The 72,089-nt window shown below is 40.0% G+C and overlaps 1 long non-coding RNA gene across 1 annotated transcript; it reads right to left on the bottom strand.

Moving 5' to 3' along the window:
* Nucleotides 1-23,555: 23,555 nt before the first annotated feature.
* On the bottom strand, nt 23,556-49,883 carry LOC132828442 (uncharacterized). The gene is made up of 4 exons (XR_009646119.1): nt 49,791-49,883; nt 46,156-46,303; nt 26,973-27,178; nt 23,556-24,775 (listed from the first exon to the last, which is right to left on the bottom strand). It is a non-coding gene; the product is annotated as an uncharacterized LOC132828442 (long non-coding RNA).
* Nucleotides 49,884-72,089: the final 22,206 nt, after the last annotated feature.

A 72,089-nucleotide genomic window follows, 5' to 3' on the forward strand; every position in this document is an offset into this window, starting at 1 on the left:
GTTTCAGAGAACATCTCTGGGACACATGCACCAAACAACCCCACAGCCCTGTGACTGACCATTTTAACTCCCCCTCCCTATCTGCCAAGGACATGCAAGTCCTGGGCCTGCTCCAGTGCCAAATCTTAGCCACCCGAAGTCTGGAGAAAGATGCATTATCTTCCACCTTGGGACCCTCCAACCACACAGCATTAACATCGATGTTGATGGAGGTGAACAGTGCTGTTACGTCAAATGACCAACAGGTGGTGCTAGACCCGATCCCACAACTAGGGAACAAAATTACATATCTCCTAAGAAAATTACACAATTCCGGACAATTAAACAAGACGGAATTCCAAAAAATGCAACAAGATGGGACCAACACCCCACGATTCTACGGACTACCAAAAATCCATAATACAGGGGCCCCCCTCAGACCCATAGTCTCACTACCCAGAGCACCAACTTACAGACTGGCCAAAGAACTACATGCAAGACTGAAATACCTAGTAGAAGAGTCACAGCACTCTATCCACTCCACCCAGGAATTCCTAAAAATCATCAAAAACAACAAAATAGAGGAAGATGAAACAATGATCTCATTCGACGTAACAGTACTGTTCACCTCCACCAACATCGACCTGGCAAAGGAAACACTTGCCACACTTTTAGAAGTGACCATCACACACACCCCAACCACCATCAATCACATTACCAACGAAAACATCATGAAGCTAGTGGACATGTGCCTCACCACCCACTTCAACTTCAACAACATAATCTACAAACAAACCAACGGCACACCCATGGGATCTCCGCTATCAGGATTCATAGCAGAAGCAGTAATGCAAAGAATAGAACAAACTGCCCTACCAACCATCAAACCAAAAATCTGGGTCCGCTACATGGGTGACATCTTTATCACCACAAAACAAAACAAGATAAAAGAGACATTTAACATCATCAACAACACCCTCACAGGCATAAAGTTCACCAAGGAGGAAGAAACCAACAACAAACTCGCATTCCTGGATGTCACAGTCGAAAGAAAAGACAATGAAGAACTCCAAACCTGCATCTACAAAAACCCACCAAACACTGACCAAATACTTAACTACACCAGCAACCATCCCAACACACACAAACGAAGCTGTATCAGAGCTCTATTCCAATGAGCCACCACACACTGCAGCACAGACAAACTTCGGAAAACAGAGGAGAACCACCTATACAACGTATTCAAGAAGAATGGATACTCAAAAAATACAGTCCACAGATTCCTCAGGAACAAACCACGACAAGCAGACCAAACACAGCCAGAAACCCTAACCACCTTACCATACATCAAAGAAGTTTCAGAAATGTCAGCCAGACTACTAAGACCCCTCGGAATCCTAATAGCACACAAACCCGCAAACACTCTCAAACAAAAACTAACAAACTTAAAAGACCCAGTACAACCCATGGACAAAACCAACATCATCTACAAAATTCCATGCAAGGACTGCCACAAACACTACGTAGGACAAACAGGAATAACGTTAGCCACCAGGATACATGAACACCAGCTAGCCACAAAAAGACACGACCCTGTCTCCCTCATAGCCCTACACACGGATGAAAAAAACCATCAATTCGACTGGGACAACACATCTATCCTGGGACAGGCTAAGTAAAGACATGCCAGAGAATTCCGAAAGGCCTGGCACTCCAACCACAACGCCATAAACAAACACATAGATCTAGATACCATCTATTAATCCCTCAGAAAATGAACAGGAAATGACATCACCACAAACCCCAGGAATCCCATCCAGGACAAACATATAAATAGAAAGCAGGAGACAACAGCTTTGCTTCACTTGGAGATCACTACTGATGATGTTACCTAGCCAGGTAATGAAACATCTGGATATCAAACCTACAGCAAACCTACACCCTAAATCAATAGTCCTCACTTTTTCCTGTCAGGTTCTGGGGACTTAGTAAATTTGAGCCTCATTAAGTTCTCCAGTGCAACCTTCTCACAAATACTGATTTTCTTTTACATCTTACTTTCCCTTCCACTTAATCTTTAATACTGGGAGATTTCTCACATTTTCTACAATGAAAATAGACACAAGTGAAATATATAAAATAATAATTTAGCTTCTCTAACATTTCTCTATTCCCCATAATAAGGTTTCCTAATATTTTTGTTAATATACCCACATTTGTTACAATCTGTTTTATGCTTTTTTGCTAGTGTGCATTTATTTCTTCCTTTCCTCGTTAGTTTATTGATCCTCCTTGGATTTATTCTAAACTTTCCCAATCCTCAAGACTGACTACTATTTTTCACCATATTATTAATCTTTCTCTTTAATCTTATACAATTCTTAATGTCCTTTCTCAGCCATAACATGTTTCTTGTGATTTTTTTTTTGTACATTGAAGGAATGTATAGTTGCTGTAAGCTATGTAATAATTCTATAATGCCTGTCCATTGCCCCTATAGAGACATACAGTTTATTGTATTCTCCCAAACTAGCTCATCCACCATGAGCCTCATGCTTTCATAATTTCTCTTATTGAAATGTCACTCCCTTACTTCAGGTTCAACAACCTCATTTTCAAACACAATGTAAAATTTTACCAAATTGTAGTCATTCATTGCTATTAGTTCTTTTACACCAAGATTAATTAGCCATTTTTCATTGTATAATACTTGATCCAAAATAACTTAGAGTCTAGTTTGCTCTTCAATATGCTGCACTCAAAAACCATTCCTAACACACTGCAGTACAGCCTCAGTACTCTGGTTTACGAGGACTGTATGCAGATCAAACTTATCCATGATAACTGAGTTCCCCATGCTACATGCCTTTTTCATCTACAGATCAAGATCACACCCCACACTACTATCTGGTGGCCTATAAATAAATCTATCTAATTTCTGTTGTTCCTTTCTGTTTTACCTTTCCATCGAAATAGATTCCATGATCTGTCCTTCCTATTTAAGATCCCACCTTCTAGTATTCAGATTCCTCCCCTTATCAGCACAACTCCATCTCCTTTCCTTCTCAGTCTGTCCTTCTGAATCATCAAATGTCTTTGAATATTCTGTTCCCAGTTCTGGGCCATCATTCAGCCATGTTTCTGGAATGACAATTAAACCATACCCAGGCATCTATCTCTATTTGTGTCTTTAGATCATAATGCTGCAGGTAGAGTGCCAATAACATTTGTTTTTTTTCTGATCCCCGTCATTCTACATTCAAGATACACTTGATGCTTTAATTTGTTTCTCCTGTCTGGTAGGCTCCTCACAACGTTTCAACTTCCAACTAAACTCTCTTCCAGTTTGGGTTACCAATCAGGTTTCCATCAACTTGACAAGATAGTTGAATCTAACCCTAAAAAAAAACACGAGCAAATTTCTATGCAAGGATATCAGTTCCATTCTGGTTGAAATATAACCCCCATTCAGCTTGCACAGGTCTCACCTGCCCCAGAACTCGTCCCAGTACTTCAGTAATCTGATGCCATCCCTCCCATACCAGTTCTTTAACAAGTATTCACTGAATTGATCCTCCAGTTCTGCTCACTAGCTCGTGAAAATTAGACTCTAGAAGCGTGGTGTTGGAAAAGCACAGCCGGCCAGGCAGGATCCGAGGAACAGAAGAGTCGACGTTTCGAGCATCAGCTCTTCATCAGGAAATTAGACGCCTCGTAGTCAACCACGTGTGGAGTGGTTACCCGCATCTACATCTGTACTATCTACATAGCTTACTCACTCCCCAGATACACGAGTGACTCCAACCTATACTTAACCTCTGAAGCCTGAACTCAACCACATCTGCAGGAAGGGTTACCGACTGAATAAGAATGCACATGGCATTCCCGCATCTTCATACAGACTGCAGGATGTAAGCTTCGCTGACTTGCCTTCCCATAACTCTGAAAACTACTTATTACCCTTCGAATAAAACATAACCTCACTGAAAAAAAACACTTACTTGTAACTCAACTTCATTTATGCTGTTAATTTTATCTTCCTTCCCTTTTGTCTAATTGTTTTAGCTTACTTTGATTTGATTTAAAGTTGTTGCAGTTTCGTTAGTGTTCCTTCCTAAATCCAAGTAGCTGTTTGCTTGTTTATAAATGTACTTTCATATTAGTTTCCAACTCCTTAACTTGACTCACTAACATCAACCAATGAATTTACAGATTTCCTGCGATGTCTCTCTTGGATTATTCCCACATTTACCCCCCTCTTAGTGTATTCAGAATGAAGTCAATCCCTGCTCACCCTCACTCGTTTAAAATCCGCTGCCTCATCTCTTGGTACTGTGTTCATAATGAAGACAGTTCTAATTAAACTTATTTCCTGTGTTTCAAACAGAACCACTTACCACTTTAAATTCACTGTCTCCTTCCTCAACACTATGTTCAGAATGAGTTCCCCCTCTTGCTGAGAATCCTCCATTTGATTGTTTAAGTATCCTCTTGAAGATGCAAGGCGATTTTCTTCCCTCAGTCACAAAAGGTCAGCTCCCTCTGAGTTCCTTCCTCACTTAACTCAGTAACCCCCACCTCCCGTCGCCAAAAATGCTCACACCTCCAACAGCTTTACAGGGTAAATATATGTTTACCTTTAAGCAAGTCTAACTAGTTAATACACCATGCTAAAAAAAAACATGCTTCAGCAAAATAGTATGACCCACATTAGTTTTGGAGATTACCCATGCCGTTTCGGATTGCGCTTGTAACTTATCACTGCACCAACCGTTATTTATGTCAACCGTGAATTTACATAACGGGCATTAAATATTTTTTTTGTCATGACTGCATTCATCAATAATACTGAGAAATGTACTTTGCCAGGAAATTCGCTGGGGTTGCTGATGGTGTTTGTGAATGCTTCGAATGATAAGGTTCCTTGTCCTTGAACCCTTCTCCATCCTATTTCATTACCTGAACTGGGTCAACTCTAAACTATGAGAATCATTTACTTGATTTTTTTCTGGGAGATTGGGAAATAAAGCGCCTGGGATTTACTTCCTCGCAGAATAGTGAGGATCGTTTATGTCTTACTTGGCATTGTGACCGTCAGGAGATAGGAAGGCGGTATGCTAGTTTTCTATCTGTGTATATGCAATCTTCCCTTTGTGGAAGCCATCAAGCGGTTCGCGCAAGAAATGCAGGTAGAGATAAGAAAGTGTGTGTGTGTGTGTGTGTGTAATGGGAGCAGCAGCTCTCGCCCATACCCACTTTCTCCTGCTCCCGTGTTACTGAGTTGGAGGGAAGCAGCGATAACACAGACACGCTCAGTTGGTTGATGCCCACTCCCGGGTTGCTGCTGCCTCCTATCTCTCTCTGGACTGTATATATGTATGTGTGTGTGTTTGAGGAAGACGTTGCCACTCACAAACGCGCAGGTAAAGCTCCATTAGACTGACATACAGCTGTCCTCCAAGACAATGTACAGATTAATTCTTAACTGACTTCATTAGCCAAAATTATTATGTTTTAATTTCGACAGAGGGGGAAGACTGACGAGTGATGCTATTTATATATTTTCTCTTTGCTTGCAGCTAGAACGAGGCCTGCACTCGGAATTGCAAACATTTTTTTCCTGACTGAAGGAGGAGAGAAACAAATCTTTGTGTTGGTTTTCTTTCCGCAAGTGGAGCGATATTATTGACTCAGGACAGTAAGTGCTGCGTGGTTTCTTTTGCTTCCAACAAACTTGTGTTCTGTTGCACGACTTCGCTTTTGGCGACTTGTTTGGGGAAGGATAAAAATCTGAGATCTGTGTGAAATTTGGAGTAGTTGTTCATCCTGTCGCGCGGGACCTTTTGGCAAGGGCCAACTTAAACCAGTCTTTAACTTTCCTCGAGAAATTGTGATTTTTCTTTGTGATAATATGCAAAATTATGAGATTCCTTTAGAGATCGTGATTTAAACCAGAGTTGAACACTGGAGCGAGGAAGGTCGATTAAAAAGTTCTGTTCTGTTAAATTGAGTTGAGTCTGACAGAAGTTACTGTGGGAAGCTACATTACTCTTGTGAGGAATTTTGCTGTTTGTTTGCCATGGCTTATTTTTCTTCCCTGAGAGTGCTGTTTAGGAAAGACTTTCCCCCCAAGTTCCACTGACGGGGGGGGGGGGAGGTTGGAGGAGTATATCCCGTGCTTTTTAATCACACTCCCCCCCCCAAAAAAAAGCCTTCTATTAAACTAGCCCGAAAGACACCATTTTTTGATGGAATGGTTTGTTTTCTTTGCTATAACTGAACTGTTAGACGTTGTTTTTAAATGATCGAAGTTTGCTGTGCACTCTTTTTTAAATGTGATTTTTTTTTCATATTCTCCCCATCCAAAATTTGCCTCTGTTTGAAGTGATGAGTGATGTTGCTGAGTAGATCTCTCTTAATGTGAAGGCAATGGTCCGGGTTAAGTGGGTCTATGTGCAATATGAGATTTAATGCGCTGATGTGCACTGCCAACTACTGCTGCTCAAAGGATGTATTGATGCAGCTCTTAAATGTTACTCCTTATCTTCGTCTCCCTGGTTTTTCTGGCGGAGAAACTGTTTGGTGTGTGTGTGTGGTTGTGGTTGTGGTGGTGGTAGTGGGGGATGGGGGGGGGAGCGCGGAGGTGGGGGCGTTGGTGATTGTTGGGGGAGAACCACCATTCCGGTTTGTCACCAAATCTGTCTGCTCGAAACCTTTCCTCCCTCCCACATCCCAGATGCATTCCGATATTATTGCGTTCCCGAAATAGAACAGTTTCTCAAAAGTCAGTTAATACGGGCACCACAAACAGTGGTTATGTGCAAGTGTATCGATGTGTGTGGCTCTATCCATTATTCTGTTCAAGGCTGCTGCAGGCACACCGAACGTTAGATTGCAATAGTTTACCAATCATTTCAGGTAAAGCAAATGTAATTAACAGTCGCGCTTCAAGTGAGGGATTCCTTCTAATTGTTCCCGTTAATTAATTAGGCACGGGCGGAATTCTATGAATAGACCCGTAACTGGCTTCTGGGCACTGTTCAGTAACCTCCAGTCATTCACAAACTAACACGTTCGCCGAAAATATACCGAGTGTAAGAGATTCGCTGGAGTAAGAAGACACGTGTATCACCTACAGTATAACTGTCCATAAGATGTTAGGGATTACAGAATGTGAGTTAAGACTTCTCTATCGACTTCGTCAAGATTATCGTTATGAAGCGTCTACCCACTTCCCGACGCCACCACCACCCCCCACCCATGTTCTAGTATTAATGGATCTAATCAACAATATATCAAAGAGCATGTTTTCTGGAACATAATGGGGAGGGGGGAGGGGTGGCAGGTAATAAGTTTATAAGAAAGTCTACGAAAATTCAATATCTTGTTTTGATTCTTTAAAAAAAGTATCTAACACATTACCACTTTTTTGTCCTGGTTTTTAAAGTGGGGACCACAATAACTTAGTAACGTTCTGTGAATGTGGTTGGATGTATAATTCCCTAAATTGGAGGTTTTAAATCATTTGCTGAATGAGGTGTTAATATTTTTTTTTATTTTAATTCAGGTTTTTTTAATTTTTGTATGATTTTGTTTTGGCCTATTGTATAATATGCAAGTTCAGTCTAATGGTTTTGGTACTTTCCAATATTTCCACATCTGTTATGATGAACATTGTTTTTCTATTTCCTTAGTGAACTACCCCTCTCTGTCGACTTTGAACTAGTTCAGTGCTTCTGATACCTCATTAAACAGAATAATTATGACAGGGGCTTGTGACCTTGTACCTTCTGTGCAGTTTTCTATCCTCAGGTAGCAATGACTAAGTGGTTTCACTCCCAATAGATTGGAAGCCATTCATTTTCATTAGTCTGCAAGTCATAGAACTTCAGCAAGCCATCACACTGCTCAGGAAAGCTGCATTGTACATAAAGGCCTCCTTCTTGTCACTGTGTCAGTCCTCGCCTGATGTTTATCATGGGGTTCAGTCGATTCAAACAAGAATCAAATGGTAACTGGTAGCATGTTGACTTGAAAAAGGAGGTTGCTCTTTCGGATTATTGGGCAATAAAGCCTTGGAAAGAAAATGAATCAAGTTCTCACATAGCTTTAATACAGTTCTGCAAAATCAATCAAATATTTTTTCTAACAGAATTCTTCTGAGAGTGTGCTCGGTTTTTGCACGTTATAATGGAAAAATCAATGCAGTAAGAAAATTAAATTTTACTGGAAGCCCTTTAGGCAAAGTGCAATGTAAAATATATTTTGCCTTCCCTTGGGGTTCAGCTGAGAAGATAAGAGATGGAATCTAGGTTAGCTGTCAGTGCAAACGATTGTGAGAAACCAAAGATTGCTTTTCAGGCTAAGCTGTTAAATGAATTCTGTTATAGTTCCTTTAATAATGTTAAATAAGCCACTTACTCAGATAAAATCAAAGGTCAAAAGCCCCCGTCTACCCTTTTGGACTGGGTAGCAGTCAGATTTAATACACAACTTCCAATGCTTTGTGCAGCAGAGATTCATCAGAACGAAAACTGATTTGTCAGATCTGTATGGAGCTGTGACATCTAAATCCCTGGAGAGACAGAGTGAAAGAAGCTAAAATGGAGTGGCTTTCTGATTGATCTGATCAAAGACAATGATCAAAGCTGCAAACAAACTCTTATTGTAGTGATATGACATATACATTTCATTTGGGTAACAGTCTGCTTATTGTATGTAACACCTTGTCTCTATTAGTTTTGAGGTGTGTTTACATACAACACTATTATAACATAGATATTGTTGCATTTCATAGAATATGCACACAGTAAAGTTAATGTTGTCGGATTACAGTTCTATGAAAATGACCATTTGGAATCGATCTGTTAGAAAAATACATTCAAGAGTTGTTCAAATTTTTTTAAAATTAAATCTTAATTTCCTTGTATTACCTCCCTCAATGGAGACTGTATTTGTTTTGTTTCATTCTTCCTTTTCATCTTTAGCATTATAACTGGATACATTCTAGATGTATAACTAGATCGCCATAGTATCGCTATTTGTCGACGGTGAAGGCAGTGCTTTGCATTTTTAATATTGTAATGCCTAAATTCTCAATTATTGGGATGCAAAAAACATATTTTAGAAAAATAAGTTTCTGGTTTATATCTTTCTTGATCTGTGTATACTTTCTTTTACTATGATGGGAGCAGTGTAAGCACCAAGAGCTTGTGTCCTTGTTCATGTGGCAGTGTCTAAACTGTAGCTGATTTTTTTTTCATTTTGCAAACTTCTTTTTCTTAACGTTTATCTCTGTCATGTGTTTAGTTTTCACCTTGTAACTGGCCAAAATTAAAAAAAATGCTGGGTATGAATGACGTGCTGCTGAAATGCAACAATAGCTATGTTATAATACTAGAGTTTAGCATGTGTAGAAGGAGTCGGCATATCCCGCTCGATTGATGAAAAAATAGTTCTTTTCACCTTTATTCCTAATTTCTTAATTGTCCCGCGTGGTTTGTATATTTCACCTCAACCACGCTTTCAATTTTATACTGAGCATTGGCAATAAAAAATATAACCTATAATTACTGATATCTAGTATTTTGCAGTTTTTACTGCCACCAGAAAGAAGTAACTTATTTTATTCCTTGCACTAAGTGCATAAAGGAATGATTACTGACTGAATGGAGTGAAACCATCTATCTCGAGCATATTCGATGGCTATACAAAAGGTGCCTTCCAGGGGATTTAAAGGTGTATTTTACATTGTAGAAAATTCTTGATAGAATTTAATAATGTGGGGAGTTGCGATGTTTTCCTTCGATTTAGATTACTTTAAAGATCATTTTCCACGTGCGAGCTTCCAGCCTGATATTGACATATGCCACAGTGTAAAGTATTGAAACTTTATGGCTGTATAGTTCAAACATCTATTTTCAAGTTATGTAGCAATAAAGTCTGACTGCATGTATTAACTGAAGTGTTCAGGGATGTTGTTTTGTTTATAGCGCGTTTACTAGAATAGCAAGATTGCCCCATTGAGAATAGCTATTGGTGTATTGCCATCTGTGCATTGTGTTAAGCAAGTTGTATTGGTTGACTCAGTGTGACAATGTATTTATCATTCTAACTCTAATTAACTACAGCACCGAGCTGTATGAAATACTGTACTGTTGTAATTTCCCTTTTCCAAGACCCATAATGTATGGCAAAAGGATATGTAAATTAAAGAAGATGCTCACTGGCTATGTATATTTAAATAATATCAAACAATTTTACTACTTTGAACTATATTAGTATGGCAGTAATTCATTATTATACTTGATCTTATGAATATTCCTTTATTGGAATGATAGCCTTTGTATATGGAGTTAAGCTACAGATCAGTCATGATCTCATTGAATGATGGAACAGGCTTGAGGGGCTGAACGGCTGACTCCTGTTCTTATGGTTTATTTGCTGCCAAATCACATGCTGAACATCTTACAAACTAACATTGGCTGAAGTTTTCTGATACTAATGTGCATCATACATGCTTCCAGCATTTTCGTTTTTTTTTAATTGGCTCAGCTAAAAGTGCAGGAAACCATCCATAGACGATTTGCTGCCTATCCCTTGAAAGCAAGCCTTTTGCTTTTCGCAATTTATTTTCTTTTAAGGCTTGCAACTGTAGAACTCGATAGCTTTATTTCTCATCTTTATTGGCAACTTGAATAGAAATATTAAAAGAAAAAATAGTACAGGTGCTGGAAAACTGAAATAAATGCAGAAAATGTTCAGTAACTCTGGAAAGAGAGTGAGAGTTAATGTTTCAGGGTCTGACCTTTTGTCAGAAATCTACTGGCATTCTCTGTGGCAGGATAAATATTCCCTGATTTTTGAAACATGTTAATCATTTTTGTAAAGCCATCTGAAATAAGCTTTACTATCTACTTCAAATGATACCATGCTATGTTCCATTATTGTTTGATGGTTTTAAACAGTGTCACATGAAAACAATATGACCTATAACTCCAAAATTAAGTTAAAAGATCAAATATTCTTGACCTCCAAAAAATGGATTATTTTGCTCTAAGTGGCAAAAATGTATTCTTGTGTTTGAATAAAAATATGTTGTGAAGTTCATTCAGTGTAAGGAATAAAAATCACAATTTGTTTTATTTTGTCTAAAATCTTATTCTGTAATATCAAACCATTATACTGCTACATGAAAGATGGTACACATTTTGCATCTGACTAGCAAATTAAATTTATAGGGCTTTATTCTGCACAGCCTGTCACTGATCTGTGCTTCAGTGTAGCTAAACAAGATGCTTTACAGAGAATATTGAGGTCAAGAATGTTCTTTAAATTCATTAACACTGTACTACTTCAGTTTTGAGTACATATAGTTTAATTGAAATCCTTACCGATGCAGAAATCACAAGTTCCACAAAATATTCAACCAGTGAGAATGACACTGATATGTTGAACAGCTTCTTCTGATGTGGAATAAAGTGGGATTTGCCACATTGTAACATAACTGTTTGTGTTCTCTCTGCATGAAAAATTGTTCTAATCTTCAGTGCAAGCTTCATCACATCTCTTTATTTTTCTTTCTTAGAGCCTCTGACTTGACCAGTTCATGAAAGTTAATGTGATCTCTGCTTCAAATATGAGTTTTGTGTTTACTGTTACAGTTGCTGCCACTATGGTCATTACTGTCCTGTGTTCATTTCAGAAATTGACACTTTAACAATCTATGAATGCATCTGTAGCTCAGTTATCTTATGTAAGTTTTCAATGTATATTGCCATTGGAAAAGTAAATGAAATTCCACTGTAACAAAATGCCACTGGAGTTTGAATGTTTTGTTAGTACTCTGGTATACCCATGCATATATATTATTGATTCCAAATGTATCTGTAAACATTCCGTGGAAAATATTTTGAACCAAGTTTTTCAACAAGCTCAACTCTTCAGCTGGACCAAAACATTTGCTATCGTTCAACAATTATTTAGAATTTTCTAACCTTGTGATTTATCAAATCCCTTTTGGTGTTGTGTGCTTTTAAAATATAATTTCTTTTGAATGGAATTAAAAGTACACATTAACAGTTGACTTTTTTTAAACTGACAAATTATGTTAAAAATTTGGATGTCAACCTAAATTAGAGAATTTATTAAGTTGTTGCAATTTAATAGATTTGTGAAACTGCACATTTGGTATTTAGAATTTTCATCTTTGGATATTACAATATGATTTTCTTGTCATTGCTCCATTTTACTCTTGAAGTTGCTCTAAACCAAAATGGTGCATAATTTTCTTTGGGGGATGTGGGACCTATATGAACAAGTAAATGATGATTCTTTAAGCAAATAAATTTGAAGAATTATTAAGATGTAGAAGCTGAATTTTAATCGATAGGCAGTTTCTGTGCAAGTGCTAGAGATGGAGTTGGGGTTGCAATGTTGGTTGTAAAAGTGAGGTGAGATGTTTCTGTGTGATGGGAAACCTGAAAATGCCTAACTTCAAGGTTGTTGTTGATCCTAAACCACTAGCAGTTAGATTTGTCTGGGAGACTTTGTCTTGGAAAATAAACTTTCAGCAAGCACGAGGACAAGTCATTATAATTTGGGGAGGGGGTGGCCATTTGCAAAAGCCAAAATGATTAATAGGTCATTGCATACAAATCCATTGGGCTCTTGCGTTGTTTAAGACTACTTAGAAGTCCAAGATTTCTATCACAAAAGTGTCAAAGTTTCTTTTAATGTGGGCCTCCAATGTAATGAGCCACAAATGAGAACAAGATAAGCTTTGTTCCTTTGCAGGAGCAAACCAAGTTTTCATCTGACAGTAAATATTTATCATTGTGATAAATATATACAATTTGTTATTTTGTGATTTTGAATTTAAAATAGAGGAAGAAAGTTAATGGTCAGTTCATTGAAGGTTTAGTTTTCGGAGAAGGTCACAAAGCTTTTGGACAGTGACTGAAATACATCATTGCTAAGAATATGACTGCAGTTAAGTCCCTCATGAAGTCCTGTTGTGTTAATGGATAAAGTGTTTGTATAGTTGGGGTTATAACAGAGCAATATTAAAGCAATTAATTCAATTTAGCCTTCAAAAGTGCAAATTCAGTCATTTTATTCAGATGAATCTACAGTTCAACTCAAACGTTAGAACAGTTTTCTGAAGAGGACCTCTTTTTTTCAGTTCAGGGGAAGTAATGCATCAGAAATAGTTTTTAGTCTGGGATGCTTTGAAGTGAGAGAGTCGTAGAGTCGTATAGTTACATAGCATGGAAAGAGACCCTTCAGTTCAACTCATCCACGCTAACCAGATATCTGAAATGAACCTACTCCCATTTGTCAGCATTTGACCCATATCCCTCTAAACCCTTCCTATTCATCTACCAATCCAGATGACCCTTAAATCTGACAGCTCATTCTATACTTGCACCAACTTCTGTGTGAAAACGTTGCCTCTTAGGTTCCTTTTAAATCTTTCCCTGCTCACCTTAAACCTATACTCTATAGTTTTGGACTCCCCTACCCTGGGGAAAAAAAACTTTGGCTATTCACACTAGCCATGCCTTCATGATTTTTTAAACCTTTATAAGGTCACCCCCTCAGCTTCTGATGCTTCAGGGACAATAGCCCCAGCCAATTCAACCTCTCCCATAGCTCAAAATTTTCAACTTTGCAACATTCTTACAAATCACTTTTGCATCCTTTCAAGTTTAACAGCATCCTTCCTAGAGCAGAGAGACCAGAATTGCATGCAGTATTCCAAAAGCGGCCAAACCAATGTCCTGTGCAGCTGCAACATGAACTGTTAATTCCTATACTGAATGCACTGATCAATAAAAGCCAATGTACCAAATGCCCTCTTCACAACCCTGTCAAAATTTGACTCCACCTTCAAGACACTATAAATCTGCACCCCCAAGGTGTCTCTGTCTGGCAACATTCCCCAGGACCCTGCCACCAACTATATAAGTCCCATGATTTGTGTGACCAAAACGCAACATCTCACATTTAACTAAATTAAACTCCATCTATCATTCCTCAGCCCATTGGCCCATCTGATCAAGGTCCCATTGTAGTCTGAGTAACCTTCTTCACTGTCCAATGCATCACCAATTTTGGTGTCATCTGCAAACTTACTAACTATTCCTCCTATATTCACATCCAAATCATTTATACAAATGACCAAAAGTAGTGGACCCAGCACCAATCCTTGCACCACACGATTGGTCACAGGCTTCCAATCTTAATAACAAACCTTCACCACCACCTTCTGTCTCCTACCTTTAAGCTAATTTTGTATCCAAATGGCTAACTCTCCCTGTATTCCATGTGATCTAATCTTGCTAACCAAACTGCCATGCAGAACATCTTGAATGTCTTGCTGAAGTCCTTTCAACAACATCCATCACTCTACCTTAATCAATCTTCTTTGTCCCTTCTTAAAATTATCAAGTTAGTGAGACATGATTTCTCATGCACAGAGCCATGGAGAATCCAGAATCCAGAATCTGGTTTCCAGCATCTGCAGTCATTGTTTTTACCTATGCACAGAGCCATGTTGACTATCTCACATCAATCCTTCCCTTTCAAAATATATGTAAATCCTGTCCCTCAGAATCGCCTCCAACAACTTATCCACCACTGTCATCAGGCTCACTGCTCTATAGTTCCCTGGATTTTCCTTAGCACCTTTCTTAAATAATGGCACAACGTTATCCAACCTCTAATCTGCCGGCATCTCACCTGAGGATAAAACTGATAGAAATATCTCAGTAAGGGGTCCTGCAAACACTTCCCTACCTTCTGTCAAAGTTCTGGGATACACCTGATCAGATCTCAGTGATGTGTCCACCATAATGTGTTTTAACGCACTCAGCTCCCTCTCTGTAACATGGACTCTTTTTAAATATCATTTATTTCACCTAATTGGAGACTGGCACTACTGTAATGAGGGTCATATGTTAGATTCTCTAATCTATGTGGAAACAGGCCCTTCAGCCCAACAAGTCCACACCGGCCCTCCAAAGAGTAACCCACAATCAGTAACTTACAATCAGATTTCATTCTCAGACCTCATTTGTCCAGTATTATCATCAGCTAGGATCAGAACACTGTAAATTTACATAGAACAATCTATGATACATGTAGAAATTAGGCCATATTCCTCCAAGATTTACATTGATAGGGTTTCCATTCAATGTGATTATATTTTCCAAAAAGTGGACAAATTTCTATTTTCAAATCAGTTAGAAGAACAAAATGTATCCAATGAATCAATAAACTCTTCGTTTCATTGAACACAGTGCTTATCCAAAAACATAGGCGATTTGTGTTTCAGATTTTCTGACGCTGCTGCAGTTGAATTTCTTGTTTGACAAAATAATATTTTTGAAACTGGACTAGAAAGGAGTTCCACAGATGTCTCAACATCTTCAGTGTTGTCATCAATGACATGGTATGGTGAAGTTTAGAGAGGTTTTTGGTTTCCACTTTTGTTGGGACAGCAGAAATTCCACCCCATTACCTCACAAGGCTGGAGACTAAGGAAGTGTAAGCTTTAAGTCATTTCAATTCAAAATCACAAAGTGAAATAAAGACAGAATAATGGTTTAAAGAGAGAAATTATTACTTTGTGTCTGTTACTTTATAAACTATTTCATATTTCCATGAGTAACTAAAAGCCGATGGAATGAATAATTAAGACATGCTACACTTCCAGCTCAGTGAGCAAACCTACATCCACATCCTACACTGTCAAAGATTCAAAGTTAACTAGACTATGAATATAGACACTCTGATAATTTTCTGGGGACCTAGGTTCAAGTCCTGCCATAGCAGATGGTGGAATTTCAGCTCAACAACCTGGAATTAAGAATCTAATGATGGCCATGAAACCATTGTCAATTGTTTGAAAATAAAAACGTTTTGCTCACTGATACTCTTTAGGGATGAAAACTGCTGTCCTTACCTGGTCTCGTCTATATATGACTCCAGGCGAACAGCAATGTGGTTCACTCTCAGCTGTCTTCTGGATGATCAGGGATGGCCAATAAATACTGACCCAGCTAGCGATGCCAACATCCCGTGAATGAATAAAATGAATTAAGGACACTTAAGATATAGCACAGCTCCTTGTGTAACTGTGCATATGCAAATAACAGAAGTTTATTTTGCTCCTAAGTAGTAGTGAGTGCTGAGGTCTCACCATTTACTACTTGTACAATACTGGACTATTATATTCTTGCTCAGATGCACTCTGGCAGTTTTCCAAAATGTTAATCATGAATGTGTGTGGGGACGATTTTGTCAGTAGGCAGTTTGACGTTTTTGAGACTTTGTGACTGTGTGCAACCGTATCCTTGACTGCACTTTGTTCAGGTGAAGTACTGGGAGAATCCAATCAGAAGCATGACCTGACTGACCATGTCCCTTCCATGTAGAAATATCCAAAATCAATAATAGTGCATCTACTATGGCTGGTAGCAACTAACTACATGAAATGACAATTATAACTGAGTAATTTAGTGAAATATTCATGGAAAATCCATGTAAAAGCTGAGCTTAATTCCTGCAAACACTATTGTTTTTAAATAAACATTAGTCTCAGTTAATCACAGCACTGAGTACTGTGCAGTTCTTGCAGACCAATGAGCTGTATCACACAAAGGTGTTCATCTCTCCTGCTATGGAGGGAGCACCATATGGAAAGTTAAAGGACATCAGACTAAATTTAAAGCAAACCCAACTAGCTTTTGCATCCCTCTAAGGAGAATTGACAGAAAATGTGGAACATCTGCTACCTGTGGTTCTGACATGCTAATGAAGACAAGAAGGGCGCAAAATAACATGTTTCTTGCTAAAAGTAAAGGTGTTGTTTATCAGGTAACTGTGGATTTGTCCTGATTTGTAAAGTATCAGAAGAGGGAAGTAACAAAGAAATGGTGTGAAACTGACAGTCTAATTGCACCTTATAAAAGAGAGAATTGAAATGATCAACAATTTCCTTTCTTTGAATTCCCTATATTTATGTTCTGCCAGGCTGCACATCAGATAGCACGAGTGACTTATTATGCACAGGTATCTTTCACTTCTTTTCCTCTTGTGTTCTTTAGAAAAAAATACATTTTCACTTGATTTAAAATCAGGATAGCTGCAAATGTGTTGCTGGTCAAAGCACAGCAGGTTAGGCAGCATCTCAGGAATAGAGAATTCGATGTTTCGAGCACAAGCCCTTCATCAGGAATAAGAGAGAGAGAGCCAAGCAGGCTGAGATAAAAGGTAGGGAGGAGGGACTAGGGGGAGGGGCGATGGAGGTGGGATAGGTGGAAGGAGGTCAAGGTGAGGGTAATAGGCCGGAGTGGGGTGGGGGCGGAGAGGTCAGGAAGAGGATTGCAGGTTAGGAGGGCGGTGCTGAGTTGAGGGAACCGACTGAGACAAGGTGGGGGGAGGGGAAATGAGGAAGCTGGAGAAATCTGAATTCATACCTTGTGGTTGGAGGGTTCCCAGGCGGAAGATGAGGCGCTCCTCCTCCAGCCGTCGTGTAGTTGTGTTCTGCCGGTGGAGGAGTCCAAGGACCTGCATGTCCTCGGTGGAGTGGGAGGGGGAGTTAAAGTGTTGAGCCACGGGGTGATTGGGTTGGTTGGTTCGGGCGGCCCAGAGGTGTTCTCTGAAGCGTTCCGCAAGTAAGCGGCCTGTCTCACCAATATAGAGGAGGCCACATCGGGTGCAGCGGATGCAATAGATGATGTGTGTGGAGGTACAGGTGAACTTGTGGCGGATATGGAAGGATCCCTTGGGGCCTTGGAGGGAAGTGAGTGTGGAGGTGTGGGTGCAAGTTTTACATTTCCTGCGGTTGCAGGGAAAGGTGCCGGGGGTGGAGGTTGGGTTGGTGGGGGGTGTGGATCTGACAAGGGAGTCACGAAGGGAGTGGTCCTTGCGGAACGCTGATAGGGGAGGGGAGGGAAATATATCCTTGGTGGTGGGGTCTGTTTGGAGGTGGCGGAAATGGCGGCGGATGATACGTTGTATGCGCAGGTTGGTGGGGTGGTAGGTGAGAACCAGTGGGGTTCTGTCTTGGTGGCGGTTGGAGGAGCGGGGCTCAAGGGCGGAGGAGCGGGAAAATCAGGATAAACTATTGTGTAAGATTGCCACCAATCTGGTTAAGATTAGTATCTACCTCTGTGAAATTGTGAATGTAAACATTCATTGTATATATTATTTCTTGTTTCTTACTGAAGTCCTATACACTTCTAGGACCATCACATTCCAATATCAATCTATAACATTGTTCTTTTACAGATGTTTGCAATATGGTTACCCTATCGTGGTGGAGTTGTCAGCATTGAGAGTTCAATTTTCCTTTTTAATGTTTACGTTTAGTTTACTTGATTTAGTTCATTATGGTATACTAAAGTTTTCCAAAAACATGATAATCACAAATATGTAAGTAAGTGTCTTGCAATTGGATGAAAATCAGCAGGGTTGAGGTGATTTCCTTTTTGAGAGGTTTTAAGTTGAAATAAAAAACTGGGTAAAAGGGCAGTAAGTTTGCATTATGCATATCTTATAGATATCCTGTTGGAGAATGGGCTAGGTCACCTCCTCCCTGTTGTGAGAGTTCATAATGAGTTTGCGAGATGATGAATGGATTTGATTTGCACAATCTTCCTGCAACTGGAAAAATTTTGTTAAACTTGAAAGGGTTCAGAAAATATTTACAAGGATGTTGCCAGGGTTGGAAGATTTGACTTACATGGAGAGGCTGCATAGGCTGGGAGCATCAGAAGCTGAGGGGTGGCTTTATAAAGGTTGGATGGATAGGGTGGATAACCAAGGTCCTTTTCCATGATTAGGGGAGTCCAAAGCTAGAGACTGTAGTTTAAGGTGAGACGGGAAAGATTCAAAAGGCACCCAAGAGGCAACATTGTCACAGAGGATGGATATATGAAACAATGCCAAAGGAAGTAGTGGAGGCTGGTACAATTACAACATCTAAAAGACATCTGAATGGGCATATGATTAGGAATGGTTAGAGGGATATGGTCTAAATGCTGACAAATGGGACTACATTAATTGAGGATATTTGGCCTGCATGAACGAGTTGGACTAAAGGTTATGTTTCCATGCTGTACAGCTGAATGACTTTATCACTCGACATGGAATCATGCTTCTGAATTGTTCATCCAGTGATGTTATCTTTTTAAAAAAATTACCATTGTTCAGAAGGCAATTGTGGGCTGTAATTTGTACTCTGTTTCTTGTTTCTTGGAACACATTGTATAAAATAAAATGACAATCCTGCCAGTGATAATCTAAATAACTAGACAAAAATTAACTTAAATCCTTTCTTGTATCTAGAAGTGTAGTTAAGTTCAAGTAACAAGAACTTGTTGAAATGGGTAAATGTGCAAAGTTTTTTTCCTCAGAGGAGGTATGTAAATTTGAAAAGCTGAAATATGGTAGATAAGGAAGAATGGTAACTCCTTTTATGAGAAAAGAATTGAGAATGTAAGCAGAAGTGACATTGGGTAGGGAAGCAGAAATGACGCTTACAATGTGTTTCATTGCCACCTTAATCATGGAACCTCGGAGTTAGAATCTATCATAATACATCAGCATTGTTATTCCATCAACTCAAAAACTGTCTGAGATATACTGCTCCTAAAAAATTAGTTGTGTTGTCAGGCTAAAATTAAAGACTAGTCTGGAAAAGCAGCTGCTCCAGACTACATAGACACCTTAATCTAAAGTTTTAACATTTCAAATAGAGGCTCTGATGAGTATATAAGTGTTTCTTTGACATTGTAAAATGCAAATTGTAAGTGCTTTATTAATTCTGGGCCTGGCTGCTAGATGGAGCTTTACACTATAGGATGATATTCCAAATTGAGATGTACATTGCTCATCAATGCATAATAGAGTATAATTGATGGCAATGGTGATCTAGTCCATAAATCAGTCTCTTATAAGTAGCATTGTCTGCTCTGAGGATTTGAGCCTGTGCTTAGGTGAATCTTAAAAGGAAATGAGCTGAATGCACTGTGCAAAACTTAAAAATGAAATTCAATTTAGCCTGTCTAAAATCGGAAACCTAGCTTTACTGGGCAAAATATCGGGATTATTTTGCTAGCCAGCTACCAACATTTACATATACTATCTCTATTTTTTCATTCCAACTGTTTCATTTCCATTGTGGTCATTTGACACAGAGATCTGCAAAGTCTGTGTAGAGTCAGTTCTGCTATAATTCATGTCTGTTCAATGCAAATTAGCTTTCACACGATTGAAGAATTTAAACCATTATTTATGGAATGCAAACCTTCCTTACCTGTATTGGCTATAACATGATTCCAGCCCCATTAGTTTAAATGACATGGCTATTGCATGATTTTCTAATAACGTGAGATTGCATGAGAACAAAACTATTGTGTTGTATCAGAACAGACTATATACATTTTGTTTTTCTTTGACAATTACAAGCACTTGGACTGTCATAGTGTTTTCATCCAGGAGTGGTGGTCTCCACCCAGCTAGGCAGTTGTCTTTGGTGGAAGCTCCTGGCCTAGTTCTCTAGTGGCCGAGGATGGCAGTCTTATCCCAACTGCATCTACAGAGTATTCCATCATTCCTTAATCACATTTTCCTGAGCCCAGGAGCCGTTAACTGAACTGTGATGAGCTCTGTCTTAATTTTGCTTTTTCAAAATTATGCATGACTCTGTCATTGTTGTAGGCACCCTGGTGGAGCAACTGTATTTTGGATGTAAAAATACACATGACAATAAATTCTATTTTATATTCTATTCAATATTCTATTTTATTCTGAACATCCACCTGGTGCAAAGCGCTGATCTTTTCAAAATCGAGTTTGACAGTTTTCTGAACAAGGATTTATTTTGAAACTCATGAGAATTTTGGATTTAACACATTTTTGTGTCTGATTTAGACGAATAATGAGGTTCTAGTGTATTTAAATAGGGGTATAGTGATGTAATGGTGACTTTACTGAACTACCAATCCACAGACGGGACCCTTGATATGGAGATATTTGCTCAAAATAAATTGAGCAGGCAGTGAATTTAAATTCAAATGAATCAAATAAATCTTGAATATAAAGCCATCAATGGTTACTATGAACCTACTGATTAGTTGTAAAATCCCATTTAATTCACTGAAGTCTGTCTTTCCAAAAAAAAACTTGCTGTCTTACCATAGTCTGGCCATACATATAGCTCCAGAACTACAGCAATTGTTTAATTGCCCTGTGAAATAGACTAGCAAACCACTTAATCAAGTGAATAGTAGAAGATCATAAGATAAAAGGGAGGGAGGAACATTAAATAAAAATCAGCTGTCAATCCAGGAATTGGATGACTTGCATCGATGCAACTCTGTCCATTAATGGGTAAAATTGTGGCTGTGGTAATGATTGTAATTTTGCAACATTTCCTAGATTCAGAAGAAGTCCAGTAGTTTGGAAGACCACAGTTCCAATTTAAGAAATGAAGGAGATGGAAGGCTGAAACTGGAAGCTTGTTTCTTTAACATCTGTACTTGGGGGAAAAAGCTGGACTTTATTATTCAGGTCTAGATTAGAGTGGTGCTGGAAAAGCACAGCAGGTCAGGCAGCATCTGAGGAGCAGGAAAATCGACGTTTCGGGCAAAAGCCCTTCATCAAGAACATTCATCAGCATCTGCAGTCCTTGTTTTTACCTACTTAATTATTCAGGTGATGGTTGTGACAGGATATTTTGCAAATCAAAAAACTATCAGGCAAATTGGTTTGTGAAAGTAAAGTCATCTAAATCATTTTGTTATTTAAGGATTTAATAAGCAACAATAAATAAAGGGAAGCTGTAGATGTGTATTGGATTTTACTTTTGCCTGATGTAATATGTGATTCAAGTGGCTTTCATGGAAACCAGAAAGAATAGAATACAGATACCAGTAAATACCATTGTTTTTGGACTTCCAGAAGACAGTCAATAAGGTCCCACATAAATGGTTACTGCACAAGATGAGTACGTGAGGGTGGTGCTATTATAGCAAGGAGAGAAGATTGGCTAGCTAACAGGAAATTGAGATTCAAGGTAAATGGGCCATTTTTAGGTCAGCAAAATGGAACTGATGGAATGATGCAGGAACTAGCACAGGATCTCAACTACTTGGATGAAGGAGCTAATGGTGTTGTGTCCAAATTCACTGATGATATATACTAAGGAAACAACACTGTGAAGAGGTTGCAAACAATCTGCAGAGCTCAGTGACTAGGCAAATTTCTCAGATGGAATGAAGTGTGAAAATTGTGAGGTTCTCTAATTTGACAGGGAGAATGGAAAAGCAGGATATTATTTTATTGGAGAAACTAGAGAATGTTGGACTACATTGTGTCCTTTACAGATATTGCAAAACTGAAGTGTAAAGATATAGCAAGTAATTAAAAAGGTAAATGGACTGCTGACCCTACCTGAAAGGACTGTGGAATTTGGAGATAAGTCTTAGTGTAAATGTACCAGGAAATTCATATGATTTTGTACGATTTTGATCAGTGGACACCTGTATTATGTTTGAATATACTGCAAATTTACTTGAATTATAGGGGAGTTTTTGATCACAGAAGAAAGGCATTATAAGTCCAATATTCATTCTGAAGAACAAATAGAAATTTCACTATTATTTCTGGAGGAGAAATGGGTATTTCACTATTTATTAAAGCCTAGCTGTAATTTTGTCCACAGTAATTTTCCATTTTTTAACTTGAACATTATTTCATAAACTAGAAAGTAATTGTTTGAAGTTGTGTGTTTTAGTTCAATGTTATTTGAACAGATTTTACGTGGTCCTCCTGCTCTCAAATCCTTCTTTTTTTGTTTCTGCCCCTGCGCTTGGTCCTGAAGTACCTGACCTCCTTTCAGTTTCCATGTTTGGCCACATGCCCTCTTGACAACTCACACACGCCACCTCACAACTATGTTTCTGTTCTTGGTTTTAAAAGTCTCTGTTGTCCACTCTTCCTGGCTCCTATTCTGAGTTTACACTGAAATGCTGGCTTCAACCAGTGGCAGCAATTGGCCAATGAACATGAATCTGGGCTTGAGTTCAAACTGCATGGATCAACGTCTGCCACTAGATGGGGCCTGGTCAATTAAAACTTCAGCAGATGCGTAATTTTCACATTGAATTTATAACTAAAAGAAAGTAAATTTATCTTGTTCTAAGTGTTACCTTACTTACGTGTGTGGCCATTTTGAATGTGCACCATTCAACTGAATATTTTGGAGCTGATTTCTTCTAAGCAAGGATTTGAAGGATCGGATATGATTATTTTGTTTTGATGGATTTTATTTTGCCACCTTTTCAGACAGGAGTGCACAGCATTGCACATTTTAGTCTGTATGTTTGTTTTTCTTGAGCACAAAATGTCTGAAAGAACCTAACTTGACTTTTAATATGAATTTCTATGGTAACCTTTAAATCACTTAAACTTGATCCATTTGTAGCTGCTTCAGTTTAAAGTTGTGATTTTCAACAACGTAACCACAACTTTGAAATGATTAGATTGCGAGCTTTTACTCAATATCTATCAAGAAAAGTTTTATTTTATAGCTTCTAGTTTCAGTATTTAGCTGAAATTTTACAAGTAGATGATATTTTATTACCATAAACCTTCCCCACATAAGTTGATCCGAGCTTAAGATGGTTCCTGAAAGGTTGATCAGGTTGTTCTATTGGGATGCAATTAGAGGAGATGTTCCTTGGATGCATTATGCATTTACCTTGGAGTGTGATTCCAAATCAAACATATTTTAAAATCTATGACACCAGATCATTTGACAATTTTTCAGTGTTCCAGACTGCCTCAGTGTATCTCAAGTGCAAACCGCAATCCAAACTGTGTGCAGATAAAAACAAAATCAAACTTTTGTTCCCAAGTTATCATTTCATAGCAAGACGATGATGAACATGACTTGAAATTGTAAGTTAATGAGCTTGCTTAAAATTACTAGATTTGACTGTGTCATAATTTAACTGTGAAGAATGCACCAAAAACATGCTTTGCTTTTCTACAAGCTTTCAGAAGATGCATACAATCCCAATTAGACCTCCAAGATTACCTGTTTTCTCTACTTACAGTAATGAGTGACAATACTATTGATTCTCTGGAACTCATTGCCACAGAAGGCTGAGTGTATTTAAGACAAATTGTTAATTTACGAAGGGGATCAAAGATTATGGGAGAGGGCAGGAGAATGGAGTTGAGATGCATATCACCATTGAATGTTGGAATAGACTTGAAGGCCCAAATGGCCTAATTCTGGTCCTACTAACTTATGGTCTTATGACTACCTAACAGGGCAAAGACAATTCACACTGTTTTTTGTCATTATCAGAAGTAACTGTATTTATTATAACACAATTATTCTTTGCCAAATGGCAATGGTGAGAGAATTCCTAATCTACTCTGAGATTTAATGTCTATGTTTTTAGAAACTCCAAATATATGTATGCATACACACACACATGCATGCACACACAGTTAGCATTAACACAGACAAAAGGCAAGTGTTTTGACGCAAATATTCGGCGCGGGAGAAATATAGATCTGAAAATAAAGTCTAAAGATTAGAAGTCTAGATCACAAATGTGTCTCAGTTCATTTTGATTTTAGCAATGCTGACACACTGTTCTCTGTAACGTGATGGTCACTCTTCACTTCGATAGTTGATCTGGTCAACCTTGGTCTTTATTTGCTGCAATTATTTCCTTCATCTTCCTTGTGTTCTTGTTACATGCTCTGACTGGGAGAAGAGGGGAGAGGGATATTGTCAGTTTGCTGATCAGGAGGTCTCTGACTGTTCTGCATTTACAGATTTATGGCAAACTGCAGCTGGACAATCTAAGAGATGTAATTGGGCAGTTTCCCCTTGACTTAAACTACTGTTCTGACTCAACTGTGTATCAGTCTCTCTATTCTACTCCAACAGCAGCAGTGCCTTGTACAGCTAAACATTTGTGCCACTTTGATTTTCTAAGTTGAAAAATTGTTCTGGAATTTATGTGGTAATGCAGTCCAAGTTCCCATTCATAATCTAAGCAAGAAAAATATAGTTCAGGAGAAATCTTCGTCTTTTGGACAGGTGAGTGTGGTTTTTACCTTGTCAGCAATTGGCTAGAGGAGTGTAAGTGCAGGTTGTCAGTTTTATAACATGGTCCAATTATAAGCCAGTTTTACTTTTCAAAACCCTCACATCCATATTATAACAGACTTGCACAGTAATTACATTGGAAGCAGTTTATAGAAGGTATGCTCAGCTATTTCTTGGCGTGAAGGTTCAGCAAGGTGGGACGGTAACTACTGGAGTTTGGAAGAATTGAGAGGTGATTTAGCTCAAATATTGGATCCTCAAGGGACTTGATGTGGTAGAGACTGAAAGGAATTTTCTCCTGGGATTGCAAACTAACAGAGTCAAAAGACAAAACTGAAGTATTTATAGCAAACTTCAGCCAGAAGAGTAGAATGGATGATACATCTTAGCCTCCTCCAGTGGTCCCTAATCTCAAATTATTAGTTTTCAGCCAGTTCAATTCATTGTATTAGATATCAAAAAACTGTTGAAGGTACAAGATATTGAAACAGTTATGGGCTTTGACAAGATTCCAGGAAAAGCAGTGAGGACTTGTGCTCCAGAACTTGCTCCTCTCTTAGCCAAGCTCTTTCACTATAGTTACAACACCTGACAATCTACCTGGAAAATTATTCAGGTATGTTCTGTATACAAAAAAAACAAGGAAAATTCAACTTTGCAGTTACTGCCCCATCAGAAAAATGATAGAAGGTGTCATCAACAAAGTATCAAACAGCACCTTGTCAGCAATAACCTGCTCAGCAATGCCCAGTTTGGGTTCCAGCAGGGCCATGCAGCTCCTGATCTCATTAGAAACATGAACAAAAAAGCTGAATTCCAGAAGTTAGTTGAGAGTGGCAGCCCTTGACATTAAGTTTGCATTCAACCTAGTGTAGCATCACGGAGTCCTAGAAAAGTTGGAATCAATAGAATCGGGGGGCAAGTTCTTCACTTGATGGAGTTGTACCTGGCGCATAGGTTGTTGTTGTTGGATGTCAGTCATCTTCGCTCCAAGCTATCTCTGCCGGAGTTCCTCAGAGTAGTGTCCTAAGTCCAACCATCTGCAGCTGCTTTATCAATGACCTTTCCTCCATCATAACATCAGAAGTGGGGATATTTGCCAAGAATTGTATAATGTTCTGCACCATTCATGACAACTTGGAAATTGAAGCCATCCAAGATCTGGACAATGTCCAGGTTTGGGCTGACAAGTGGCAAGTAATACTTGTGCGACACAAATGACAGACAATGATTATCTCTAATAAGAGGCAATCTAACAGCTACTCCTTGACATTTGACTGCTGTTACAATTGTTGAATCCCTGACTATCAACATTCTGGAGATTATTATTGACCAGAAATTCAACTGGATTCTCTATGTTAAGGCAATGGCTAAAAGAGCAGTTCAGAGTCTAACAATATTGTGATGAGTCATTCACAACCTGACTCCCCAAAGCCTGTCCACCGTCTACAAGATACAAGTCAGGATTATGATGGAACATTCCACATTTACCTGATGAGTGCAGCTCCAAAAACACTCAAGAAGCTTGACACCATCCAGGACAGTGCAGCCTATGTGATTGGTACCACATCCAAAAGCATCTACACCACAACTATGTGTACTAGCTACAGAATGCACTGCAGGAATTCACCAAAGATCCTTGGGCAGCACAGTCCAAACCTATGGCCACTTCCATCTAGAAGGACAAGGGCAACAAGTAGGCACCAAGTTCGCCTTCAGGCTGTCTTGACTTGGAAATATATTGTCATTCCTTCAATGTCACAAAGACAAAATCCTGGAATTTCCTCCCAAATGGCATTGTGAGTCATCATATTGCACATGGCCTGCAGTAGTTCAAAAGACAACTTACCACTACCTTCTCAAGGGCAACTAGGAACACGCAATGATGCCCACAAAGACATTAAAAAAAATCAGATTGTTCTGCTTGTTGGATGAGATTCCAGTTCTGTTTTGTTCTGACCAAATAAAAACTCCACGGTAGGAAAACAATGCAGATGCAGGAGATTTGAAGCAAAACCAGAACTTGTCGGAGAAAGTCAGCAGGTCTGTCAGAATCTGTGGGGAAAAAAAGCAGAGTTAATGTTGGAGTCTGGTGAGTTCTGAAGAAGACACCTGTTGAGCTTTGCAAGCTAGCAAATTTTGCTTCAAAACTCTACTGTAGCTTTGTTGAAGAGCAGTGTGTCCCTTTTGATATTTTTCATGACTGATATAAACAGACTTGAACCAAACGGAGAGAGTATTCAAGTTTTGTGTGGTGAATTCATCTTGTACATCTCTACAAGAAATCTGACCTCTTGAAGTGATGCATGATAATTGCCTGATAACTCTGAAGAGGCTTAAAGCATTACGTTTCAAGGTCTTTGCTTTGACAAAGGAAGTTACATTTGAACTAATTTTAACCTGTCACTACTTAGTGGATAAGCAGTTAATTGGTTGCTGCTACAGTTTGTGGTTTCTCTTTGTCACTGTGTTCTTTGACCAATCAGTTGCAAAATATATATCAGTAACTTTGCTCTAAGTAATCATTAACCTTTTATTATGTTTTGCAAATAGGTGATAGGTACTGTAGTCTTTTGAGGGTCGCCGTTGAGGGTGTACAGGTACATTGTCTATCCATAGCTGTATTTGAGCAGTTAGTTATGAGTCCTGTGTTTGAACTGCTACAGTCTACATGGTCTAGGTGTTCCCACAATACTGTTGTTTAGGGAGTTTCAGTATCAATAATATAGAAAAGCAGTTTAGCTATCTATGTCATATTGAGGTATGCCTTATAAATAACTTGGTGTTAGAATTCATTGAGTTACAGGCATTTAATTCAGAGGAGACCATTTATCCCATTGTGTCTGTGTCAATCAACAAAAATCTGACTGCATTAATCCCATTTTCCATATTTTTTTCCCTATAGTCCTGGATATTATGGCAACTTAAGCAAATTTATTACTGTTACCTAAATATTGAGATTTCTGACTTGACCACCCTTTCATACTGAGTTACAGATGTCTACAACTTCAAGTGAAGACAAATTCTTCTCAACTCTTCTCTTTTATCCTTTAACCTCTTAACTGAAGTCTGTTCCCTCTGGTTAGTGGCACTTTACTAATAGAAAAGGTGCCATCTTATCCACTGTATCTATGGCTCTTACAATCCTATGCACATTTTGCCTTGACTACTTCAAAGAAAATAATCCATTCTATCCAATCTTTCCTCAACACAGATCGTCCAGGCCAGAGAGCATATTGGTAAATCTCCTTTGCACCTTCTCTAGTGTAGTCTCATCCTTCCTGTTTGGAATGACTAGAAATACACATGATATTACATTTATGGCCTAACCAGCATTTTGTACAGAAGCACAGAAAAAAATGAAAGAATAGGGTAACACTGAATGGGCCAATTGTGTACCTGCTAAATGTAAGGTCTTTTCAGTCATTAGTTTATGATCCTACCAGCTGCAGGACTTCCAGCAGCAACTTTTTATTTGATGTAGTGAGATTTTCTGCCTTAAATATTCTGTCAGTCCGTGAGATCCAAACCTTACCACAGACTCATAGAAAGATTAGGAGGAAACATGGTACAATTTTCATTCACTTACTTGAAATCTATGTCCCTGAGATATTGATCTCTCTGACTTAGAAATATAAACGATGGCGTTATTGCACACTTGCTGTCCTTGTTCCTCTAAGTGCTGATTTATAGTTCAGATCCGACTACACCATGGTTTAGAGTGTGCTGCAAAGGACCCCTCATGATTTGCTGCAGCATATTCCACAGATGGTACACACTACATTGACTGCTGGTGATTGAGAGCTGTACTTATTGTTGATCAATAGGGTGCTGATCAACTGGACTGCTTTGCCCTGGAGAATATCAAGTGAGTGTTAAAGTTACTTTGCACTTAAGTGTTTGCAGTTGCGAAGCGTTTGCCCTTTGTTTTATTCAAGTTGCTTTTACAAATTCCTCATCATAGTCACTGGTAATTTCATGTAATGAATGGTTGCTGCAATCTACATATTTAAGTTGGTGTTTCTTGCAGAAGAAATGCAAAAATTATTGCCCACTTTGAGATGTTGAGTTATAATAACTTTATCTGTTACCATTTGCTTTACATAATTATATTTGGCTTGCTTTATTCTGTGCTCAACAACTAACATCAGAGTCAGCCATATGGTAGGGAAATGGGAAAAAGACACAGAAGGTCCTGAGTAAGAAGAAGGTACTTCCCTGTGATAAGAGTCGACAGACCAAGCTACCTCCTAACGTCTGTGTTACTGATGACTGGGCTGCTCCAGAGAGGCCCTCAACTTTCAAGTTTCCATTTTTGTCCAGGAGGTCACTGGACATGTACGTGGGAATTCCCAATCAGTGAAATATCCTTGGGTCAAGGTGGTGATTAACACTCCTGAAAAGAGTAATATTCAATCATCAAAGTATTTGTACTCCCCGTTGACCTGACTTGATGTCATACCTGCTTGCAATATTGTGTTCTACATTAGGTGCACCTTACATCTCTTGAAAATATGTGGCAATGCAGTATTCTGAAATTAGGATTATATTATTTCTGTCACTGACTATAGTGGTTTAATTTTTGCTGACTTAATATTTTGGGAAAGCTTAGTTCTTTGTTTCTCTGCAACATGTACTTTACCGATATCTGTAGATTGCCAAGGCAAAATTAATTAACTACAAATTTGTCCACATTTTTCATTTTTGATGTGATAGGATATTAAGGTGTATAATTGTAACATTTGTGCCATTTCCTGGTCTTACTAGTACTTCTAGTCAACTGAACTTTTAAAAGATGTAGTTATGAATTTATTGATGCCATCCGTCTTCAACTTTGAAAATAAACACATGGAAGCCAAATCTAACTCACTCCACCAGGCAAACATTTAGGATTCATGGTTTGAGAACACATTAGAATGATTTACTGATACAGTAACCATTCGAAAAGACTGTGTTAGATGTGCTTCTCCTATTGGTCACTTATTTTTTGCCTGAAAATCATTGCCTTGTTCAGTGGTAAATCACATTATCTAAGTTATATAAGTGATTTGGATGTGAACATAAGAGGTATAGTTAGTAAGTTTGCAGATTCCACCAAAATTGGAGATACAGTGGTCAAGTTACCTCAGAGTACAACAGAATCTTAATCAGGTGGGCCAATGGGCCGAAGAGTGGCAGTTTAATTTAGATAAATGTGAGGTGCTGTATTACAGATGATGAAGTGTTGGATGTCTTGAAACACATAAAAGTGGATAAATCCCCAGGACCTGATCAGGTGTACCCGAGAACTTTGTGGAAAGCTAGGGAAGTGATTGCTGGGCCTCTTACTGAGATATTTGAGTCACCAATAGTCACAGGTAAGGTGCTGGAAGACTGGAGGTTGGCTAACATGGTGTCACTGTTTAAGAAAGATGGTAAGAACAAGCCAGGGAACTATAGACCAGTGAGCCTGATGTCAGTGGTGGGCAAGTTGTTGGCGGGAAATCTGAGGGACAGGATGTACATGTATTTGGAAAGGCAATAACTGATTAGAGATAGTCAACATGGCTTTGTGCACGGGATACCATGTCTCATAAACTTGATTGAGTTTTTTGAAGAAGTAACAAAGAGAATTGATGAGGGCAGAACAGTGGATGTGATTGATATGGTCTTCAAGTAAAGCGTGCAACAAGGTTCCCCATGGGAGTCTGGTGAGCAAGGTTTGATTTCATGGAATACAGGGAGAACGAGTCATTTGGATACAGAACTGGCTCAAAGGTAGAAGACAGAGGGTGGTGGTGGAGAGTGGTTTTTTAGACTGGAGGCCTGTGACCAGTGCGGTGCCACAAGGAATGGTGCTGGATCCTCTACCTTTCAACATTTATATGAATGATTTGGATTTGAGCATAAGAGTCATAGTTAGTAAGTTTGCAGATGATACCAAAATGGGAAGTTTTTTTTTTAAGAGTGTGGAAACAGGCCCTTCAGCCCAAGTCCACACTGACCCTCCGAAGAGCAACCCACCCAGACCCATTCCCCTACACCTAACACTACGGGCAATTTAGCATGGCCAATTCACCTAACCTGCACATCTTTTGGACGGTGGGAGGAAACCGGAGCACCCGGAGGAAACCCACGCAAACACGGGGAGAATGTGCAAACTCCACACAGACGGTTGCTCAAGGTGGGAATTGAACCCCAGGTCTCTGGTGCTGTGAGGCAGCAGTGCTTCCTGCCGTGCTGCCCATTGGCGTAGTGGACAGCGAAGAAGGTTATCTCAGATTACAATGGAATCTTGATTAGATGGGCCAATGGGCTGAGAAATGGCAGATGGAATTTAATTTATATAATTGTGAGGTGCTGCATTTTGGGAAAACAAATCTTAGCAGGACTTATACACTTAATGGTAAAGGCCTCGGGTGTATTGCTGAACAAAGAGACCTTGGAGTACAGGTTTATAACTCCTTGAAAGTGGAGTCACAGTGGGGTAGGATAGTGAAGAAAGCGTTTAGTATGCTTTCCTTTCTTAGTTAGAGTATTGAGTACAGGAGTTGGGAGGTCATGTTGCGGTTGTACAGGACATTGGTTAGGTCACTGTTGGAATATTTTCTTCAATTCTGGTCTCCTTACTATTGGAAGGATGTCGTGAAACTTGAAAGGGTTCAGAAAAGACTGACAAGGATGTTGCCAGGGTTGGAGGATTTGAAGTATGGGGAGAGGCTGAACAGGCTGGGGCTGTTTTCCCTGGAATGTCGGAAGCTGAGGGGTGGCCTTTTAGAGGTTTACAAAATTATGAGGGGCATGGATAGGATAAATAGACAAAGTCTTTTCCCTGGGGTAGGGGAATCCAGAACTAGAGGGCATAGGTTTAGGGTGAGAGAGGAAAGATATAAAAGAATCCTAAGGGCAACCTTTTCATGCAGAAGGTGGTACGTGTATGGAATGAGCTGCCAGAAGAAGCGGTGGAGGGGAGTACAATTGCATCATTTAAAAGGCATCTGGATGGGTATATGAATAGGAAGGGTTTAGAGCAATCTGGGCCAGGTACTGCTAGGTGGGACTACATTAGGTTGGGATATTTGATCGGCATGGATGGGTTGAACCAAAGGGTCTGTTTCCGTGCTGTACATCTCTATGTCCCTATGATCCTATATTCCTAATCGGCTACCGTAGCATGACAAATTCCATGGTAATGTCATGGTATATAAACAAGTACAGACAGAGCAATCTTTGCATATAATGGAAGATATTGTGTCCTTGGAAAATTCAAAATGGAAACTGAAAGCTAAAATTGACATGAGGTTTCAAGGGGCAGCTTTTCTTGCCTTCAGCTTCTGAAGAGAACTAATCTAGCAAACACATGCAAAACATCATTTTGGAGAAGCACACAGCTCCATGAATGATTTAACTTGAGAAAGATGGTAACTTTATGTATCTTAATAGTTAATGGAACATTTAGATCTTAGACATGCAGTGAGTGAGGTGGAGAAATTCTGAAAAGTGAAAAGCTGGTGAATCTGGAAGCTCTTCATTCCAAATAGCAGCGTAAAAAAAATGTGACATGTACTGTTAAAAACAAAATTTAAAGATGACTATGAGCTGTTGCTGATGTTTTAACACACTGAAGTATTCCTGTATCGATTTAAGTCTATACTCGTTGGGGTTTAGAAGAAAAATTGAAACATACAAGATTCTTAGGGGAATTGACAGGGTATGTGTGAAAATGTTATTTCCTCCGATGAGAGTGTTTAGGACCAGAGGGCATAATCTCACAATAAAGGGTCACCCTTGTATGACAGATGATGAGGAATTTCTTCTGAGGGTAGTTAATCTCTGAAATCCTATATTGCAGAGGGTTGTTGAGGCTCGGTATACCCCAGCCTGAGATGGACAGCGTTTTAATGAGGAACAGAATCATTGGTATGTGGAAAAGTTAGGAAAGCTGAGTTAAGGATAATGAGATCATAGCTGATCTGAGAATGGCAGATGGGCTGACGGGCTGAATGGCCTTCTTCTGCTCATACATATTAAGGTGTTCTCACAAGAGTTTCATAAACCAAAATAAGACATTTTGCTTCCAAAAGATATTGGTTGAGATGAATAAAAGAGATTTAAGTAACATCTTCGAGGAAATGGCTGTGTGAGGCAGAAAGTTGTATGCAAGGAATGTGGGAACTTGGGTCTACAAAACTTCTGGCATAGCCTGCAATGGTGGGAATGCAAAAGACAGCAGAGTTAGAGGTACACAAATATCTCATTGTTCTGTTCTAGGGAAGGGTGAGGCCTTGAAGCGTTCTGAAAGAAGAATGAGCATTTGTAAAATCATGGCTTTCTTTGTGTGAGTGCCAATATATATCAGAAAGCACAGGGTGATAAGAGACCAAAATTTGGTTAAAATTAAGACATACACAGCTGAAGTCCTTTGTCACAGGTTTGCTAGTGTAGAACATGAGGCTCGCTAAGCAGCAGAATCATAGTTAGGTTATAGCATAATGAAAGCCCATTCAAGCCATTGTGTCTATGCCAACTGAAAAAAATAACCGCTGATTGTAGTCCTATGTTCCAGGACCCGGTCTGTAGCCTTGCAGGTTATCCTGCTTCAGCTTCAGAGTACATTGGAATAGTGAGGCTGGTTGTAATTAAAACATGTACGAGGCAATGGTGAAATCTTTTACTGCCATCAATTTATGCGTCTTGCTAATTACTTTTGAAAATTAAATTAGTTAATTCTGAAGCAAGCCAACAGGACTGAAGATTGTGATCTAGAACTTGCTGTTCTCTACAGCTACAACATTGGCATGTACATGACAATATGGAAAATTGCTCAGACATCCTGCACACAAAGCATGACAAATCCAATTTAGCCAATTAGTGTTCCATCAGTCTACTCGTGATCATAAAGTGATAGGAGGTGCCATCAAAGGTGCGATCAAACAGCACTTATCAAGAGCCTGTTCACTGACAACCAGTTTGATTTCACCCAGATCACTCAGCTCGTGACCTCATTACAGCCTTGGTTCAAGCATGAACAAAAGAGCTATACTCAGGAAGTGAAAATGCCTGCCCTTGCTGTCAAGGCTGCACTTAATGTGGCATCAAGGAGCCTGAGCAAAAGTGGACTCAGTGAGAATCGGGGAAAATTAGCACTAGGAGGAGTCATACCTTGCACAAAGGAAGATAATTGTGGTTGTTGGCCAGCTATATCAACTCCTGAACATCTTTGCAGAAGCTTTCCATAGTAGTGTCCCAGAGCCAACCATTTTCAGCTACTTAATCAATGACCACCTCTCTATCATAGAACAGAGAACATAGAACAGTACAGAACAGTAAAGGCTCTTTGGCCCTCAATGTTATGCCGGTCTTATGCTACTCTAAGATCAGACTAACCTACATACCCTTCATTGTACTATCTTTCATGTGCCTATCCAAGAGTCGTTTAAATGTCCCTAATGTATCTGACTCTACTACCACTGCTGGCACTCCATTCTATACACCCACCATTTCTGTGTAAAGAACCTACTTCTGACCTCTCCCCGAAACCTTTCTTCAATTTCATCTGTGCCAACTGAAAAATTAACCGTTAATTACAATCCTGCTTTCCAGGACCTGTTCTGTAGCCTTGCAGGTTATCCTGCTTCAACTTCAGTGTGCATTGGAATAGTGAAGTCTGGTCGTAATTGAACCATGCATGAGGCAAAGGTGATTTTTTTTACTGCTAACAATGATTGCATGCTGCTAATTATGACCCCTTGTGATAGACATTTATGCCATGGGAAAAAATCTCTGGCTATTCACTCTGTCTATGCCTTTCAACATCTTGTATACCTCTATCAGTTCACTTCATATCCTTCTTCAATGCAATAATAAAAGCCTGAGCTCCCTCAATCTTTCTTCATAAGACATGCCCTCCAGTCCAGGCAGCATCCTGGTAATTCTCCACTGCACACTCTCTGAAGCTTCCACATCTTTCCTATGGGCATGGACCCCAATATCCCTTCTTCCTCCAGACTGAGAAGAATCCTGTCTTTAACCCTGTATTCTGAATTTAAATTCAACCTTACAAATTGAATGACTTCACACTTTTCCAGGTTGAACTCCATCTGTCACTTATCAGCCCAGTTTTGTATATTGTCAGCATCCTGTTGCAACCTACAACAGTCCTCCACACTATCCACAACTCCATCAACCTTCATGTCATCAACGAACTTACTAAGCCACACTTCCATTTCCTGAACTAAGTCATTTATAAAAAACACAAAGAGCAGAAGTCCTAGAACCGATCTCTGTGGAATACCACTGGTGACCGAGCTCCAGGCTGAACACTTTCCATCTACCACCACCCGCTGCCTTCTATTGGCCAGCCAATCCTGTGTCCAGACAGCCAGATTTCACTGTGTCCCATGCTTCCTTGAATAGCAAACCTTCTCAAATGGCGTGCTAAAATCCATGTACAACACATCCACTGCTGTAACCTTCATCAACACATTTTGTCACATCCTCAAAGAATTCAATAAGGTTTGTGAGGCATGACCTGCCCCTCACAAATCCATGCTGACTATTTCTAAACAAACTATGGTTTTCCATGTAATCATAAATCCTGTCTCTCAGAGTCCTCTCCAATATGTTGCCCATCACTGACATAAGACTGACTGGTCTGTAATTCCCAGGATTTTTCCCATTCCCTTCCTTGAACAAAGGAATAATATTTGCTACCCTCCAATCATCTGTCACTACTCCAGAGGATGCAAAGATCACCACCAAAGGCACAGCAATATCTTCTCTCAATTCCTGCTGTAACCTAGAGTATATCCCATCTGGCCCAGGGAATTTATCTATTCCTATGGTCTTCAAACCTTTCAGCATGGCCTCCTTCCTAACATCTACCTGTTCTAGCATATCAGTCTGTTTCATCCTGTCCTCAGAAATGTTAAGTTTTCTCTCAGTAATTTCAACACTGAATCTCCCACTATCAACATCCTAGGGTTCATATTGACTGGAAACTGAAATGTCCTATCTCCATAAATGGATGACAAGAGCAGGTCAGAGACTAGGAATCTTGCAACAGGTCAATCCCTAAACCTTTCCATCACTGCAAAGGGAAAAGTCTGGAATGTAATGAAGTACTCCCACTTGACTGTGTGTAGCTCCAACAACACTCAAGCTTGTCACCATATATATCAATCAAATGTTCACTCCCTCCAACAATGTGTCCATTTATAATATGGACTGCAGAAACTCACCCAAAACATCTTCCAACATTCTTCAAAAACATCTTCCAAATGCCAACTACTTCAAAGACAAGTTCAGCAGATACATGGGAACATCACCTGCAAGTTCATCTGCAGGTATCTCACCATCATGACTTTGAAATATATCACTGCTCTTTCATTGTCACTGGGTAGAATTTCTGGAAGTGTTTCTCTAACAGCATTGTGAATGTACCAACAGCATATGGACTGTAGCAGGTTCAAGAAGGCTGTTCACCACCATCTTGTAAATTCATTGGATTCTGCAGAGGTGCCAAAGGATGGAGAAACTGTTATCATGACACCCCTTTTCATAGAATGGGGTGGGATGGGGGAAAGTATGAAACCGTAGGCCAATTAGCCTAACATCTATTGTTTCAAAAGTATTGGAAGTAATAACAGACTTTTGAAAAAGCATAATCTAATGAACCAGTCATCATGGCTTCATGAAAGGGAAATCATGGTTTATGTAAAGATTTGTAGCTCGGCTACATGTTGTCATGGTTGTGGGTATGTTCGCCAAGCTGGAAAGTTGATTTGCAGACATTTCAACCCCCGTCAAAGTGACATCCACAGTGTTTTGGAGCCTCCTATGAAGTGCTGTGTACTGTGCTTTCTGGAATTTATTTGGTTCCATTCTGTCTAATTAATTCATTAGAACTTTTTGAGCAACTCAACTAGAGTGGCTGGAGAGGAACTGGTAAATCTGTTGTATTTGGACTTCCAGAAGGTGTTCGATAAGGTACGTCACAAAAGATTAAGTCATAAGAACCCACAGAGTTGGAGGCATTATATTGGCATGGATAGAGAATTGGCAAATGGGAGGGAAATAGTGATTGAGAAAAGACGATTTTTCAGGTTGGCAATGGGTGGTCACAGAGATCAGTGCTAGGACTGTAACTGTTTACAATACATGGTTGGAACTTGGAGGAAGGTGGTGAATGTATTGTAGCCAAGTTTGCAGATGACACAAAAATATTGGAAAGGCAGATTGCGAGAAAGATATCAATAGTTTAGAGAAACAATTGATACATGACATAATTGGGCATGAAATTGGCAAATGGAGTATGATGTGGGAAAATAGGAAGCTTGTAAATGTCAAAAGGATAACAAAAGCACAGTCTTTTATGTAGAGAGAAACTCAGAAAGCTGCATGACAATGGGACTTTGGCCTACTTGTACATGAAGCACAGAAAGCTTGTACACAGGTAATGCAGATTATAAGGAAGCTAGCACACAAGTAATGCAGATAATCAGAAATCTCGCAGACAGGTAATGCAGATTATCAGGAAGCTCGCACACAGGTAATGTGGATAGTCAGTAAGGTAGCACACAGGTAATGCAAATAATCAGGAAGCAAGCTCACAGGTAATAAGGATAATCAGGAATCTTGCACACAGGTAATGCAAATATCAGGAAGCTCGCACACATGTGATATAGATAATCAGGAAGCGCATACACAGTTAATGCAGATAATAAGGAAGCTCGTACATAGGTAATGCAAATAATCAGGAAGTTCACATACAGGTAATACAGATTACCTGTGTGCTGGCCCCTTAATTATGCAGATAACCAGGAAGCTCATGCACAGGTAGTAGAGATTAGCAGGAAGCTCGCACACAGGTAATACAGATTAACAGGAAGCTCGCATGCAGGTAATGCAAGTAATCAGGAAGCTCGTGCATAGGTAGTACAGATAATCAGGAAACTCGAATGCATGTAATACAGATATTTAGAAAGCTCATACACAGTTAATGCAGATAATCAGGAAGCTCGCACACAGGTAATGCAGATAATCACGAAGCTCTCATGCAGGAAATGCAGATAATCAGGAAGGTCACACACAAGTAATGCAGATAAACAGGAAGCTCGCACACAGTTAATACAGATAATCAGGAAGCCAGTGCACAAGTGATGTAGATAATCAGGAAGCTCACACACAGGTAATACAAATAATCAGGAAGATTGCACACAGGTAACATGGATAATCAGGAAGCTCTCACGCAGGTAATGCAGATTAACAGGAAGCCAGTGCACAGGTAATGCAGATTATCAGGAGCCTGCACGCAGGTAATCAGGAAGCTCGCACACAGGTAATGCAGATAATCAGGAAACTTGCACACAGTTAATGCAGATAATCGGGGTGTCAGTGCACTGCTAATACAGATAATCAGGAAGTTCGCACACAGGTAATGCTGATAATCAGAAAGTTTGTGCACAGGAAATACAGACTACCAGGAAGCTTGCATGCAGGTAATGTAGATAATCAGGAAGTCCGCACACAGGTAATATAGATAAAGAGGAAGCTCGCACACAGATACTGCAGATTATCAGGAAGCTCATACACAGGTAATACAAATAATCAGGAAGTTTGTACACAGGTAATGCAGATAATCAGGAGGCTCGCACACAGGTAATACAGATAATCAGGAAGATTGCACACAGGTAACACAGATAATCAGGAAATTCGTGCACAGGAAATACAGACCATCAGGAAGTGCACACACAGGTAATGCAGATATTCAGGAAGGTCGCATGCAGGTAATGCAGATAATCGGGAAGCACGCATGCAAGTAATGCTGATAATCAGGAAGATCACACACAGGTAATGCAGATAATCAGGAAGCCAGTGCACAGGTAATACAGATAATCAGGAAGCTCGCAAGAAGGTAATGCAGATAATCAGGAAGCTCGCGTATAGGTAGCACAGATAATCAGGAAACTCACATGCAGGTAATACAGATAATCAGAAAGCTCATACACAGTTAATACAGATAATCAGGAAGCTCGCACACAGGTAACGCAGACAACCAGGAAGCCAGTGCATAGGTAATGTCGATAATCAGAAAGCTCGCACGAATTTAATGTAGGTAATCAGAAAGCCAGTGCACAGGCAATGCCGATTGTCAGGAAGCTCGCATGCAGGTAATGCAGATAGTCAGGAAGCTCGCACAAAGATAATACAGATAATCCGGAAGCTCGCATGCAGATAATGCAGATAATCAGAAAGCTCGCACACTGGTAATGCAGATAATCAGGAAACTTGCACACAGGTAATGCAGATAATCAGGAAGGTCACAAGCAGGTAATACAGATAATCAGGAAGTTCGCACACAGGTAATGCAGATTATCAGAAAGCTTGCACAGAGGTAATGCAGGTAATCCAGAGGCTTGCGCACAGGTAATATAGATTATCAGGAAGCTTGCACACAGATAATTCAGATAATCAGGAAGCTCTCACACATTTAATGCAGATAATCAGGAAGCTCACATGCAGGTAATTAAGATAATCAGGAGGTTCGCCCACAGGTAGTACAGATATTTGGGAGGTTCACACACGAATAATGCAGATTATCAGAAACCTTGCATACAGGTAATGCAGATAATCCAGAGGCTTGTTCACAGGTAATACAGATTATCAGGAAGCTTGCACACAGATAATTCAGATAATCAGGAAGCTCTCGCACATTTTAATGCAGATAATTAGGAAGTTTGCACACAGGCAACACAGATAATCGGGAAGTTTGCACACAAGTAATACAGATAATCAGGAAGCTCGCTCACAGGCAATACAGATGATTGGGAAGTTTGCGCACAGATAATACAGATAATCAGGAAGTTTGCATACAGGTAACGCAGACAATCAGGAAGGCTAATGGAATGTTGCCCCTTATTCCGAGGGTGTTGGATTATAAGACTTGAGAAGTCTTGCTGGAAGTGCACAAGATGCTTATGAGAGCATGTCTGGATTCCTGTGAGCAGTTTTGGTGCCTTTATTTACGGAAAAATACCATTTTCTTGGAGGCATTCAGACATTCACTAGGATGATCTCTGGTATGGAGGGATTCTCTTATGAGCAAAGATTAAATAATTGGGATTCTACCCATTGGAGTATAGAAGATGGCAAGCTAATTTTATTGAAACATGTTGGATTGTCCCAGAATAAAGGAAATGCCAATTTAAGACTAAGATGAGGAGAGTTGTGAGTGTTTCAATCTTCTTTTCTTAGAAAGTTGTGGGAGAAAAATCCTTTATAGATTTAAGGCTGAGATAAATTCTTGATCAGTAAGGGAATCAAGTGTTACAGGGAAAAGACAGGAAATTGGACGTTAGGAATATTGGATCAGTCGCAATTCTATTATTTGGGGGAGTAGGTTTGTGCTGAATGGCTTTCTACTATTTCTACACCTTTTGGTTTCATGGTTAAGGGCAATGAAGGTTGCGCAATAATTAGTCAGTGGTGCCCAAGTGCCCTGAATCCATGAAAAAATGTCTGAGCCCATCTGGAGTATCATGTTTGATAATTTAAACAGTTTGAAAATAATCTTTTTCTACGAAAGTCCAAAGTTTATCAACATGGGTGCAATTTTTCCATCCATTAATCCTTTTTGTCTTTCCTAAAAGACAGTTTACTCTCAAATGTACATTGCTCCATTCCCATGAGCACTCTCACTTTTCTCAAATCCATTTTCTCAATCTATCTTAATGCCTTTCATTCGTGCCTCTTGATGCTAACTTCAACATGAATATATTTGTTTGTTCTCTGAACGAGACATGTTTTAAGTATAAGAAGAGAATACAAGTGTCAGAAATTAAATTAGAAATGCTTTACATGCGCAACTTCTGGAAGCAAAACATTATTTTGGATGTAGACACTTAGTCAGAACTAGGGAAAGGTCTCTTTTCAATATTGCCAAATGCTGCAGTTTGTAGCTCTGCAGTTTTCCCAACTTTATGCTTTTTATTTGAAATCTTAAGCATTTAAAAAATCTGACTTGTTTTGTGTGTTTTTTTATTCTAAACTGCTCAATGTAATCAACAAAAACAGAAAACAAGAATTTCTTCTTAACATTTTTTTAAATGCAAATACAGGTTTTTTTTGAAAAATATGAAACGCAGGATGGTGACTTTGGCTGACTTTAGCTGATGCAGGGTTAGAGTGAATTTTTCTACAGTTTCATTTGACAGTTGGAATAAAAACAAAGAAGTATGAATGCTTCACAGGAATATTGGCCAAATATTGCAGGTTTATGTTTCTCAATACAATTAACATTGTAGTAAATGGCTTGCTATCACTATTGTCATTGCATTTGGATCATATCTTTGGTTGTGCTTCATCAGTTACCAGCATGGATTTGAGGCTTCGTGTAGAACATCAGTGAGGTGTAACAGAGGAGGGAGAGCTTAGACAAGTAAATATGTAGTGATTAAATGGATTGTAAAAGTACACAATGCAGGGTGGAAAGAGACGTAAAAGAAGATAGATGCTTCACAGCTTGGAGGAAGTCAAATTGAAAGGATTCAATAAGAAACAGTATATTGAATATTCAGGAGCAATTTACTCCAGATGCTGGGATGTGAATTGAAGACAAAAATATGCTAGAAATCACAGCTGGTCAGGCAGCATCCATGGAGAGAAAACAAACTAACATTTTGAGTTGAGATGAACTTCGCCAGAGCTGAAGTGAAGTGTGGAGGGGACAGTATTTTGGCAAAAAGTGGGTGGGATTATTATAATGCTGGGGAAAAAGGATGTTGATAGTTCAGATTAAATGATCAGAATGTGGAAATGGCAGAACAATGATGTGTCTAACTGCCAGATAGGAAAAAAAAGATATTCCTCTGGGGTAGAGGTAGGGGAGTGAGGGTGACAGAGAATGTAACAAGCAAAGCTAAAAGAAAGGAAAGGAATGCATTCACAAATTGAAGGAGTTGAACTCAATTTTAAGACCAGAAGGTTGTAAACTGCTTAGTTTGAAGATGAGAAGTTGCTCTTTTAGTTTGTGCTGTGATTCATTTGAGCTTTGCAGCATGACGAGGACAGAAAAGTGGGCATGCGAGCAGGACACTGTGTTAAAATGATTGGCTATGAGAAAGTCAGGGTCATGCTTGTACATGGAGTGGAGGTGTTCCGCAAAGCAATCACCCAGTCTGCATTTGATTTCTCCAGTGTAGAGTAGGCTACATTGGGTGCAGCGAATATAATACACAAGATTAGAAGAGGTACAGGTGAAATGCTACTTCATCTGGAAAGACTGTTTAGACCCTTAAATGGTGAGCAGTGAGTAGGTGAAGGGGCAGGTGTTGCACCTAGTGCATATTATATAAGAAAGTGCCATGGGAAGGGGTGTGCTATTGATGTTCGAGGAATTAACTAATGTGCCCCAGAGGGAACAATCCCTGCGAAAGGCAGGCAGGGGAATGAGAGGGAGCTGTGTTTGGTAGTGTTCTGCTGGGGTTGTCTGAAATGGCAGGTATGGACAGCAGAGATCGAGTGAATCCCGAGAAGAGTAGAATGACAGTTGGAATATATTTAAGAGGGAATTCAAGAGAGCAAAAAAGGGATATGAGATAGTTTTGTCAGACAGGGATAAGAAGAAGCCAAAGGGATTCTACAAATACATTAAGGATGAAAGGATAACTAGGGAGAGAACAGGGCCCCTGAAAGATCAGCAAGGCTGCCTATCTGTAGAACTACAGTAGATGAGAGATACTAAATTAGTATTTTGCATCTGTGTTTACTGTGGAGAAGAATATGGAAGATAGAGAACATGGTGAAATAAATAGTGACATCATGAATTATCCAGAATACAGAAGACAAGGTGCTGGATGTCTTAAAACACATAAAGGTGGATAAATCCCTAGGACCTGATCAGGTATATCCTAGAACTATGTGGGAAGCTAGATAAGTAATTGCTGGGCCCCTTGCTGAAATATTTGTATCATCGATAGCCACAGATGAAGTGTCAGAAGACTGGAGGTTGTCTAATGTGCTGCCACTATTTGAGAAAGATGGTAAAGAAAAACCAGGGGACTATAGATTGGTAAGCCTGATATCAGTGCTGGGCAAGTTGTTGGAGGGAATCTTGAGGTACAGGAGTTATTTGGAAAAGCAAGGAATGATTAGGAAAAGTTAACTTGGCATCGTGCATGGGAAATCTTTTCTCACTAACCTGATTGAGGTTTTTGAAGAAATAACAAAAACGATTAATGACGGTAGAGCCTTGGATGTGATGTATATGGACTTCAGTAAGGCATTAAACAAGGATCCTCATGATAGACTGGTTAGTAAGGTTAGATCAAATGAAATACAGGCATTTGGATCCAGAACTGGCTCGAAGGTAGAAGACAGAGGGAGGTGGTGGTGAAGGGTTGCTTTTCCAACAGGAGACTTGTGACCAGTGGTGTTCCACAAGGATTGGTGCTGGGTCACTGCTTTGTAGAAATAATGTAGGTGGGAACATAGGAGGTATGTTCAGTAAGTTTGCAGTTGATTCCAAATTGAAGATATAGTGGACAGTGAAGATGGTTACCTTAGAGTACAACAGGATCTTGATCAGATAGGCCAATGGTCTGAGGAGTGACAGATGGAGTTTAATTTAGATAAATGTGAGGTGCTGCATTTTGGAAAGGCAAATCAGGGCACAAGTTACACACTGAATGGTAAAGGCATGGGGGGGGGGGGGTGTTGCTGAACAGGGGAAGAAGTAGCTCATAGTTCGATGAATGTGGAGTCAAAGGTAGATAGGATAGTGAAGAAGGCATTTAGTGAACTAATCTTTTTTGGTCAGTGTATTGAGTATAGGAGTTGGGATGTCATGTTGTGGCTGTTCAGGACATTGGTTAGGCCACTTTTCCAATATTGTGTACAATTCTGGTCTCCCTGCTATAGGAAGAACATTGTGAAACTTGAAAGCGTTCAGAAAAGATTTACAAGGATGTTGCTGGGGTTGGAGGCTTTGTGCTATCAGGAGAAGCTGAATAGACTGGGGCTGTTTTCTCTGGAGTGTCGGAGGCTGACGGGTGACCTTATAGAGGTTTATAAAGTCACGAGGAGCATGGAAAAGGTAAATAGCCAAGGTCTTTTCCTCAGGATAAGGGAGTCCAAAACAAGAGGGCATAGGTTTAAGCTGAGAGGAGAAAGATTTAAAAGGGACCTGAGGGATAATGGTTTCATGCAGAGGGTGGTGTCTGTATGGAACGATCTGCCAGAGGAAGTGGTGGAGGCTGGTACAATAATCACATTTAAAAGGCATCTGGATGGGTATTTGATTAGGAAGGGTTTAAAGAGATGTGGGCCAAATGCTGGCAAATGAAACTAATTTAATTTCGGATACCTGGTCGGTATGGATGAGTTGGACCAAAGGGTCTGTTTCCATGCTGTACAATTCTATGACTCTCTGACTGTAGGTTGCAGACGGTTCTTCTAAATGCCAGTGGATGCAAGTCCAACCTGTTCAACCTTTTCTCATAAGACAACTTACCCATTCCTGCTGTTAGCCTAGTAAACCTTCTCTGAACTATTTAAATGCATTTACGTCCTTCATTAATTTAGGCGTGCAATTCTAAATGCTACACCAGAAGTGGTCTCAACAATGCCTCTGTGTAACTAAAGTGCCAGATCCCCACTTCTTTATTAATTTTCAATTCCGCTCACAGTAATAACACTGTTCAAGTATCTAATTATGTACACCTAGTTTTGAAAATATTACAACATGTTGTAAGGAATAAATAACATTTTCAGCAATATTTTATTTTTCCTAAGTTTTCCATTTATTTACTGCCTTCATCTTTTTGTTGGGTATATTCTCAGGCAAACTGGTGGTCCCCAGGCCAAGCACAAGCTTTTTGCTTATGAACAAAGAGTAACTGGATGAATGGCCATCAGACTTACTACTGACGGTTAATTGAAATCATTGTCGTTGGAGGGCAGCTGAGTGGTTATCTAGCAAGGGTAATTCTATTGTCTCAGTTGCAGCTTTGTCTTCAATTAGCTATTAGGTAAAACCGGGATGAAATTACCCCTTTACCCCTCCCCACACCCTCTCTTCTGCATATAAACCAACATCTTCCTCACTATCATCAGTTCTGATGAAGGCAATGTTAACTCTGATTTCTCTCCATAGGTGCTGCCAAGCCTGCTTAGCTTTTCCAAAAAATTCTGTTTTTGTTTCCAATATTGATTTTCTGTTTGTTTTGTCAAGACCTTTCCTGTTTTAAAATATTTTAACTAAAAGTTTTGAACTAAAATGGCTGCCCTGATCACCTAACCTCAGGTAACTCCATGTGGAATAAATAAAACAGTCTGCAGTGAATTACTATTTAATCTAAAGTCATTGAAATAGTGTTACTGAATGAAGTGTCAACACATTCAGATCTGTATCTCCTGTGTTAATTCACTCTTGCATTTCATAAGATGATATAAACATGCATATTGAATGCACTGCAGGTTCAACTGAGGTATTCAAGAGAGCATTAAATAATAAGTGGGGTTATGGGGAAAAGAGGGAGTTTGGCATTAAGTTAAAATGCTCAAAGAGCTGGTGCAGATGCAATGTGTCCAGTGATCACTTGCACAGTGGCACTGCTGTAATTTACATAGTTGAGAGATGAGAATCATGCCAGCAAGGACTGGAAGATTCCCCTCTTTATGTTTCTCATGGAAGGTAGTGCCTGGTGGAAAGCAAATTAAGAAAACAACCATTTACCAAGAACTCAAAGATATCTACAGACTTTTCCACTGCTGACGATACCAGTCAACAATCAAACAACTGTTGTCTCAAGTTAAAAATCATACTCATCACAAATTTTAAGGACCTGTGAACTGTGTAGCTTATATGTTTCCAGACACATTGTACCCCCAACCCTCCCCATTTCCATTTATTCTTTGAACTTGATGTGGCTTTTTAGAATTTACTTCTGGGATTTGAATGGAAATAAACCTCCTTGTCTTTCATTCAAGTAACATTGTAATTAACGTCTTCACTTTCATCTAGTCAACTACAGCTGAAAATTATTGTGACCAACCTGAGGAGTTTCAAAAGTGGGGAGTTGATTTCCTTCTGCTTCCACGGTCACAATATTATAACGTGGCAGATAGCTTGATTGTCAAGCTGTAAATCCTTCCAATAAGCCTGATCATCAAAAGTAAGATGTTAGGAGGAAGGTGAGTTTCCTGCAACAGGACAACAAAGGCAATGTCAAACCACTGCAGTACGGGGTCAAACCCATGGAGTGTGATTGTCAGTATTCTCATCAGACATGACATCCAAATACCCACACACATGAAACAAATGAGCTGAGACATGATGTGAGAATCAACAGAGGCAACTGAATGCTTGGTCAAAAATATTTGCTTCTGAAATCTCCGTAGTTTTGTCAGGCTTTGTCAACAAAACTCTAGTTGAAGCTTCAAAGAGCTCATTTCCTTGAAATTTCCCTTCATGAACCTATCCCCTTCTATGTGATGAAACAAGCTGATTGGAGTCAATGGCACTGTGGTATTAACCATCTGTTGCAGGGCTTCTCAATGTTCGGCACTTGGACCCTCAGTGGGGTCATGAGTTCTGAGGCAGGAGTAGCAGATGTGGAGCACTGGTTGAGTTCTAATAAAAATTCTCTGGCTCCATCAGGTGTCAGGTCTAACAGCATCTCTATTCTCCATTGTTTTACTGAGGGATTCAATGTGAGAGGGAAAAGGCTTATGAACATTGATCCATCTAATTGCAATGGCCAAAATGCCTATTCATTGTCTCATACCTTATTTTCTAATATTTAAATTTTCTTTATAATTGCAATCAGTAAACTGATTAGATTATTTTCTTCAGGGATTTAAGACAAAAATTGATGTACTAAATTAATAACTCTGGTTTATGCTTGCAATTACATTTTCTGCTTGAAATTAATGAAGCAGAGAAAAAATCCACAAAGCCTATCCTGGTGTAGTAATTATTTCTCATGCGTGTACAGAAAATCTGATTATCTGTCAATTTCTTCGAAGAACAATTTTCTTGAGTTTCCTACTATTCATCCTGGAGTAGCTAGAGTTGCTGTGCAACGCACTATTTTCCTGTGCCACTGCACTTCAATGCATAGAAGTGCATTAATTGACAGAGTGTTTTCCAGTTCCTGTTCTTGCCTTTCTCACTGTGTTAAGTACACAACCTTTCCTCTGCATTGGCAGAGATTGATAAACTTAATGCAGGGGAAACAGATTTTCCCATTATTCTTCAGAGAAACTTCCTTACCGCATTCTGAATATCTTAACACCATAACATGTTTTTGGAACTTAATTTGTGAAATATTTTGTCTCCATATTTCAAAGTATCATAGTAATTTTTGCTGTGTGAACTGTGACTTGATGTATTATCTTTGTGGTTTGTGCTCTTCTAATAGGTCTAATTAATCAGGTGCTATTTATTTTGAGTCAACGTATTGTCATCCTTGTAATCCTAATTTATCTCACAAAAGGTTAATATCTTTGCATTGTCCATTCCTTGTTTGCAAAATATTAGCATTTTAATGAAATGTTATTTTACTATGTCAGAACAATGAACAGCTTAATTATCTTTGTATGATGCAGAAAACAAAATGGAATGAGTTGCTGTCTGTGTGCGCTGAGCTGGGAAGATTAACGTTTCTCTTAGTGGGCTGAACCCTGATGATTCTTTGATAAATCCAAAGAATTAAAGATATGCCTATATTCAGAGACTGAACAAAAGTGTTAATTAATTGATACTAAAGTTCTAATTTGCATTTGGACATAAATATGGCAGAAGTAGATTCTAGTTTACTTGTGTTTTTAAGGAACTTATTGAATGGGACTCATTTTGCAATTTCAGTGCAGTTACTGAGAATATTGGAATCACTACTGCTTAAAGTGCTGCTGTACTGTCTGCTTTTTAGACAAACCCATTCATATATATTAGATGATTGGAAGTTAAGGGAAAAGTCATTTTTATGTTTGAAGAAATTCAACTTTATGTTGAGATTTTGTCTGCTTCCATTTCTATGGGAAATCCACAATTTTCAGTTGTCTTGCGCTGATGTCCGTTAAGGGGGAGGATCACATACGTCATTGTAAAGTCAAATTTACTTCAATGGGACTGTGAATGTTGGGCCTGATTTTCATTCCTATGGATATAGCTAGAGCCAAGCTTGAACGTAGGAATGTAATCTGAATGTAATCTAAACAGCACAGTTGTTAGAGTGAGAGTACAAGATAAAATTGTCCTGCCATCTCTATGGCCAGATCAGAGAAAACCACAGTAACTAATATCATTTAGGGAAGAAAACCACCATCCTTACCTGGTCTGCCCACATGTGACTCCAGACCCACAGCAATATAGTTTACTCTCAACTACCTTCTGAGCAGTTAGGGATGGGCAATAAAAGCTAGCCTAGCCAGTGATGTTGCCATCCCATGAACAAATTTTAAAAATGTTACCCATTGTGCAATGCATTAAATTCTCACATATAGCCCATCCAATCTAGTTCAAGTTCCCCACCCACCTCTTTGCCCTATAGTGTCTGTGTCAATTCGATACCAAACCATGCCACTTTTTGGCATTCTTTATCCTTAACTCTCCATGCCAACTGATCCCATATGCACCACGAACATGACTCAGGAGTCATGTTGAGATCAGCCAAATTAACTCCCTCCCTAACAGTGTACTTGGACGCCATGGACTGCAGCAGTTGAAGATTCAGAATGCCACAATTTTTTCTAGTGCAGTTGGAGATAAGTCTTGGCTGAGTGAGAAGTATCCACGTATTGTGACTGAATTTTTGAAAGTAAAAGTAAAAGTAAAAATAGAATAAATGTACCTTGTTTTTTAAAAAGGAAACCTCCCACTTATGAAAGCCCTGTCAAAACTTGTTCAAGTATTTAATCCTTCGTCAAAGCATAAATTCATAAGTCAACAATATAGATAGCCAATCATTTAACAATCTTTTTGAGCTATCAATCAAACTGTGAATTTCTGCTGCTCTAAGAACCGTAGTCTTGAAAAGCAGTGAACCATTAATTAAAATATAGTGGTAGCCCTTGGGGCAATGTCAACAATTAGCGATAGGAATTGCTAGACTTTCTTTTTCAACCCTTACTGACACAGGCAGACTGTTTGTTTGTTTGTTTGTTTTTTGTTTATGATTAGATTAGATTGCTTAGTGTGTGGAAACAGGCCCTTCGACCCAACAAGTCCACCCTCCGAAGAGCAACCCACCCAGACCCATTCCCCGACATTTACCCCTTCACCTAACACTACGGGCAATTCACCTAACCTGCACATTTTTGGACTGTGGGAGGAAACCTGAGCACCCGGAGGAAACCCATGCAGACATGAGGAGAATGTGCAAACTCCACACAGACAGGTGCCTGAGGCGGGAATTGAACCCAGGTCTCTGGCACTAAGGCAGCAGTGCTAACCACAGTGTATCAGTAGCAGTTTAAAACTAAGCCCTGAATTCTGAGTTGTGCTGAATGACATTTGATTTTTAATGCTACATGCACTCATGTATAGGAGTGCTGTGTACAATGTTGCCACACACAAGGCATCATCTTGCGTACAGACACCTAGGTACAGGATCTTAAGAACAGAGTAGAAAGAAAGAACAAGGTTAAGTTAAACATTGCAGTAACTCCACACCAACATAATGCTCACCTTGAGGTTAGCCATGACTGCAGTCAAGTAAGAATCTGTAAAAAAAATGCAGCCCTTCAAAAACTTTGATGGTGTCCAAGTCAAGTTAGTGTCACTACCAGGAGGATTTTCAACTTGATTGGACAGAGATCCTTTGCAAATTAAATAGGGACCCAATAGCAGCTGCCAAAGCACATTGACAGCTCAGATAGGGGTTTTACGTCAAGCGTCACGGATAACTTCTGCAGGAAACATGGCTCTGCCTGGGTAATGTTTCATTGTGAATGAAATTATGCAGCTGCTCAGTGCTATTTTCATTATTGAAAGGATTAATCAACAATTGCACAGACTGTATCTGTCCTTCCGAGTATTTGTATTTTGTTCATTAATTTGTGACTTTCCATATTGTCAGATGAAGTACTTCCTCTAGCAAAACTAGTTCTGATGTAACTGAACACTGAGTTCAATGGCTATGCTGAATTGAGTTTCCGTTATGCATGAAACACCCCTTTACTTATTCTGTCTACTGTGAAAATTAGATTTGTCAGAAACATGAGCAAAACTTTCAGATTTCGGTCCCCTCTACCATTTTTAAATGTTCTTCTCTTTGCAGATCTGACCTCTTATCATTGAAAAGGCTTGAGGAAATATAGTTTTCTGTCTGTGTTATTGAAATCTTCATATTTAATTTTTGAGGTCTTGAATTTTAAGGATTATAAATAAAATGGATATATTATCTCCATATTCTTTAAACTAAGTATTGCTGTAAGATCACTTTGGGTATTTGGAGCATTTTTTTTATATATTGGTATTTTCGTGGAAACCACATACCTTCAGCTCACTGCTTCAGCTTGCTTGTTAGGAATCACTCGCATGAATTTTGCAGTTGTTTCATTTCAACAATGATTTGGAGATAAGTTGAGAGAAAAGGCTGCTCAGCTAACCCCACTGCCTTTGTGAAACAATCTTGATATGAGTTCAGTATGAAACACAATTTTCTTCTTTAGCATCTAAAAAGCTTGCAAATAGTGTTGCTACTAGACTGTGGCTACCAAACCCCAGAGATGACTGGACATGTCCACCAATGACAGGGTTGTCTTCCAGAATTCCAGATTGGCAACCATCTAAATATTCCATATGGTCTGCTATTACACACTATCTATTGTTAGCCACAAAGAGTCCCCATTGGCAACCATTCCTTTGTCTGTCCAATTGTTCCTCTGTCTCTTTGAGTTTTATCTCCACATATTGTTTGCTTCTTACACCCTTCCATCACCTATCTTCTGCTTAAAAACCACTTGCTACCATCAACTCTGAAGAAGGTTCACTGGATCAGAAACGTTAACTCTGATTTCTCTCTACACGTGCTGTCAGACCTGCTTAGATTTTGCAGTAAGCTCTGTTTTTGTTCCTATTTTCCAGCATCCGCAGTTCTTTTGGTTTTTTTTTATAATTTAAAGATAATGTGTTAAATGTTGTTGTGATCATAGTTAAATGCTTTCTGCAGAAATGTCATCCTAGCTTCACAACATTTACAAAATTACATCCACTATTTGTCCTCATTATGGCCTCTTTTTGTCTAGTAAATTCATTTTTTAGATGATGAGCTGCCTGGGTTACTACTTACTCAGTGTTTTCGATCAGTTGATTGTTGCTAAATTGTTCTTGCAGTTGGGATGGACTTTAGTAGCAGTGTTCCTTGCATAGTTTGGGGTTAGCAATGTTTGGCTTCCTTGAATTAATTTATTTGGCCTCACCTGCAGTACTTTGTTCCACACATGTTGCAGTTTGTTACCACAGGTTATTAGTAGAATTGCTCATCACCTTCTTTAATGGATTAAGAGAATGAACACTGTATCAACCTAATTGCAAACTGTCACACCCATTGGATAAAATTGGTTTGGGATATGGGGTAAAGCATTCATTTCAAGTATTCTGACTGATTTGTAGAGCACTGATACAGCTCAGCAGTAGCTATAGTTGGTTTATGCCAGAACAACTGAGAGACAAATGTGCAGAGAATATTCCTGAAAGGTTTATATATCAAAATGTCATGGATAGGGGAGAAATAAAACTTGAAGCACTCAATTCCCCTTCCTTTCTGTCTGTAAGCAATGTAGTTCATTTATAGTTGGAGCATCATAGAGTCATACAGTCACACATCATGGAAAAAGACCCTACTGTCCAACTTGTACATGCCGACCAGATATCCCAACCTAATCTAGTTCCACCTGCCAGCACCCTGCCCATATCCCTCCAAACCCTTCCTATTCATATACCCATCCAGATGCCTTTTAAATATTATATCTGTACCAACCTCCACCACTTCTTCTGGCAGCTCATTCCATATACGACCCTCTGTGGAAAAGTTGTCCCGAAGGTCCCTTTTAAATTTTTCTCCACTCACATTAAACCAATGCACTCTAGTTTTTGAATCTGCCACCCCAATGAAAACACCTTGTCTATTTACCATATCCATGCCCCTCATGATTTTATAAACTTCTGTAAGGTCACCCCTCAGCTTCTGATGCTCCAAAGAAAATAGCTCCAATCTATTCAGCCTCTCCCTGTAGCTCAAACTCTCCAAACCTGGCAACATCCTTGTCAATCTTTTCTGAACCCGTCCAAGTTTCACTTATGATTGTAGCATACTTCACTAATATTGCAGTTGATTACTATGCTCAAATTGCTGAGAGGCTATTTTTTACGTTGCTGGAATATTCGGAATGGGTAGGGTGTGATGGGGGAATATTGCTCAATACTTTGAAAACAAGGGCAAAGTCATTTCAGACTAAGAAGGTGGATTTCTTCACTGAAGACTGTGAAGCTTTGGAATGTCAGCCCTAGAGCTTTGATTGTGTTTATGGATGAAATTGATATTTGAAGGAATCCAAAGATATAGGGAATGGGCAGGAAAATAGAGTTAAGGTGTAAGAGATCACAACAAGCCAGACAGCATCTATGGAGAGAGCGGGAGCAAACATTCTGCATCTGGATAACTCTACAACAGAGCTGCAGTGAAGTGTGATGAGCAAGTTGGACAGTAATTGTGCCTATATGAGTGTTGGGGATGGTAGTTTGCTCATTCATACAGGATGTTTGGGGATCACAGGGCTGGTACCATTACAACAACCAACTTTTACTTGCAGATTTTCTTTGTTGCATTTACATTCCATGTCCTGATGGGCTTGAACCCGATATCATAGTGATAGAGATGTACAGCATGGAAGCAGACCCTTCGGTCCAACCTGTTCATGCCGATCAGATATCCCAACCCAATCTAGTCCCACCTGCCAACACCCGGCCCATATACCTCCAAACCCTTCCTTTCATATACCCATCCAAATGCCTCTTAAATGTTGCAAATGTACTAGCTTCCACCACTTACTCTGGCAGCTCATTCCATACATGTACTACCCTCTGTGTGAAAAGAGACCCTTAGGTCTCTTTTATATGTTTCCCCTCTCACCCTAAACCTATGCCCTCTCCTGGACCATCAATACTCACTCAAATATAGAAATGTTTCCCTTCTTACATTTGTGGAAACAGGCCATTCTGCCCTAAAAGTCCACATTGACTCTCCAAAGAACATCCCACCCAGACTCACCCTCCTACTCCATCTTTGTAATCGCTGCATTTCCCAGGGCTAATCCATTAAACCTACATTTTCCGTGATTCTATGGACAATTTAACACAGCCAATCCACGTAACCTGCACATCTTTGGGCTGTGGGAGGAAACCCACGCAGACACAAACAGAACATGCAAATTCCAGAGGCTTAAATTGAACCCAGGTCCCTGGTGCTATGAGGCAAGAGTGCTAACCACTAAACCACCATGCCACCTGTTAAATGATGGTGGTTTTGCCATTAATAAGATCTCTGCTGATCCTCATCACATCTACTTTCCTGCCTAATTCCTAAAAACCTTTGATTTCCCTAACTGATCAAGAATCTATCTCAGCCTTAACAATACACAAGGATTCTGCTCATACAGCTCTCCGTGACAAGGCATTCCAAAGACACTCGACCCTCTGAGAGAAGAAATTCCTCTTCATCTCAGTCTTAAATTGGCTCCTTTTTATTCTGACATGATACCCTCTTAGACGGTCCAATAATTGGAAGCATTACATTTACCATGTCAAGAATCCTGTGCCTTAATGAGATCACATCTAATTTTTCAAATTGCAATATGCAACAAACCAATCTGTCCAGCCTTTGTTCATTAGACAATCCCTCCATTATATAAATCATTCTAATGAACCTTCTCTGAATTGCGTCCAATGAAATATCTTGTCTTAAATTACGGAGGCCAAAACAGCGTGCAATACTCCTTTGCATTTGTAGTTGGATGTCCCTACTGTTATGCTGTAATCTGGCACAGACTTAGAGGGCCAAAGGGACTGCTCTTGTGCTTTATTGTTCTTTGTTCTAACCCCCTTGAAATAAGGGCCATCATGCCATTAGATCTTCTGATTACCTGTTGTACCTATGTGCCAGCTTTATGTTTCATGCACAAGTATCTCCAAGTCCCTTTGTGTTGCAATTTTTGGCAATTTATTCTCTCCATCTAAACAGCAATGTTCTTCAGTTCTCCTGTCCTAATACTCTGTTTACCAATTTTTTGCCCACTTACCTTACCAACATCCCTCTGTAAACTGTTTATATCTGAGGGGCGGCACGGTGGCACAGTGGTTAGCACTGCTGCTTCACAGCGCCAGGGACCTGGGTTCAATTCCCACCTCAGGCGACTGACTGTGTGGAGTTTGCACATTCTCCCCGTGTCTGCGTGGGTTTCCTCCGGGTGCTCCGGTTTCCTCCCACCATCATAAAGATGTGCGGGTCAGGTGAATTGGCCATGCTAAATTGCCCGTAGTGTTAGGTAAGGGGTATGGGTGGGTTGCGCTTCGGCGGGTCGGTGTGGACTTGTTGGGCCGAAGGGCCTGTTTCCACACTGTAAATCTAATCTAATCTAATCTTTCTTGCAACCTGCCTTTCCACTATTTTTCTGTTGTCTGCAAATTTGGTGACTGTAATTTGCTTCATTCCTGCAAGTCATTAATTTAAAAGTAAAAATAAAAGGAATAGGTGATAATACTACCTGGTGATAAGCCCATCTGATCTGGTTGCCACTGGCACCAGGGACCCAGGTCAGAACTTACTCAGAGATCACTAAACACCTCAAAACCAGGATGCAAAGGACAAAACAAGAACAAATGATCTGGGAGAGCCACAAAAAGTGCTAATGTACAAGGCAGAAGAAAATGATTGAAATTGAGAGCAATCAGTCTCTCCTCATTGTTTGTAGTTGCATTCATTTTGTCATTGACTTTGATCAGAATGAAGACAGATATGAGTGGTCCAAGCCCACATTAGAGAGCAGATTATTGAGGAAATACCTTCTGTCACCTTAGTGATGAAGTGTAAACTGATGGGGTGATAACTTGTCTGGGTATATTTCTGCTTTTAGTAGACAGGACTGAACTGGGCAAAATTTTATGGAATTAGGTAGATGCCTGTAATGTAGCTGTTTTGGAACAGGTTGGCTGTTAAGAAATCCAGTCAGATCAATTTTCTCTACTCTATCCCTGGAGCTCTGCACATTTATGTCGCTTAATCACATCCAATTTCTTTTTATAAGTGATTGTCGCTATTGTCACCATCCTCATTTGTAATGAACTGAAATTCATAGTCAATCACTGCAAGAACCTTGTTTCCTAATCTCTACTCTAATCCCCAAAACCTTTTGTTCCCAATCCTTTATACCATCTAATGGAAACAACTTGTCTTGGTCTGCTTTCATCTGAATCTATCATGATCGTGACAGCTCAATCAAATCTCACTTTAAATTTCCATAACTTGAAAAGAACAATCTCAGCTTTTCTATCCCAAGACTAGCTCATCCTTGAAATTAATCTAGTAAACCTCCTTTGCACCATCATGTCCAATGTAGTGACAAGAACTGGATGATACTCTTGTAATATCTTAGTTGTATCCAAACAAGAACTCATTAAAGGCTCAGTCTAACTTCACTCCTTCTGATACTTTGATAACGAACTTCAAGATCTCACAGACTTTTGTTAACTACTCTTAAGATTAACTGCCACATTAAAGGCTCTACCATTTATAATCTACCAAATTCATATGTTCCTTGAATCCTTTTGAACTGCACTATTAAGACTATATTTCCTCTCCCTATATGTTTGCCAAAATGCACCACCTCTTGTGTTAACTCTGTCTTCCCCTTATCAACATGTTCTGTTGTGATTGATCTATGGCAACGTGATTGTCCCATTACATTTTGAACATTTTGCTCTATTCAAATATGTAAACCAATGGTACAACATGTGGAGTGAATTTTCTTGCCTGGAAAATGGCACGTGTGTTTGGCAGATAAATCCAGGAAGAGGCTAAACTTTGCACACCAGCAATCCTTTGGTATGACATGTAAATCTTTGCATGGGGTATCCACTTTGGTTATCCATTCATTGGCCTATTCAAGTGCTTTAGTGGAAGAATAAGATATCACTTGCAACAGATCTTAGTGGGCAAATTGATGGGATATGTTCAGTGTTCTGGTACTCATGGCAGCAGTTGTGTTCCAGGTTGTGCCTGCACCTTGAGGGAGTAGGGATTGGCTTTGGAGATCAGATCTTTGCTGTTGGAGTGTGAGTGCTTTTGTTAAACTGAATTTATGGCTGTAATTTCATTTCCTTGGATAGTGAGTTAATATCAACTGCAAAGGGATTGACTGGGCCTTTCCATAATAAACAGTACCATTTGTGTCTTTTCTAGGAGTTCTTTATTTCCCTTTTCAAGTGGGCTGATCTATGCTGATAGGAACTGAGCATCTCTAAAACTGACTTTTTGCTCAACTGGTTGTTATCAGAGCAAGTAATAATGGGGCTGTTGATTAATCATGACAGTAATCGATCTCTTAATTTCTGATAAACTTCACAGAACCTTTGTTAACCTGTGTGAAGGGGTGATTGTGCCGAGCAGAAACTAACTTGAACATCTGGTCTCCCTGTATAATTAGGAATATTTTATCTTTTTAGAGAATAAATATTGTGTTCTGCATCTTGTGGTGGAGCAAACAAAATTGTTCTAAAAAAGCATCTCTTGTAACCTACCCACGAACTAAGCTGTGAAAAAGATTTATTCAAACTACTATATTAAAGAAAATACTTAAGTATGCAATTCCTATCTGTCACACTTGAAGCATCATAGTCAAAAACTTTGAGTCACTCTTCAAAAAATATTCAGTTCTCTTGCTAAATTTATATCTTATCCAAATACTGGAAAGATGCTTACTTTGTATCTTGTTTGCTTGATTGTAGGTAAATAAAGCAATGGAACTGAACAATCATTGCCTGTGACAAATGTCTTGGATATTTTAAAAAGATTATTTTTATCGTTTCTTTAATCATAATATATTAATTGATTTGAAATTTTTCTTCCACTGATATGTTCGTTGTGTCAATGTGAGCTGAAACTGAAATTTATGTTCATGTACTTTAATACAGATCACTGAGTTTGGATCTGTCTGTTTGGAATTGATACTTAGAGTCAAAGACATTGACAATACCATTAATTCCAAGTGAGAGGCCATAGAGGCTAACCCAAGAAAGTGCAGGAAGAGACCATTCCACATTCACTCCATTCGGGCTAGGAAGCTGTTGGAGAAGTGCCAACAACTCTTTATGAAGTAACATGCTAAGCAGTTTTATTTGATGCAAATATACTCTACTACTGTGCAGCTATTTGCTCTCAGCACTTTTCATTTAACAAACCTCACCTACTCTATTTGCTTTAACTATATTCACTGAATCTTTTTAATGCCTTTTGCTTTGTGATGAATTTAGTGAAGAGGCAATACCATCTCTCAGATTTCATCTCATTTCATGCCTCTCTCCATTTGGTCTTTTATCTTTGAGAAACGAATTGTCCTGTCTGTAGAGCTTGTAGAGCTATGCCTTCTTTTTAGCTACACAACTCATTTCATTCTCGGTAGAATCACAAAAGAAGCATCAACAAAAAAATAGCTACTGATTGCAAGTTTAGCTGCAACTGAACTGCTGGCATGATTCTGAACATACCGTTGGTCTTGCCATGCTAGATATGCATGCAATAATATCAAAGGAACAGTTGGATAGCAATTATAATGAAGATGTGTAGTGAAACCCCTTCTCTGTTGTTATCTAGTATAAACTGGATTGTTTGTCTTCTATTGTTAATCTTAAAATGGCAGGGGAGGGGAATAGTGGTCTCAAAGACAAATTGGTCTAAATGACTGAGGAGTGACATCAATTACTAGAAAGTGTAGAGGTGGGGTTTAGGGAAATCATATGCCAATTGGGCCATTGTTCATTACTAAATTTTTCAAGTCATTAGGAGATGAAGGAATTTTGTAAGCACTTCAAAATGCGTACATCAATTAAGAATATCCAACATTGATCTGTAAACAACAGCTTATCTTTGACTCATTTTTCAAAATAATCAAGCTTCCACAAATTTAAGGTTCTTGTTCTAAGATTGTTACTTGTCCTTTTTTTTGTAGTTAATTTGAATCTAATGGTACAATCATAACTAGTCCCTAATTTTTCATCCACTGACAGTTTATCCACATCACCCATTCCTATGCCTGGGAGCAGACCCAACGAGGCTTCCTCCCCCATTGTGTTTAATTCTCCTTAGCACAATTCAGAAACATTTCCCCTCTCAAGTCTTCGCGCTATCCTTACCTCTGGATAATTCAAATCACCAATTTTCCAGTCACTACTCCTTAGTTCCTGTTAATGTTCAATTTCACTGCAAACCTTTTCCTTTGAATCCTTTCTATGAGATAATATTCTATGTAATACATTCAGTATAATGTGATTGCACTTTTGCCATTTAGCTCTTCATCTTCAAGGGTAAACTCTCACTCAGCTATTAAGTTTTCCTTCAATCAAAATTTCCATTCCTTCCTATGTTCCTTTTATCTTTGCTGAATACCTTGTATTCAGGAATATTTCATACCTACCTGCACACCTTTTTCTGAGTTAAGTTTTTGTTGGCAGCACACCATCATGTTCCCATGTGCCTATTTGTGCCTTCAGTTCACCAATCTTTTTCACCAATAATAAGCTTTGTGGAATTTATCGTGGCCCAGCAAACTAGTGAATTGCAGGGAACACAAAGCCGAGTATGTTCATCCCTGGCTAACCAGAATTAACTTGGATAAACGTCCAGAATGCTGTTGATACTCAGCCTTAGCACTTTCAATCATAACAGCAAGTTTCACTTATGCAGAGCTCAGCAAAGGTACAGAGTTGGTGCTCAGTGCCAATATATTGAGTCTTTTTGAATTAGGATGGTATTTTCTAGTTAGGTTGCTCACCCATGTTTAAAAATTGCACAGTACTCAAGGCTTGAGAAGCATTAAACCAATTTTTATTCTGGAATTTGCTATTAAATCAATATTTTACAGCTGCATACAATTGGACTGATTCGGAGAACACATCAAAGCAAAATCCCAAGGTACTTACTATATTATATCATTAGAGCAATTCAAAGGCAATTCATTGTTTGTCAGTACTCAAGTTTATTGTGTAGTGTTTTGATATGTTAATCTCCCAGTTTTGTTTTCTTTAACTCAAAACAAAATCATTATTCTTCATTCTGTGCCTTCAGGTTGGTAAATTAACTTTTATTTTAGAAGGTAGAGGTCAGCAGTTGAGCTGAAGTTTTAGTTTCACAATTTCAGAATTAGACATCTTGAAACATGGAACATTTGACATCTTGAAACATGGAAATGAAAAACTAGTATTAACAAATCTGAAGGTTGATTTAAGCAGACTGCACCTACACTCAGGAGAGTTGAAAAGAATGAGAAGTGAACTTATTGAAATGTTTAAGATTTCAATAATGATGAGGAGACTTGAGAGAGGACATTTTCTTTTGCCATAATATGGAGGAGGCAGTGTTGGAGTGGGGTGGGCAAAGTTAAAAATCACACAACCAGGTGTTGTGTATATACTCAAGGCTTAGTTTGACAGATTTTTGATTGACATTTATGGGCGGCACGGTGGCACAGTGGTTAGCACTGCTGCCTCACAGCGCCTGTAGACCCGGGTTCAATTCCCGACTCAGGCGACTGACTGTGTGGAGTTTGCACGTTCTCCCCGTGTCTGCGTGGGTTTCCTCCGGGTGCTCCGGTTTCCTCCCACAGTCCAAAGATGTGCGGGTCAGGTGAATTGGCCAAGCTAAATTGCCCGTAGTGTTAGGTAAGGGATAAATGTAGGGGTATGGGTGGGTTGCGCTTCGGCGGGTCGGTGTGGACTTGTTGGGCCGAAGGGCCTGTTTCCACACTGTAAGTCTAATCATGTAAGTCTAATCAAATAGGGGTCCTTGATTATGGGGATGGTGATTGATGGATGTGACTTGAGAGGCTGTAAGGTTAATTTCTCCTCATTCTTGTGATCTTACTTGAGGGCCACACAGAGTAAATAGATGGATGACTAATACTAATATTTAGGTATTGTTTTCTGAGTGAAGCAGATGAGGCAGAAGGGTAGAGTTCCTTGAAATAAAAAACAAAAATGTTTGAAATACTCATCAAATCCAGCAGCACCTGTGGAGAGAAACTAGAGTCAGTATTTCAGGTCTTGCAGCAGAATTGAGACTTTTGTTAAATAAGGAGAAGTGGTTTTAGAAATAGTGGAGCCATTGGAAGTAATCTTCCAAGATTCTCTAGATTTCACAAAGAATCCAAAAGATTGAGGAGAAAAAAATGTGACAAAAGTAGGAGACACAAAACAGGAAAATTGATGGACACTTATCCAAACATATATCATTTGCAAATGGTTGAATCCATTATTCAGGAGGCAGCAGCTGGGCATTTAGAAAATCCCACTACAAACAGGCAAAATCAACAAGATTCATACAAGGGAAGTGTTTCACAAATCAATTCAAAACTTCAAGGATGTAACAAACAGACTGGATAAAGGGAAACTAGTAACTGGATCTGTAAAAGGCATTTGATTAGATGCCCATTAAATGTTGATGCTCAAAAACACATTCATAGTCTTGGGATTGATATATTAGCATGGTTAGAGGATTGATTGATTAATGAGAAACAGAGTTTAAGATAAATGGACCTTTTGCATGTTGGCAAACTTCAACTGATGTGCCATAGGGATCAGTGCCTGAGCTTTGACTACATAGAGTTTATATTAATGCCATTAATGAGGGACTGACTGTATGGGTATATAGTGTCCATACTTGTTCCTAGAGAGTAAATTTCAGTACACAGACTCTGAAAAGAAATGTAGATATGTTATGAGTGGGCAAATATTTTGACATGTCGTGTACAATTTAGGAAATTATGAACTTGAAATTTTGGCAGGAAGAACAGAAGAGCAAAATATTTTTTATATTGAGAAAGACTGCACATTTTTAGGAGTTCAGAGGGATCTGAGTGAACAGATAATGAATCTCAAAAGCCAAATGTACACGTGCAGTAAGTAAAGGGAAAGGAAACCTGAATCTCCTTTGGATGGAGATGGAATATAGAAGCAGGGAGTTCTTGTGACAGTTGTGAACATTGCAGCCACATTTTCCATGACCGTATCTGAAGTATTCTGAGTGTCCTGCAGAAAACTTCGTAATAGCACTCCTCCTGTTGCTGGGCTGAACTAAACTTTGGAACAACAGAACAACTTCGGAATTTGACATTTGGGAATTGCTTGTTCCATGAATGTTATCAGTTAGAGATTGCTGGTTTGCTCAATCCAAAAAAAAATCATATTCAAAATGGATATAAAGTACAGAAAGCTTTTAACATGCATTGGCAATCTCTTGAAGTTTGAGATGAGCGATAAGTTGCCTTTTTGTTTTGTGCCTGCTTCACTTCTACCTTGGCCATGTCTCATTTTGAATGATCTATATTTATCTTGAAATTAATACAGACATCAAAATAATGTGTTAGTCTCCATGGAAATTATAGCAGAATTTGTTCAAAAGCCCTGAGGGTTTTATCCATGATATCTGCAAATGCACTACCTTTCTTCCATACACTGTAAGCATTCTTGTGAATTTTCCATGGAGACATATTATTTTTTGTTCTGACAGGGCTTACTTTTGAAAAGTTATAGAAACATTAAGTGAAAATTATATATGTCAATTGCTAGTGTCTGTTTGAATCCTGTCTATCTGGCATCTATGGTAAAGGCTTCACTGGCTTGAAGCAGTTAATCACCTTGTTTTTGCTGGAGTATCTTATTTCAGTGTTAACAAAATAGTGCATTAGTAAACCTGCATTATAAACAGCAGTGAAAGAATTTGACTTCATGATTAAGTTAATGTTCCTGCAAAAATGCAGAGTTACAATGTGTCTATGTGCCTATTGTATTTATGAGATTGTAGAAACATTATCTGAAGACTGCTGATCCAAAGGTGAATCCCAACAGTATTCAACCACTATTGAATAAGGCTCAAAGAAAGCTTTGTATTTTTGAAAATGATTCACTTTTCAGTGCTTATCATTATACCATTTCTTGAGTCTTAGTGCAGTTGTCTTTGTTCTTAAATGGCTTTCTTCTGTAAAGCATGTTTTGTGTGCAGATAGAAGATTGTTACAAAAATCGAAAGAACTGGATGCTGTAAATCCAAAACAAAAACAGAAATTGCAGGAAAACTTCAGCAGGTCTGGCAGCATCGGTGGAGAGAACTCAGAGTTAATGTTCCGGTTGAGTGACCATTCCTCCGAAACATTAACTCTGAGTTCTCTCCACCAATGCTGCCAGACTATGCCAGACTATGCTAGGAAAATGTCAGTTTATATGCAGATGATAGAGTTGTTGGAGGGGATAAGGGGTAAACCATGGATAAGGATAGAGCATAAGGAGAGAAAACAGTTGGACAGACTAAAAAATGGATAACAATACGGCTAGGAGGGTGGATAGCTATTAACGGGGACTGTTAGTGGCTAACAATAGATCACGTGTAATAGCAGATCTTATGGTGTGTGGGGGTTGGGCTAAGGACATGGGAGAGCTCAAGTCCTAAAGTTGTTGAACTCAGTATTGAGTCTAGAAGGCTGCAGGGTCCCCAAGCAGAAAATGACGTGCTGTTCTTCCAACTTGTGCTGAGCTTCACTGGAGCACTGCAGTAAGTTTCAGACTGAAATGTTGGCCAGGAAATGGGATATTTTGTTGAAGTGGCAGGCAACTAGAAGCTCAGGGTCTGTGTGTATGATAAGATTGTTAGAGTTTACTGACTGAAAATGTGAGAAATTTCTCTCCTTTTGGCATTCCATGTCAAAATTATTTTTGGGACCTTTATAGTTGGTGAGACAGCAGTAACTTCTTGTACCAAGAGTATTTCCCCTGATTGTCACTGCTTTCACATTTGCCAGTATATAGCAGACAGTATATAGGTCATTCACTACCACCAATCCTCTTTTGTCTATACTGTGCTCAGACTCTAGGTAATAATCAGTGGCAGAGATGGAGCACTGGTGAGCCTAAATCAAAGAAACACTTGCCTTCGTTCACAAGATAGTTTATTGAATGATAGCAACAAATAGAGATTCATGAATAGTCAGACATACTTACTAAGGTCCCTCTGGAACTGCATGGAATATTTTTGATCTCTGTGAATGCTCTTGGAGAGTTCTCAGCCTCCACTGAAAGATTGTGACCCAACAGCACATTGTGTGGAGCGAAAGTAGCTTCAACATTTACTCTATCAGAATAATTATCTTGTACAACATAGCTACCCCTACTTGGAGAACTGCTGTCTTGGAATACGATGGTCATGTTTCATCCTCACATATCCGCTGTAGCTCATCTCCAACTATTTTGCTTAAAATTGTCCAAAAGACATTGCACATCTGGTTTGTTGAAAAGTAATCATTTGTTTCCTCAATTTTGAGAATGGAGTTATGTGCCAAAAGCTTGAGTTTTCAACTGAGATGTGATTTGCACCAAGGTGCTTCACCCCCTTTTCATCCCTGTAGCCTTGTCAAAGATTAATTACATTGTGACAAAATGTTCTTTATTGGCTTCCTCCATGCGCATAAAATTATGGATATGCAGGAAATCAACTTCCATTGGGGATGAGGTAATTTCATATGATGTACTTTCACTCACTAATGGCTGAAGAGACTGATTTGGCAAGAGTCCGATTCAACCGATAGTGCTGTAAATCAAGTCATTATCAGACATTGTGGTGTGCTGTTCCTTGGGCTGTTCATGACTGTTGTCAAGCAGCTGAGGCCACAGATCAATATGTGGGTGTGCATTGATCCAAATGCGATAATGTTATTTGTCTCTGTCATCAGTTACTACCTTCCAGGTGTCAGATCCTTTGTGGGACATGCTCATGTCCTTGCATTAGAGCTTTGTGTGTGATAGTGGTTATCTCACTCCTGCTGCCTATTCATACAGGGTGTGCATATCAATCTTCCATTCTGTGGACTGGCTTGAGCTGACAACATGTAACACATACATGTATATACTTGTCAAGTCCCAACATATTTGGGGCCTTTGCTTTTGTTCAGACTGTCACATCTGGGAATAGTAAATCAAAATTGTGGTCCTGTTATCAAAGATGAAAGTTATTGAGCTTCTTTCCTTAAATATTAGCCATTCATGCTTTATAATTACAGTGATGTGTTGAGAACAAAGGCCCCACGAGCAAGCATTTGAGAATCAGTTTAATGTGATTCCATGCTCAATTTCTAAACTAGCTGCTCTCACCATTTGCATATTGAGTTCTGCAGCAAGAGAGAATTTTGGTCAATGTGGATCCAAGGTAGCAGAATTTGTTCACTATATTGAGTAGGATCCTAGTTACAGCAATAGCTGTGATTTATACAGTCTCTTAATTATAGTAAAACAGGCCATTGTTTCACAGAAAGAGACAAAAAACTGACATTGAGCTAAGTGCTAATGGATCAGAAATGACCACCAAAATGTTTAAGAGAAGGTTTAAAAGATGATGTTGAAAGAAAACAGACTGACCGGTAGTGCCATCCTTCCATTACTTCAAGTGCCTGTTTCTTGTGTCCAGACAGTGAGCAGAGACAAGATACTAAACCATTGGGCACCATGCATTTAGCCAGTGCTTTCCTATGCATTTACTATTGAGGTGTTATTAAATTGTAATGAGTTGAAATTATGGACTTTTGGAGGGATTCTGCAGTTGGTATATTGCCTAAATCAGTTAATTTGATATAAATTAAAATTAATTCTGCAGCCATCATGGTGGCTGTGAATACGGTAAATTACTACATGATATGCTTGCCTAAAAAGCTTCTTCATTGTACATACAGGTTTGTCATTAAAGGAAGCATAATTTTGTCAAGCCACTTAAATGGAAGCACCATTGCATTTGAAATTATGTTGTTCTATATCTGAGCCTCATTAAGACTTTATTTGATCATTGACTCAAACGTGTACATAATTTGCTTACTGAACAAGTCCTTTAAGTGAAAGGCTGACTCTGCAACTCCTTTTTAATAAGTGGGCAGGAGTACTGTCAGTGTGTGTTATCTTGTAAAATGATAACTGAGCATTTTAATTTTGTTATTGAGTATTTAGATCCAGCTTTCCATTGAAAGAATTCTCAAACATAAGCAAAACTTAGTAGATAGAACTCCCTGAAGGGAATTGAAAGTGGAAATATCTATATTTTGCACAGAGCTGACTATGCAATAAGTTATACTTCTACATTGTAGCAACTTAGTTAGTAATGGCAACAGAAGTATTCTGTGAAGAAATACTAGTTACCAAAAGAGATGTGTTGTTTTATTTTCCCGAGGTGAGGATGCAAACATCCAAAATAAACGGCCATAGTTGTGTCTCACTGGCAAGTAAATTCAACAGAAGGGGAAGAAAGATGACATCCTTGGAAGAAAGCATGAGAGACACCTTTACTTCCTTCAATATATCAGTTAACAGTACCAGCTAACTTGACCTAACTTAAAAGTAAAATCAAGGAGCCTAAGGCAAAACTGGAATCAGTTGAATTGGGCAGGGAGATGAACTCTCTGCTGGTTGGAGTCATACTTGCTACATGAAGAATATGGTTGAGTTAGTCATCTCAGCTTCAGAGCATCTCTGCAGAGGTTCCTCGGGGTAATGTCCAAGACCCAACCAGCCTCAGCTGTTTCATCAAGGCCTTTTCTACAAGATGCAGTCAGAAGAGGGGATTTTGATTGTGCAATATTCAGCACCATAGACCCACAATGCCATTAGAGAGGCAATTCGAGGATTTTGACTCAATGACAGTGAAGGATCAGCCATAAATTTCCAGGCAAGCTTGGTGAGTGGCTTGGAGGGGAACATGAAGGCGGTGGTGTTCCCATATATGTGCCTCTTCAGGTCACTTTCAAATGAAACAAGACCTGGACAATATCTTGGGCTGACAAGTGGCAAATAACATTGGCATCACACAAAATACCAGGCAAAGACCACCTCAAATAAGAGAGAAGTTAACACCACCCCTTGACATTCAACAGCATTACATCAATACCCCCCCCGTCAATAACTGGATTTACCATTGAGCAAACTTGCCATAGAAATACAGTGACAACAAGAGCAGGTCAGAGATTAGAAATCGTGCAATGAGTAAGTCATTTCCTGATTCCCTGAAGCCTGTTCACCTGCTACAAGGCGCAAGTCAGGAGTGTAATGGAGTGCTCCCCACTTGTCTGTATCAGTGCAGTTCCAACAACACTCAAGCTTTACACCAAGTTTGGACCACCTTTAAACCAGCAGAGTTCGGACCCGAACAGGACAAACAGTGCAGACTACAGATTCAAAAACACCAGCAATGGTTCTCCTTCAAAATCCTCCGCTCCACGCTTGCAGCAATGCGCCGGCACCTAACTTCTCTACAGTCATCCTTGCCTCAGCTGAGGGCCACACTCTCTCAGAATTGCAAAGGACCCACTCTGTTACTACATCCTCAGGAGAATTCATACTCTTAATAAACAGTATTTCAACTCCATCTCAAATATCAAACTGTAAGTACAACAAACTTTTATTTACCCACCTCCATAACCAGCACTCCTCAAACATTCCAGAAGATTCCCCTGGCCTCAGAAACTACTCAGATGCCATTAGCCATGTGGCTGATGCAGCTGCCACCCCCACGCTGATTGATGATGTCACTTCTGCCCCCATCATGGCCACTCCCACAACCACTTCCACCTCTCTCAATTCCTCATGCATCACACGTGACATCACTTCCGCCCCTCACATCATCATTGATGCCACCCCTACTGCCGTGGTCATCCCTACTTCCGCCCCCACCAAAGCCACTCACCTGCATTCTGCTGACACGCCCTCCCACAGACCCCACTGTCACTATCCCCACCCCCCAGAACCCCGAGGGGAACACTGCCCCTGCTCATGACTCCACCCCCATTACCCCCACCACCACACCCACTCCAGTTACAGGTTCCGCCCCCACTCCCAGCTCCACATCCACACCAGATCCCAGCTCCCAGCCCTGCTGAGTTTTCACCATCCCCCCAGACCAACCCCTCACTGAGGATTAACGATCAGTCCTCAGCAAAGGACTCACCTTCATCCCCCTCTGTCCGCACATCAATGAATTTAATACACGCCGTGACGTCGAACAATTCTTCTGTCGCCTCCGCCTCCGAGCTTACTTTCACAATCAGGATTCCCACCCACTTTCCGAGGACCCCTTCGACCACCTTCAAGTAATCTAATCTAATCACCTCCAACACACTGCATCCACCTGGACACCCTATGCTGGCCTATTACCTGACCCCGACCTCTTCACTTCCAACTGCCGCCAGGACATTAACCGCCTCAATCTGTCTACCTCCCCTCCCCTACTCCAAATTCTCACCCTCATAACACGCAGCCCTCCAATCCCTCTGCTCCAAACCCAGCCTCATCATCAAGCCAACGGATAAACGGGGCGCTGTGGTAGTCTGGCGTACTGACCTCTACACCGCTGAAGCCAAATGCCAACTCGAGTTCATCTCTTCGTACTGCCCCCTCAACCATGACCCCAGCCCCCATCACCAAACCTTCATCTCCCAGACCATACAGAACCTCATCAACTCAGGAGATCTCCCACCCACAGCCTCCAACATCATAGTCCGGGAACACCGCACTGCCCGGTTCTACCTCCTTCCCAAGATCCACAAGCCTGACCACCCTGGCCGACTCATTGTCTCAGCATGCTCCTGCCCCACTGAACTCATATATACCTACCTTGACACTGTCCTATCCCCCCTAGTCCAGGAACTCCCCACATACGTTCAAGACACCACCCATGTCCTCCACCTCCTCCAAGACTTCAGTTTCCCCGGCCCCCAATGCCTTATCTTCACCATGGATATCCAATTCCTCTACACTTCCATCCGCCATGGCCAGAGCCTCCAAGCCTTCAGTTTTTTTTCTCTCCAGATGTCCCTAACAGTACCCTTCCACCGACACTCTCATTCGTTTGGCCAAACTGGTCCTCACCCTTAACAATTTCTCCTTTGAATCCTCCCACTTCCTCCAGACCGAAGAGGTAGCCATGGGCACACGTATGGGCCCCAGCTGTGTCTGTCTCTTTGTTGGCTACGTAGAACAGTTGATCTTCCATAAATCCACCGGCACCATTCCCCACCTCTTCCTCCGCTACATTGATGACTGCATTGGTGCCACCTCATGCTCCCGCGAGGAGGTTGAGCAACTTCACTAACACATTCCACCCTGACCTTAAATTTACCTGGACCATCTCTGACACCTCCCTCCCATTCCTGGATCTCGCCATCTCCATTAATGACGACCGACTTGACACTGACATTTTTTACAATACCAACGGCTCTCACAGCTACCTGGATTACACCTCTTCCCGCCCTCCCTCTTGCAAAAATGCCATCCCGTCTTCCCAATTCCTCCGCCTCCGCCGTATCTGCTCCAAGGAGCACCAGTTCCACCATAGAACACACCAGATGGCCTTCTTCTTTAGAGACCGCAATTTCCCTTCCCACGTGGCTAAAGATGCCCTCCAACGCATCTCGTCCACATCCCGCACCTCCGCCCTCCGACCCCACCTCTCCAACCGTAACAAGGACAGAACGCCCCTGGTGCTCACCTTCCACCCTACAAACCTTCGCATAAACCAAATCATCCGCCGACATTTCCGCCACCTCCAAAAAGACCCCACCACCCCAGGGATATATTTCCCTCCCCACCCCTTTCCGCCTTCCGCAAAGACCATTCCCTCCATGACTATCTGGTCAGGTCTATGCCCCCTACAACCCACTCTCCTATCCTGGCACTTTCCCCTGCCACCACAGGAACTGTAAAACCTGCGCCCACACCTCCTCCCTCACCTCTATCTAAGGCCCTAAAGGAGCCTTCCACATCCATCAAAATTTTACCTGCACATCCACTAATATCATTTATTGTATCCGTTGCTCCTGATGCGGTCTCCTCTACATTGGGAGTCTGGGTGCCTCCTAGCAGAGTGCTTTAGGGAACATCTCCAGGACACCCGCACCAATCAACCACACCGCCCCATGGCCCAAGATGTCAACTCCCCCTCCCACTCTGCCAAGGACATGGAGGTCCTGGGCTTCCTTCACCACCGCTCCCTCACCACCAGACGCCTGGAGGAAGAACGCATCATCTTCCGCTTCGGAACACTTCAACCCCAGGGCATCAATGTGGACTTCAACAGTTTCCTCATTTCCCCTTCCCCCACCTCACCCTAGTTCCAAACTTCCAGCTCAGCACCGTCCCCATGACTTGTCTGGACTTGTCCTACCTGCCTATCTCCTTTTCCACTTATCCACTCCACCCTCTCCTCCCTGACCTATCACCTTCATCCCCTCCCCCACTCATCCATTATACTCTATGCTACTTTCTCCCCACCTCCACCCTCCTCTAGCTTATCTCTCCATGCTTCAGGCTCACTGCCTTTATTCCTGATGAAGGGCTTTTGCCCGAAACGTCGATTTTACTGCTCCTTGGATGCTGCCTGAACTGCTGTGCTCTTCCAGCACCTTTAATCCAGAATCTGGTTTCCAGCCTCTGCAGTCATTGTTTTTACCTCTTTACACCATCAGGCCAAAGCAGCCCACGGAGTGGCATCATATCCATAAATTCCATTCTGATCAAACTGAGGCTCAGTCACAGCAGTGTTTGCTATCCAAAAGATGGACTGCAGAAATTCACAAACGATGCTTAGACAGCACCTCCCAAACCCATGACCACTTCCATTAAGAAGGACAAGGGTAGCAAATATATAAGAACACCACTACCTTCATGTTCCCTTCCAAGCCTCTCACCAAGCTTACTTGAAAATTTATGGCTGTTCCTTCACTGTCACTGGGTCAAAATCTTAGAATTTCCTCCCTAACTGTATTGTGGATCTATCTACAGCACATCGTCCACAGTAGTTCAAGAGACAGCTACCACCCCCTGCTTTAGAACAACTAGGAATGGACAATAACTGCTGGTCAACCAGCAAAGCACATGTCTCTGTATCTGTTGGCATTTATTTTTATTAAACAGCAATTAATAGAGAACTTGAAAATGGACTCAGAAATTTGCTGGTTTGTGGATCTTGGTAATAAGTGAAGCTGATATAAAATTGATGTAGGAACAAATATTGAGTGTCAGGGAAAATCAAAACTTAATCTAACTAATGAAGAATCATTTTGTGAATTCAATAATGTGGTTTGTGTATCTAGTATCTTCAAATGTTTGATATTGAAAGGATAAGGAACACCAGAAGCTCTACACAGAGATCCTTTGTTCAGATGGACCTTTGTGTCACTGTGCTGTCCTGTTGAGTCAACTGTATATTATTGGGCTTTTCTTTATTTACCCATTTTGTGGGATGTGGGTGTTGATGCCAGTGTTGTAACTGATTGGAGGCATACTGTAATGGCTTGGCTCGGGGAGCGGCCAGTTCTGGAGCACAAGTCTTTAGTACTATCGCCAGAATGTTGTCAGGGCCCGTAGCCTTTGCTATATCCAGTACCTCCAACATTTTTTGATATCATGTGGAATGAATCAAATTAGCTGAAGACTGGTATCTGTAATGCTAGAGACCACTGGAGGAGGCCGAAATAGATCAGCGGCACTTCTGGCTTGAGATTGATGCAAAAGCTTCGGCCTGTTCTTTTGCACTGATGTGCTGGGCTTATCCATCATTCAGGGAGGGGATATTCATACAGCCTTCTCTTCCTGTGTGTTGTTTAATAGTTCACAACCATCCATGACTCGATGTGGCAGGGCTGAAGAGCTTAGAGCTGATCTATTGGTTATGGGTTCGCTTAGCTCTGTCTACCACTGCTTATTTCAGTGATATACAATATTGCTTATGGCTGCTTATGCTGTTTAGCATGCAAGTAGTCCTCTTTGGGAGCTTCACCAGGTTGACACCTCATCTTCCTGTAGACCTGGTGCTGTTCCTGGCATGTCCTCCTGCACTCTCCAGTGAACCAGTTGTGATCCCCTTGCTTGATGGTCATGGTTCAATGGGTCATTTGCCGGCTATGAGGTTACAGATTGTGCTGGGCTAAAATTCTGCTGCTGTTGTTGGCCCACAGAACTACATGGATACCCAGTCTTGATTTGCGATATTTGAAGTCTGCCCCATTTAGCACGGTGATTGCGCCACACAACACGATGGAGGTTATTTTCAATGTGAAGGTGGGGCTTTGTTTCCACAGGGACAGTGCCTTGGTCATTCCAGGTCTTAAGTGAGAAACAGCACAACAGAAAGTCGTGTCTCGATAACCTGGGTTGAGTTATTAGAACTAAAACTGCAGCCAAAGACAACATCATTGAGCTTAAAGGGAGATCTGAGCACCCTGCTGCAATCACTGTTGACAAATTTGTCATGGAATTTAAAACATAAGAACCAGGAGCAGAAGTAAACAATTCAGAGTCTCGAATTTGCTTCACCATTTATTACAATTGTGGCGGATCTCAGTCTCAGTCCTACTTTCCTGCCCCTCCCTTAACCCTTTAACTCATTATGAATTAAAAATATTTTAAATCTTTGTCTCCTTAAATTTATTCAGTGCACTAAATGTTCACTGCCCTCTTGGATAGTGAGTTCACAGACTCATGACCCTTTGAAGGAAGTTATCCTCCTTGTCTCTGTTTTAAATTGTTGTGGGTAAATCACCACAAGCTACTTTTTAATTTGGTTGTTTATTGAGAAATCTCATAGACAATCAAGTACCGAAACAATGATTTAAGGTTTATTGCATGGATTGTTTCAATCCATAAACAGCTGAAATTCTGAAATCTATCGTGCCTATAGTACCACACCTGAGACAA

The sequence above is a fragment of the Hemiscyllium ocellatum genome, chromosome 2 (assembly GCF_020745735.1).
Source record: "Hemiscyllium ocellatum isolate sHemOce1 chromosome 2, sHemOce1.pat.X.cur, whole genome shotgun sequence".
NCBI classification, from domain to species: domain Eukaryota; kingdom Metazoa; phylum Chordata; class Chondrichthyes; order Orectolobiformes; family Hemiscylliidae; genus Hemiscyllium; species Hemiscyllium ocellatum.